Source organism: Pinus tabuliformis, chromosome Q (genome assembly GCF_031772625.1).
Source record: "Pinus tabuliformis cultivar Carrire ecotype Pingquan chromosome Q, CPIR1, whole genome shotgun sequence".
NCBI classification, from domain to species: domain Eukaryota; kingdom Viridiplantae; phylum Streptophyta; class Pinopsida; order Pinales; family Pinaceae; genus Pinus; species Pinus tabuliformis.
The window spans coordinates 197636722-197708810 of record NC_142296.1 but is presented as its reverse complement, the minus strand read 5'-3'; positions in this window follow the sequence as shown (position 1 = coordinate 197708810).

Below are 72089 nucleotides of genomic sequence, written 5' to 3'. Positions count from 1 at the left end.
CTTCTCAGAAGGTGACTTGGTCTTGCTTTATGACCAAGAATCCGATAAATTGGGAGCAGGTAAATTTAATTCTTTATGGATGGGCCCCTATATTGTTAAACGAGTGTTAGCAAAAGGAGCCTACGAGTTAACGGATTATGACGGAATTCCACTGGCGCAACCCCGTAATGGGTTGTACCTCAAGCGTTACTATGCTTAAATAGTAACCTGTATGCTTTTGTTGTATTTTGTTTTCGCTAAAGTGTTTGTTTTGGTCAAGTAATCCACCTTTTTACATTTATTGCAGATGTCAAACCTTCTAGAGACATGTGTTGGATATGCCGAAGGAGCGAGTCGTAGTTCGCGGAACCTGTCCTCCGCAACCTGGGCCATTTTTGATCCAAGCGGCGAGTTAGTAAGTTTCAGAGGTGTACGTATTGGGCAATCAATGAATAACATCGCTGAGTATAGCGCGTTGATAGAGCTACTCTCTGATGCCATCACCCATGGTATACGCTGACTAACCGTCAGGCTAGACTCACAACTCGTAATACTACAACTCAATGGTATATATTCTGTCCGCAACCCAGCTATTTATCGCATGTTCCTAAGGGTTAAGATTTTGGAAAGACAGTTTGATTTAATTCAATACCAGCATATTTCCAGAAACTTAAACACATTAACCGACTCATTAGCAAACTATGTGTTAGATAGACATTTGCGACATTTATAAAAAAGAGACACATCATCAATGTTGTACATATGGATCATATAACTCAACCAGAATAAACCCCGAAAATCAAAACATATATATAAGCTGTTTATCGTTCATACATAATGTTCTGTAACCAAGACAAAAATCAGTCGCATGACCCAAAAACTCAAAAATGCTAGGGGGCACCCTAGCCTAGTGATGCTCATGATAGCACGTCACGGCCTGTGCAATCATGCGCAAGAGACGAGTCCATTGTCTAGGCACACCAGTAGTATGCCGCTGCAACTGTAAAGGTAACTCATCAATCCTCACATCGGGAATGCCGAGAGTAAGGCTCTCAACCTGCTCCTGCACAGCTGTAAGGGTCTCGGTCACGTCAAGATCGCGAAGAATAACCCTCCCAGCAGTCTCCCCTGCTGGGGTAGCGACTGGCGCTCTCGGGCGAATTGCTGGACGAACAGGACCAACATCTGCATGCACACATGAGTTTGATTAAAGTCTTGATAGAATAAAGCACCAGGACATTATAAATAAGAACAGTAAACAGTAATATGGTCGAATATTTTACCAATAGCACCCCACTGTTCAACATCCGGCAGTACCAAGTCCGGATCACCTCGAAAATCCATACCAACGTATGGATACTCGGAATAGACCATCTCCTGACGCTCGAACCACCTGAAGAAGGTATCAGTGAAAGAAATCTGAGATTGACCAGCATGCCTAGACATGTGATCAACCCATCTCTGCATGCGTGGCTCGGTAGGAGAAGGCAAGTCGAGTGCGATATACTGAGGTTGCATCAGTGGTATTTTCTCCAAGGCAAAGGCAGTCAGAATAGAACCAAATCCAAAGTTCTTCAGCTTCCCGTCCTTTACCTTGTTCAACTGACTTTTCATCTGAAGAAGTACTGCATCACACCAGTTGAATATTTTCGGTTGGAGACACTCCAAGGCGTGCTGTACATAAGATCTGTTGGCAACATGAAGAGATGCACTACTAGCCATCCTACCAATAGTATACAGAATGGACCTGAGAGAGCTGTCAGTAATCTCACGGAAAACAACCTTACCGTCTCTACTCGGCTGGGATCCCTCCCTGCAATACTGGCGGACATAATCTCTCACGGAGTCATTCCCTCGGGCCGAACCTGACAAAGAAATGGGGGCACCCCGCCTCGACAAACCAGTCAAGAAGTAAATGTCTACCACGGTCAAAGGGATGGATTTGCTCCTGATCTGAAATACTTGGTTGATAGGATCCCAAGCATCAAGCATATACTGTAGTAAGGAGATCTGTGCTCTCATACTAGAGATACGGAAGAACTTCAGCAGGCCACAGTTCCGCAGAGCGTTCACCGTGACAGGGTCATGGAGGGCAATCATGTCCTCTTCTTCATGTTCTCGTTCTCGCCATGTGAGGGTCATTTTGCTCAAAAGTCCCTGCAAAACAAACAAAGAAAGAGTAAGATCCTGGATTTGATGAGAAACTTGCAAAATTTTCATCAAAAACTGTGCAACAGAACTGTTTTTCTATGCTCAACGCAACTGGCTAGTGTCCCACCTGTGTTGAAGGTCAAACTGCCTTCATGCAGCTTGACATTCAACGCAGGTTTCGAATGGACTGCCTGCGTTGATGGTAGAGCGCCCTAACAAAACCCCAGGGGCTCAGGAGAATAGGAAAACAAGCACAGAATGGAAAAAGGAAACCATGAAAAGAAAGAGCTAGGGTTTAGCTCCTACCTGGTCCAGACGGCGCCGAAAATTGTCCGCAGAATCTCCCGGAATCAGCTGATGAAAATCAAGGGGGAAGAGGCACCTCCAAAGCTCCAACAAACCAAGTTCAAATGAAATGGTAAAATGAGAGGTAAAAAACACCTTTTAATGGCTTTTTACGTAGTTCAAAGCAAAATAGTAGGGTTCTAATCTCATTTTCAAGCAAATGTTATTCATTTCTAACTAGTTTGATGTAGCAATTGAGGGTACAGTACTATCTTTGAAAAGGGCAAAGCTAGTCATGGTAAAAATCACAAATTTGACCATATAATATCGAGCAGTTTTAGCACACAGTTCATGCTCATTAAAAAATAAACGCAAGATCCGAGCAGTTTTAGCACATAGTTCATGCTCGTTAAAAAAAAAACATAAGACCGAGCAAATGTTTCCACCCGCGTTTAAGCTAGTTAAAAAATGAACTACCCGATAAATAACCACAGTGAATGTAATATCATCAGCCATCAAAGCCTTGGTCGTGTTTGCACCGTCACCTCCACTTTTCATTTGGCCGATCGTTCACCTCCATATGATTGTTTACCCATTTTGAGGAACAGCTGCGAAGAGTGATTTCACCTAGCCATCCTTGTGACCCTGCCGTGATTGGAAAATTCCAACCTGTACCTGGAATCAGCTGCTAACCCTGTTTATCACTCGTTCCTCAAAAGACGAGTCTTCTTTAAGCTCTTTTCAACTGACTCGTAAAATATGAAAATATTGTCGAGTCCTTGGCCTTCCAGCTCATTAAAGGGACAGGAAGTGCTATCCCTCCTCTAGATTTTAATCTTTTTGGACCTGAGGGATTATTGCACAAAAAGATCGAGCGCTTGTTTTATTCGGCTCGTTAAAACTATCGAAAACTCATCCCTTTTGTATTGTTTTATACTTTTTCGGACTTAAGGGATTAGATGACGAAAAAGGACTTTTTGGAGTTAACTTTATGTACCTTTTCAGACACTCTAAAAATGAAAAGGACCGAGATATCTTTGTCGTTAGACTCGTTAAAATCATTAAATAGCGACAAACTTGTCTTTAGACGAGAACGAGTTTCACTATCGCTAGGCTCATTAAAATATAGCGATGGGCTTGCCTGAAGGGCAGGTTATAGAACAAGCATATGTTATCCTCCTCAAGCTTGACAAAAATAAAGAGGTACTGGTCAGCAATGACCGGGGAAAAATTGGGAGAAACTAAAGAAAACTTTGATGGTAGCAAGTCGCTCTTGAACATGACACTTTTCCTCCGTACCACAATCGGGTTGGGTTGTTTTCATTCACCGGTCACATCCATGGTCTCGCCATACCATCCATATTTGGGGTAATGCTACCGATCCATCGCATCAGTGTCGCCACATGTTCAAGAGAAGTCGTTCAGAAAAGTCAACCGTGTCCCATCCACTGCCATACATTATCCTTCATCCTTTCATGACCGCCACCCTGAATCATATGTCACAGATCGTTTTCACCTCCATTAAAATCATTAGCTCTGTTCCGTGTCACTGATGTGGGATTCATTAAGGCCCTCCTTTGACAGATCGCTTCTTGTCGACATCAGCTCATTATCCAAGAAGTTGATCTAGGAACAACCCCTTCAGTACTTTGAAGCTTGCATGCCTCAATGGCAAGTTTCTCACTTCCGGCGACAGGTATACATCAATGACCTTCGACCGAAAGATTTTGCGTGGTGTTCGATGCCAAGTCCTTTATTCACACCACGTGAATTGTACTGCAGTACCTTGAGGGTCATTATCATTATCGGTGATTCCTCTCGCGCTTGTTAACGGTTTACCTCATTGACTGGTAATCAAGCGATGTCTTTCCATGTTCGACTTCAGAACAATTCTCACATGGGTCGACTTGTACTTAGAGTGAAGATCGAATGAGTTTGAAGACCCCGGATCTAGTTTCATCCATCCGGGCTGCGATATATATTCAAGAAAGATAAAGACATTGACATGTACATCATTGCAGCAGATAATCATCCTACTCAAAGGATGATAATTTCATCAAAATTATCAGTCTATAGGAGAAACCAAGATAGCTTTATTGATGAATAATAAGGTTCAGGAAGAGATACAACCCAGAGGGCTCCAATCCAGCATCTCCTTCCCAGCAAATGGAATTCCTATCTTCACCCCTTCAAAGCATTATGCACCCAATGATCCCAATCTCAAACCAACAACAATTCTTTGCAATAACAAAATTCCAGCCTCTAGATCTCATGGAGGAGAGATCCATATATAGATGTTTGGAGAGAGGATGAGTCAGCTTGAGATCTGACTAGTGTCCTCTCCCTCTGTCAGTTCTTGATTCCACTTGGAGGTTCTTGCTTCCACTTGGAGATTTGGAACCTCTTACTCATCACCAGTCGAATTCCCTGAGGCAAGTGTCATTTTGGAAGCTTCCTAGGCTTTGACACCTTGAGGAATGAACTTGCCACATGTCCAATCTCGCTCAGTGCAGGTAGCCAGTGTTGGCTTTGACATTCAATGCATGTAGCCAGTGGAGCCATTGACATTCACCGCAGACAGCCAGTGGAGCCATTGACATGATCCTGAATTGACTTGTTTTTGAGCAGTTTCAGGTGGAGAACTTCTGTGAATTGCTGTGGTTTGTTAGCCTTGTTCCTCTAGGGGTAGGAACAACATGTTTAGGGACTTTGGATCCCTTAGATTATGGACATTTCATGCTCAATGCTGTAAGGCACAAAAATGTCTATAATAGTTGCCCCCTAAAGTATGAGGCTGTTTGTCAGGTGAAATGCTTTATCAGGGGGATCTGAAGTTCATCCAATGCTGGGAGGAGACCTATAATACAATACAATACAATACATTATTTTTCATACTGCTTTCATGATCTAGCTGAGGCGGGCATTCCCATGCTCAGCTTTATAAATTCATTTTTCTGTACATAGAACAGACAATCGTCTGATGGTAGACTGATAATTTTGATGAAATTATCATCCTTTGAGTAGGATGATTATCTGCTGCAATGATGTACATGTCAATGTCTTTATCTTTCCTGAATATATATCGTAGCCCGGATGGATGAAACTAGATCCGGGTTCTTCAAACTCGTTCGATCTTCACTCTAAGTACAAGTCGATCCATGTGAGAATTGTTCTGAAGTCGAACATGGAAAGACATCGCTTGATTACTGGTCAATGAGGTAAACCGTTAACAAGCGCGAGAGGAATCACCGATAATGATAATGACCCTCAAGGTACTGCAGTACAATTCACGTGGTGTGAATAAAGGACTTGGCGTCGAACACCACGCAAAATCTTTCGGTCGAAGGTCATCGATGTATACCTGTCGTTGGAAGTGAGAAACTTGCCATTGAGGCATGCAAGCTTCAAAGTACTGAAGGGGTTGTTCCTAGATCAACTTCTTGGATAATGAGCTGATGTCGACAAGAAGCGATCTGTCAAAGGAGGGCCTTAATGAATCCCACATTAGTGACACGAAACGGAGCTAATGATTTTAATGGAGGTGAAAATGATCTGTGACATATGATTCAGGGTGGTGGTCATGAAAGGATGAAGGATAATATATGGCAGTGGATGGGACACGGTTGACTTTTCTGAACGACTTCTCTTGAACATGTGGCGACACTGATGCGATGGATCGGTAGCATTACCCCAAATATGGATGGTATGGCGAGACCATGGATGTGACCGGTGAATGAAACAACCCAACTCGATTGTGGTACGGAGGAAAAGTGTCATGTTCAAGAGCGACTTGCTACCATCAAAGTTTTCTTTAGTTTCTCCCAATTTTTCCCCAGTCATTGCTAACCAGTACCTCTTTATTTTTGTCAAGCTTGAGGAGGATAACATATGCTTGTTCTATAACCTGCCCTTCGGGCAAGCCCATCGCTATATTTTAACGAGCCTAGCGATAGTGAAACTCGTTCTCGTCTAAAGACAAGTTTGTCGCTATTTAATGATTTTAACGAGTCTAACGACAAAGATAACTCGGTCCTTTTCATTTTTAGAGAGTCTGAAAAGGTACATAAAGTTAACTCCAAAAAGTCCTTTTTCGTCATCTAATCCCTTAAGTCCGAAAAAGTATAAAACAATACAAAAGGGATGAGTTTTCGATATTTTTAACGAGCCGAATAAAACAAGCGCTCGATCTTTTTGTGCAATAATCCCTCAGGTCCAAAAAGATTAAAATCTAGAGGAGGGATAGCACTTCCTGTCCCTTTAACGAGCTGGAAGGCCAAGGACTCGGCAATCTTTTCATATTTTACGAGTCAGATGAAAAGAGCTTAAAGAAGACTCATCTTTTGAGGAACGAGTGATAAACAGGGTTAGCAGTTGATTCCAGGTACAGGTTGGAATTTTCCAATCACGGCAGTGTCACAAGGATGGCTAGTGAAATCACTCTTCGCAGCTGTTCCTCAAAATGGGTAAACAAACATATGGAGGTGAATGATCGGCCAATGAAAAGTGGAGGTGATGGTGCAAACACGACCAAGGCTTTGATGGCTGATGATATTACATTCACTGTGGTTATTTACCGGGTAGTTCATTTTTTAACGAGCTTAAACGCGGGTGGAAACATTTGCTCGGTCTTATGTTTATTTTTTAACGAGCATGAACTATGTGCTAAAACTGCTCGGATCTTGCGTTTATTTTTTAACGAGCATGAACTGTGTGCTAAAACTGCTCGATTAACCCAGTCATATGATAAGAGTGTCTCATCAAGATTCTATTTTTTATGGAGCTTCATCTTACTAAGCTTTGCTCCGCATCCTTTCTTTATGCAAGTTAGGAAATGGCTAACCCAAAAAACAGATAAATAACCACTCTTTTCTTGCACTCCAAAAGGTTTGCATGCCCCCAGGTATAAAGTACGGTTTCAAGGTTACCTCTACTTCTTTTCCGTCAAAACATTTGTTTTAACGAGAGAGGCTTACCTCTTTCAGGTTACCCAAAGATTGTCTCGTTAATCTTTCAAACAAAACACTTCCTCGGCAATGTCTACCGAAATAGGCAAAGGTGAGCGACGTAGCCCGTCAACTCACATAACTTTGACAAAAGAATCTTATTCTAGAACAACCCTCTTCCTAGACGGACGGGGTACGGACTAGTCATATTCTCCCGTGGAAACCTACTATATACCCAAAGTTTTCTCTGCCGAAGCAGACCAGGACGCATGCCCCCTGGGTTCCAGTCATATCCTCCCGGATTACTCGCGCTCATCAGGAGGACGGATCGTGGGTTGAGACACTTCTTGCGTGAATAGTCCATTTAGGGATGGTATATGACTATTTGCGATGTGTGATCCGGGGAATGAAAGTTGGTCCACGAGCTTGACCATTCTTCCTTCATGCGGAAAACACATTACTCTAAAGAGTGATGAGACGATGGCTCCCATGCAATATATATAGTCTCGTCCAAGGAGTAGGTTATAATCCAAGGGTCCTTGAACGACCATCACGTTCATTTGAACGGTCTTCCCTTTCAATGTTATGGGCACATTGGGGAGGATCCCTAAAGGTCGACTGGTTCCTTTATCGAAGCCTGATAGATTTCTCATTTCAGGCAAAAGCACTGGCGAACCAAGCGCTTTCCAAGCAATAGAGGAAAGGATACTCACAGATGCCCCCTCATCAATAACTGTGCCAGCCATTACCATTCTGTATATTTGAACGATAATTCTGAATGGTATGCTAGCTGGCAAGCGGGGTCTGCCTAGTTGGTTCCAGTCGAACGAGACAACTAGGTTGCTTGGTGGTGGGACCGAATAGACGGCCGGGTATGACCCTGACGAAGTTCCTTCCTGCGATAAAGGAATGGGAAAATTGCCCCCTTGTTCGTCAGAGTCTGTGTTGATGAAGAGAACTTGGACGGTGTCGTCTTTATTCTCCTCTGTGATGGTATCATTCGAAGATAGAGCCTCTGAAGGCAAAACTGGGTCAACTGCCGCCTCAACCTTTAGACTTTCGTTAGGTATGGATTCAGACGGTTCATCCTCAATGACAGGTTCTTCGGCTGACCACCTGAGCGGGCCAGCCGGGTTCTCAACTAGCGAAGGACTTGGCAGGAGTCTTTGATATCCAGGAGGAAGTTGCGCTCGTAAAATCGAGCGATCTTCCTGAACTCTTTTAGCCTCGTCTAAGAAGGGACAACGGTGGATGGCATGGTCGCCTTCACACAGTTTGCAGGGAAATCTGGCTTTCCCTCTCTGTCCTGTGGCTTCACTTTCACTAGTTGACGGTGTGCTGTCAACATGGCTATCAGAGGTTGACGCCACCGAATTGTGCAAATGGGGAGACCAGTCCCTTAGTATCCGAGGGATGCAGGGACAATCTCTGTGGAAGTGGTCTCCCTTGCATATGACGCATGGCGATTTAGGCCTTGCTAGTGCTGTGTGTGGATTTTTGTCAGACGACACTTGTTTGCCCCCAGTCGTTTTTGGCTCCTTCTTCTTCTTCTCTTTCTTCTTCTTCTCCTTCTTCTCCTTAGGAACTCGGTTTTTTGTTTTACCAGTTCCGTCAAGCGAAGAGGAAGGAGGAGAGGAAGATGAAGTAGAAGGCTGGTGGGAAACTCTGGTCTGGTCTAACTGTTGACTTGACTGTTCAGGAATAGTGGTGTTCTGAACGACATTGGTTGAAAAGAGCCAGACAGGCAGGCCAATCGTCAGTCCTGGAAGCGACAATGTGGCCATGTGGGGCGCACCAACATCTCCCCAAGAGGAGAAGGGACTAGGATTTCCACCAAGGGGAATTCCTTGGTTGGTGGGCTCCATCTTTTCAACCTAAAGATCAACGCGGGAATAAAGGGTGATTGTTCCGTTTAAAATAAATTGTTAACGACGCTTAGACACAACTTGCTTTTTCAGTTTTAAAGAGTCGAGAAAAAGCTAAAGATGACTCTAGTCTCCTTCGATGTTTTAACGAGCCCGAAGTGACAAATGCTCGGATGGACTTTTTCCGTTATAGAGTTTGAAAAAGGCCAAAAGGAACTGCTCTGGAGTTCTAGGCAGAGGGTGTGCCAAACTTTTCGCAAAACCGCAGAATACGTTTTAGGGTACGGGCGGTCAATCTTCCTGAATGCTGTGTTCAGTGCATTGCGATCAGTAGGGCGGCCGACACGGCTTCCTAAGGATAAAGGTTTTATGCCTATAGGGGTCTCCCAATATATACGTGATGGTACGTGGGAGCACAATCCGTACTGGCACTATCGTGCCTCAGGAGGAATCACCCACCATCCACGAGATCGACAGTCACCAGGCTTAACGACGCCGGAACACGTCTCTAGCCTAGACCTCTATGTTGTGCATTATGTTGCAAAGCGTTGTTAAGTTTATTCAATTTATTTTAGGTTGATCTTTTTAGAAGTTTGCCTTTCAAGGTTCACCACGAGATGTATGATACAATTTCCTAAATGTAGTCTAAAGATGATAAGCAAGCTTTATATCTTTTCAACTTTGAAAATCCTAGCTACTAAGGGAAAAGAAAGACACCATCTTTTCTCAAAGAGCAATCAGCACACTCTAATGCACTTTTCCTAAATCAGACATGCAAACTATCAAGATGCAAATGCACAATGCAGGTGTTTGTTTTCCGCTTTCTTAGTATTGATGCCTACAAAGAAAGCTTTTTGTACAACTTTGAATTTGCTTTTAAATGACCAATACAAACAAGTTTACTTTTTCGAAATCAGAGAGGGTAGAAGAGATTACAACACTTAACGATTTTCGAAATGAATACTTGTTTCGACACTTAAAAGAGAAAAACTCAAACCAAATGCAAAAGTAAATGTATAATCAACTGCAAACAGCCAATGAACTCTCTCCTAAGATCACAATCAACAGATCTGAATCAAGGGCTACAGGATGATTATTTCACTCATGCAAAGGAAAACTGCAAATGACGCCACAAACACATAAAAACACTCACAGTATTTTTGTACAAAAGGAGGCGGAATCTAAGCAGAGAAAAGGAGTTATCAGACTGGTACCTATGCTGGTTACAGGCTGCAAAAATCAGAGATCAAAACAAGGCAAAACAGGGCAGAGAACCCCAGCTGCACAAGGCCAAATTGGTTCAGCGCAACCTCAACACAGGGGTTTTGACATTCAACGTAGGTAGCCTTCACGGGAACTGCGTTGAAATGCAGAATCCCTTCACTGGGTCTGCGCTGAAGGAGAAACTCTCGTTTCCCACAGGTTCTGGGTCACAGATTGCTATTTAATTCACTGTTTCAGGCCAAATAAAAGCAACAAGCAAGGTACAATCAAAGGGATGCTTTGAGGGGGTACTAAGATCTATCACAAAGGATCATCAAATCATTTGTGAGTCCATTGTTCAGATCATAGACAAATCCAGTGATTGGATCGAGGCATCAACTGTCTACTTTGCATCTGAGAGTAGCAGAAGCAGTTCGATTGTTGCTGTTGAGTCTATGAAGCAAACAATGATAGAAACGCAAATAAAATGACTAAACAGATCACCCCAGCGGAGTTGCCAATTTTTTGTGGGGAAAAATGCCTATGCAGGACGATCCTATCCACCTAAGGTGTGACAGTGCCTTAGCAACAAACAGAGACAACTATTCTAGTTTTCTTCCTTTATGAAATGTGAAAGAAGAGAGATCAATAGACTTACCGGTGTCTTCCGTTTGTCCCTCGATCCGGTCTCTCTTCTCTTTGGGAGTTCACAGCTACTTGCTTTCTCACTCGCCCAGCTTCAACAGGTTCATGCAAGATCACAAGAGAACAGCTACTTGCCTTCTTGCTTGTCCAGCTTCAACGGGTTCTTGCAAGATCACAAGAGAACAACTACTTGCGACAAGAGAAGAACTCTACACAAAGACAGATATTCACATTCATAACTAGTTTAGGATTAGAAATAAACCAAATACACTAATGCAATCATACATCAAAGAGACATCAGTATATAGGAGAAACCAAGATAGCTTTATTGATGAATAACAAGGTTCAGGAAGAGATACAACCCAGAGGGCTCCAATCCAGCATCTCCTTCCCAGCAAATGGAATTCCTATCTTCACCCCCTTCAAAACATTAAGCACCCAATGATTCCAATCTCAAACCAACAGCAATTCTTTGCAATAACAAAATTCCAGCCTCTAGATCTCATGGAGGAGAGATCCATATATAGATGTTTGGAGAGAGGATGAGTCAGCTTGAGATCTGACTAGTGTCCTCTCCCTCTGTCAGTTCTTGATTCCACTTGGAGGTTCTTGCTTCCACTTGGAGATTTGGAACCTCTTACTCATCACCAGTCGAATTCCCTGAGGCAAGTGTCATTTTGGAAGCTTCCTGGGTTTTGACACCTTGAGGAATGAACTTGCCACATGTCCAATCTCGCTCAGCGCAGGTAGCCAGTGTTGTCTTTGACATTCAGCGCAGGTAGCCAGTGGAGCCATTGACATTCAGGGCAGACAGCCAGTGGAGCCATTGACATGATCCTGAATTGACTTGTTTTTGAGCAGTTTCAGGTGGAGAACTTCTGTGAATTGCTGTAGTTTGTTAGCCTTGTTCCTCTAGGGGTAGGAACAACATGTTTAGGAACTTTGGATCCCTTAGATTATGGACATTTCATGCTCAATGCTGTAAGGCACAAAAATGTCTATAACAGTTGCCCCCTAAAGTATGAGGCTGTTTATCGGGTGAAATGCTTTATCAGGGGGATCCGAAGTTCATCCAATGCTGGGAGGAGACCTGTAATACAATACAATACAATACATTATTTTTCATACTGCTTTCATGATCTAGCTGAGGCGGGCATTCCCATGCTCAGCTTTATAAATTCATTTTTCTGTACATAGAACAGACAATCGTCTGATGGTAGACTGATAATTTTGATGAAATTATCATCCTTTGAGTAGGATGATTATCTGCTGCAATGATGTACATGTCAATTTCTTTATCTTTCCTGAATATATATCGCAGCCCGGATGGATGAAACTAGATCCGGGGTCTTCAAACTCGTTCGATCTTCACTCTAAGTACAAGTCGATCCATGTGAGAATTGTTCTGAAGTCGAACATGGAAAGACATCGCTTGATTACCGGTCAATGAGGTAAACCGTTAACAAGCGCGAGAGGAATCACCGATAATGATAATGACCCTCAAGGTACTGTAGTACAATTCACGTGGTGTGAATAAAGGACTTGGCGTCGAACACCACGCAAAATCTTTCGGTCGAAGGTCATTGATGTATACCTGTCGCCGGAAGTGAGAAACTTGCCATTGAGGCATGCAAGCTTCAAAGTACTGAAGGGGTTGTTCCTAGATCAACTTCTTGGATAATGAGCTGATGTCGACAAGAAGCGATCTGTCAAAGGAGGGCCTTAATGAATCCCACATCAGTGACACGAAACGGAGCTAATGATTTTAATGGAGGTGAAAACGATCTGTGACATATGATTCAGGGTGGCGGTCATGAAAGGATGAAGGATAATGTATGGCAGTGGATGGGACACGGTTGACTTTTCTGAACGACTTCTCTTGAACATGTGGCGACACTGATGCGATGGATCGGTAGCATTACCCCAAATATGGATGGTATGGCGAGACCATGGATGTGACCGGTGAATGAAACAACCCAACCCGATTGTGGTACGGAGGAAAAGTGTCATGTTCAAGAGCGACTTGCTACCATCAAAGTTTTCTTTAGTTTCTCCCAATTTTTTCCCGGTCATTGCTGACCAGTACCTCTTTATTTTTGTCAAGCTTGAGGAGGATAACATATGCTTGTTCTATAACCTGCCCTTCGGGCAAGCCCATCGCTATATTTTAACGAGCCTAGCGATAGTGAAACTCGTTCTCGTCTAAAGACAAGTTTGTCACTATTTAATGATTTTAACGAGTCTAACGACAAAGATAACTCGGTCCTTTTCATTTTTAGAGAGTATGAAAAGGTACATAAAGTTAACTCCAAAAAGTCCTTTTTCGTCATCTAATCCCTTAAGTCCGAAAAAGTATAAAACAATACAAAAGGGATGAATTTTCGATAGTTTTAATGAGCCGAATAAAACAAGCGCTCGATATTTTTGTGTAATAATCCCTCAGGTCCAAAAAGATTAAAATCTAGAGGAGGGATAACACTTCCTGTCCCTTTAACGAGCTGGAAGGCCAAGGACTCGACAATCTTTTCATATTTTACGAGTCAGATGAAAAAAGCTTAAAGAAGACTCATCTTTTTAGGAACGAGTGATAAACAGGGTTAGCAGTTGATTCCAGGTACAGGTTGGAATTTTCCAATCACGGCAGTGTCACAAGGATGGTTAGTGAAATCACTCTTCGCAGCTGTTCCTCAAAATGGGTAAACAAACATATGGAGGTGAATGATCGGCCAATGAAAAGTGGAGGTGATGGTGCAAACACGACCAAGGCTTTGATGGCTGATGATATTACATTCACTGTGGTTATTTACCGGGTAGTTCATTTTTTAACGAGCTTAAACGCGGGTGGAAACATTTGCTCGGTCTTATGTTTATTTTTTAACGAGCATGAACTATGTGCTAAAACTGATCAAATCTTGCGTTTATTTTTTAACGAGCATGAACTGTGTGCTAAAACTGCTCGATATTATATGGTCAAATTTGTGATTTTTACCATGACTAGCTTTGCCCTTTTCAAAGATAGTACTGTATCCTCAATTGCTGCATCAAACTAGTTAGAAATGAATAACATTTGCTTGAAAATGAGATTAGAACCCTACTATTTTGCTTTGAACTACGTAAAAAGCCATTAAAAGGTGTTTTTTACCTCTCATTTTACCATTTCATTTGAACTTGGTTTGTTGGAGCTTTGGAGGTGCCTCTTCCCCCTTGATTTTCATCAGCTGATTCCGGGAGATTCTGCGGACAATTTTCGGCGCCGTCTGGACCAGGTAGGAGCTAAACCCTAGCTCTTTCTTTTCATGGTTTCCTTTTTCCATTCTGTGCTTGTTTTCCTATTCTCCTGAGCCCCTGGGGTTTTGTTAGGGCGCTCTACCATCAACGCAGGCAGTCCATTCGAAACCTGCGTTGAATGTCAAGCTGCATGAAGGCAGTTTGACCTTCAACACAGGTGGGACACTAGCCAGTTGCGTTGAGCATAGAAAAACAGTTATGTTGCACAGTTTTTGATGAAAATTTTGCAAGTTTCTCATCAAATCTAGGATCTTACTCTTTCTTTGTTTGTTTTGCAGGGACTTTTGAGCAAAATGACCCTCACATGGCGAGAACGAGAACATGAAGAAGAGGACATGATTGCCCTCCATGACCCTGTCACGGTGAACGCTCTGCGGAACTGTGGCCTGCTGAAGTTCTTCCGTATCTCTAGTATGAGAGAACAGATCTCCTTACTGCAGTATATGCTTGATGCTTGGGATCCTATTAACCAAGTATTTCAGATCAGGAGCAAATCCATCCCTTTGACCATGGTAGACATTTACTTCTTGACTGGTTTGTCGAGGCGGGGTGCCCCCATTTCTTTGTCAGGTTCGGCCCGAGGGAATGACTCCGTGAGAGATTATGTCCGCCAGTATTGCAGGGAGGGATCCCAGCCGAGTAGAGACGGCAAGGTTGTTATCCGTGAGATTACTGACAGGTCTCTTAGGTCCATTCTGTATACTATTGGTAGGATGGCTGGTAGCGCATCTCTTCATGTTGCCAACAGATCTTATGTACAGCACGCCTTGGAGTGTCTCCAACCGAAAATATTCAACTGGTGTGATGCAGTACTTCTTCAGATGAAAATTCAGTTGAACAAGGTAAAGGACGGGAAGCTGAAGAACTTTGGATTTGTTTCTATTCTGACTGCCTTTGCCTTGGAGAAAATACCACTGATGCAACCTCAGTATATCGCACTTGACTTGCCTTCTCCTACCAAGCCACGCATGCAGAGATGGGTTGATCACATGTCTAGGCATGCTGGTCAATCTTAGATTTCTTTCACTGATACCTTCTTCAGGTGGTTCGAGCGTCAGGAGATGGTCTATTCCGAGTATCCATATGTTGGTATGGATTTCCGAGGTGATCCGGACTTGGTACTGCTGGATGGCGAACAGTGGGGCGCTATTGGTAAAATCTTCGACCATATTACTATTTACTATTCTTATTTATAATGTCCTTGTGCTTTATTCTATCAAGACTTTAATCAAACTCATGCGTGCATGCAGATGTTGGTCCTGTTCGTCCAGCAATTCGCCCGAGAGCGCCAGTCGCTGCCCCAGCAGGGGAGACTGCTGGGAGGGTTATTCTCTGCGATCTTGATGTGACCGAGACCCTTACAGCTGTGCAGGAGTAGGTTGAGAGCCTTACTCTCGGCATTCCCGATGTGAGGATTGATGAGTTACCTTTACAGTTGTAGCGGCATACTACTGGTGTGCCTAGACGATGGACTCGTCTCTTGCGCATGATTGCACAGGCCGTGACGTGCTATCATGAGCATCACTAGGCTAGGGTGCCCCCTAGCATTTTTGAGTTTTTGGGTCATGCGACCGATTTTTGTCTTGGTTACAGAACATTATGTATGAACGATAAACAGCTTATATATATATTTTGATTTTCGGGGTTTATTCTGGTTGAGTTATATGATCCATATGTACAACATTGATGATGTGTCTCTTTTTTATAAATGTCGCAAATGTCTATCTAACACATAGTTTGCTAATGAGTTGGTTAATGTGTTTAAGTTTCTGGAAATATGCTGGTATTGAATTAAATCAAACTGTCTTTCCAAAATCTTAACCCTTAGGAACATGCGATAAATAGCTGGGTTGCGGACGGAATATATACCATTGAGTTGTAGTATTACGAGTTGTGAGTCTAGCCTGACGATTAGTCGGTGTATACCATGGGTGATGGCATTAGAGAGTAGCTCTATCAACGCGCTATACTCAGCGATGTTATTCGTTGATTGCCCAATACATACACCTCTGAAACTTACTAACTCGCCGCTTGGATCAAAAATGGCCTAGGCTGCGGAGGACAGGTTCCGCGAACTACGACTCGCTTTGTCGGCATATCCAACGCATGTCTCTAGAAGGTTTGACATCTGCAATAAATGTAAAAAGGTGGATTACTTGACCAAAACAAACACTTTAGCGAAAACAAAATACAACAAAAGCATACAGGTTACTATTTAAGCATAGTAACGCTTGAGGTACAACCCATTACGGGGTTGCGCCAGTGGAATTCCATCATAATCCATTAACTCGTAGGCTCCTTTTGCTAACACTCGTTTAACAATATAGGGGCCCATCCATAAAGAATTAAATTTACCTGCTCCCAATTTATCGGATTCTTGGTCATAAAGCAAGACCAAGTCACCTTCTGAGAAGACACGGGGTTTGACATTTTTGACGAACTACGCCTTGACTCATTTCTTATGGGCTTCGTTAGCCAAAGCGGCGTCACAACGGGTTTCATCCAATTGGATTAATTCCAAGAAACGGGCCTCTTCTTCCGAAGTTCCGGGGAGGAGATCAATTGCGAGTTTAAGCGACGAAATTTCACACTGGATTGGCAAGACTGCTTCTAGGCCATACACCAGTTGGAAAGGTGTGAACCCGGTCGCATTCCTTACCGATGTCTGATAAGCCCACAAGGTTGAGTACAGGATTAGGTGCCACCTTCTTTTGTGAACCCCGATCATCCTTTGCAACATACGCTTCAGGACCTTGTTGATTGCTTCAACTCGTCCGTTGGCTTGCGGATAATACGGGGTAGAGCTGTCGTGAGATAGCCCTAGCTTGGCAGCTAATTCAACCATCATGTGATTTCAAAAATGCGACCCATGATCTGTAACTATAGCCTGTGGTACGCCGAACCTGGCGACTACATGATTGAAAAAGAAAAGGGCAGCTGTTTCACCAGTGTTATCTAATGTAGGCATCGCCTCGGCCCATTTGGTAAAATAGTCAACGGCGACTATAATATACCCATGCCCCCCGGTCGAGGTGGGGTTACATGTCATGAAATCGATGCCCCATTTGGTGAAAGGCCCAACAACAACTATTGGCTGTAAAGGTGCGGGTGGTCTTCTGGTTTTGCTATCAAAAATTTGACAAGCATGGCAACTTCTGACTACGGTTATGCAATCTTTGAACATGGTTGGCCAGAAGTATCCTGCTCGTAAGATTTTCTGTGTTGTAGAATATCCAGATTGATGCCCCCCACATGCGCCTGAATGACACTCATTCAGGGCTTTTTCGGCCTCTTCATGGGTGAGGCACCTCCTCAGAACTGTATCGATACCACGACGGTAAAGCGTATCACCGATGATCATGTAGTCTTTCGCTTGGTATCGTATACGTAGTGAGAGGTGTCAGGCCTGAATTTTTGGGTTTGGAGATAAACTATTATATCTCCATACCATTCATTGCTTGCAGATATCAGAAACAAACTTTCGTCCACGATTGATTCTTGAGATGTTTCATCGTTGGATGATGATGGGAGATCGCACAATAATTCTGTGAAAACTAAAGCTTTCTTTGATTTGGATTTTACAAATTCTAGATCAAACTCTTGAAGGATCGCTATCCATTTTGAATACTTGCCCCCCAGCAACTGTCGCGACAATATATAAGTCATGGGGTTGCAATCTGATAGAATGGTAGTTTTCCGAAAGAGGACATAATGTCGAAATCTTTGTATCGCTTGAACAACAGCGAGTGCTAGCTTTTCAACATAAGAATATTTGCTTTCTGTATCATTCAAGTTTTTACTTAAATAATATATAGGATGTTCAATTCCATCAACTTCTTGAACTAAAACCATCGCAATGGTCGTATCTGCTGCAGCCAGATACAGGTTAAAATCTCTTTGATAGTCCGGGGCATACATTAATGATGCTTTTAATAGAGAATCTTTCAGAGCATCAAAGGAATCTTGCGCCACCTGATCCCAGACAAAAGGTACATCCTTTTTCAAAAGACGAGTATAACCTTTAGCAAGTTCTGCGTAATTTGGAATGAACCTCCTCAGAAAGTTTGCTTTCCCTTGGAGTTTCTGAATCTGAAGCAAATTTGAAGGTGGAGGCAAATTAATGATTGCCTGAACCTTGTAAGGGTCGAGACGAATCCCATCCTTAGAGACTACAAAGCCAAGTAAACAACCAGAAACGACGCAAAATACACATTTGTGCGGATTGAGTCTTATCTTGTAGTGTCGGCAACGTAGAAATATCGCTCTTAAATGCTGCGGATGATCAGTCCGCTTTCGCGAATGAGCTGGAAGGTCGTCGAGATATGGTTGAACGATGTTCTTGATGTCATGGAAGGCATAATTCATTGCCCTCTGAAACGTCGCCCCTGCGTTCTTTAAACCAAAGGGTAATTTTCGATAAGCGAATGTGCCCCACGGACAGATGAATGCAGTCTTTGACTGGTCCTGTGGGCGGATATTTATTTGATTATACCCGGAAAATCCATCCATGAATGAAAAGATTTCACATCCGGCGCATTCATCAATTATTTGGTCGATGAAGGGTGTAGGGTAGTTGTCCTTCGGACAAGCTTGGTTTACATCCCTATAATCGACACATACTCTAATTTTCCCTTGTTTCTTCATAACAAGGACAATATTCGATACCCAATCGGTTAGAGGAACCGGGTAGATGAAACCAGCGTGGAGGAGCTTTTCAACTTCTGCTTTAATGGCAGCGGCTTTCTTGGGGTGCACCTGCCGAAGTCGTTGTCTTACTGGTTTGACATCAAGATACATTTTAATTTCATGTTCAACGATACCCGAGTCAATGCCTAGCATTTCATCATATGAGCAAGCAAAGACATCTCTGAATTCACGAAAAAGAGCATTATATATTTCCAGTTCTGAAGGAGAACATCCTTTGCCGACATAAATATTGTCTACAACATTTGTCTTAGTCGAGATATTTATGGCTATAGTCTCTTCAATATTGGATAAGTTTCACTTGGAATCCACCATATTTACAGTATTTGATAGGAATTCAAAAACTGAAGGGTGATAAAGGTCATGCTGAGTATCTTCTTCATATTCTGGAAGAAGGGAACGATGGTGGCAATCATTCCATGGTGCCCCCTCAATCAACATTGATTGTAGAATTCCTTCGTCAGTCCCATGCACTCTCGACCAAGGGTCTAACGGGGTACCATATTCTCTAGACCTATCTACCCAAACGCTTGATGAGCGTTGATTTGGGTTCGCCTCCCATGCCCGAAACATTGATTGCTACAATATTTCTATAGGGCTTGGGGGCAAAACCATTTCATGATCCATGTTGATATTGTCTTCTGAGATCTTCGTGGAAGATATCATATTGCAGGCTCTTACCAGTGCTACTTCTCCTATATAAATCGGAGGTGGAAGTGTGAAAGTTCCCATTAATGTGGGGTCTTTCAGTAGGCCTACTCCAATATCTTGAAGCGAATGGTTGCTCCCATGGATCATGGGAATGCTTCCTGTAACTTGTGAACCATTAGGGAGGAAGTTTTGTTGGTCGACGATCGTAATCCCTCCTTGGAAAGGGAATGCGATCTTTCTAAAATAAGTCAACACAACAGCTGCCATGGCATATATCCACGGTCTTCCCAGTAGGATGTTGTAGTCAAGGTTCCCATCGATGACTTCAACATCTATTTCTACGGTTTTTCCCTCTAGTTCAACCTTCAAGTTATTTAGGATACCGTATGGGGTATATGTCCTTCCGTCGAATGCTTTTAATGTCGTCGAAGATCGCGACAAGGTTGGAGATCCTAAAGTTTTCCAGCAACTCATCGAAATAATACATGTAGATGCCCCCTCATCAATAATTGTTCGGTGAACAGTTTTGTTGAGGGCTTTCACTTGAATAAGGAAAGCTAGTTGAGCTGGTAACTGAGGATCGTATCCTTTGTGGTCGAAGGATACAAGATTGGAATCCTTGGGATCAACCCCACCAATAGCCGATAACAAAGCCTGCCTTTGGGATGGACAATTTTGTAGTACTTCAAGAGTCGACATAGCGGATGGCGATTGGGCCAAATCTTCCACTATGTTATAATGCTGCGCCGCTCTAGCGCGAGGATTAAATGTCAACTTGTGTACTACTCCCTTTGGCGGTTTTATTGTTAATTCAGGAATGATGGGTGGTACAACTTCTGTCGAAGTTGTTGTCGAACTACTCGGTTGATCTTTACCTTTGTCGTTCGACAGCTGCGGATTCCCGTAATCTTTGTTCCTTGTCGAAATCAAAGCATCATTTTGTTGCTTGGAGATTGACAACATTAGCACTTGCGACGGGGAAGCATTTCCACTATCAACCAGATTTTGACCTGGATTGGGAAACGGATCAGTTAACACAGCTGAGGTTTGTGAACTTTTGAAGAACCTTTTAAGCTCAGCTTTGTATGGACATTCGTTTGTCCAATGACGCTCGTCACATATCTGACACCCTGTGGTAGGGGGTTTCCTATTTCCAGGAGGGTTTGAAGAAGTTTTTCCGGGAGATGACTCACCCTGTTTCTTCTTCTTCCCTTTGTTTTGCTTCTTCTTGCTTCCTGGTTGATTGGTTTCTTTGCCTTTATCTGCTGATACGGCATTTACTTCCGAAGCAAGAAATTCTTGGGTTCCTGCAAGATCACAAGAGAACAGCTACTTGTGACAAGAGAAGAACTCTACACAAAGACAGATATTCACATTCATAACTAGTTTAGGATTAGAAATAAACCAAATACACTAATGCAATCATACATCAAAGACACATCAGTATATAGGAGAAACCAAGATAGCTTTATTGATGAATAACAAGGTTCAGGAAGAGATACAACCCAGAGGGCTCCAATCCAGCATCTCCTTCCCAGCAAATGGAATTCCTATCTTCACCCCCTTCAAAGCATTAAGCACCCAATGATCCCAATCTCAAACCAACAGCAATTCTTTGCAATAACAAAATTCCAGCCCCCAGATCTCATGGAGGAGAGATCCATATATAGATGTTTGGAGAGAGGATGAGTCATCTTGAGATCTGACTAGTGTCCTCTCCCTCTGTCAGTTCTTGGTTCCACTTGGAGGTTCTTGCTTCCACTTGGAGATTTGGAACCTCTTACTCATCACCAGTCGAATTCCCTGAGGCAAGTGTCATTTTGGAAGCTTCCTGGGTTTTGACACCTTGAGGAATGAACTTGCCACATGTCCAATCTCGCTCAGCGCAGGTAGCCAGTGTTGGCTTTGACATTCAGCGCAGGTAGCCAGTGGAGCCATTGACATTCAGTGCAGACAGCCAGTGGAGCCATTGACATGATCCTGAATTGACTTGTTTTTGAGCAGTTTCAGGTGGAGAACTTCTGTGAATTGTTGTGGTTTGTTAGCCTTGTTCCTCTAGGGGTAGGAACAACATGTTTAGGGACTTTGGATCCCTTAGATTATGGACATTTCATGCTCAATGCTGTAAGGCACAAAAATGTCTATAACAGTTGCCCCCTAAAGTATGAGGCTGTTTATCGGGTGAAATGCTTTATCAGGGGGATCCGAAGTTCATCCAATGCTAGGAGGAGACCTGTAATACAATACAATACAATACATTATTTTTCATACTGCTTTCATGATCTAGCTGAGGCGGGCATACCCATGCTCAACTTTATAAATTCATTTTTCTGTACATAGAACAGACAATCGTCTGATGGTAGACTGATAATTTTGATGAAATTATCATCCTTTGAGTAGGATGATTATCTGCTGCAATGATGTACATGTCAATGTCTTTATCTTTCCTGAATATATATCGCAGCCCGAATGGATGAAACTAGATCCGGGGTCTTCAAACTCGTTCGATCTTCACTCTAAGTACAAGTCGATCCATGTGAGAATTGTTCTGAAGTCGAACATGGAAAGACATCGCTTGATTACCGGTCAATGAGGTAAACCGTTAACAAGCACGAGAGGAATCACCGATAATGATAATGACCCTCAAAGTATTGCAGTACAATTCACGTGGTGTGAATAAAGGACTTGGCGTTGAAAACCACGCAAAATCTTTCGGTCGAAGGTCATTGATGTATACCTGTCGCCGGAAGTGAGAAACTTGCCATTGAGGCATGCAAGCTTCAAAGTACTGAAGGGGTTGTTCCTAGATCAACTTCTTGGATAATGAGCTAATGTCGACAAGAAGCGATCTGTCAAAGGAGGGCCTTAATGAATCCCACATCAGTGACACGGAACGGAGCTAATGATTTTAATGGAGGTGAAAACGATCTGTGACATATGATTTAGGGTGGCGGTCATGAAAGGATGAAGGATAATGTATGGCAGTGGATGGGACACGGTTGACTTTTCTGAACGACTTCTCTTGAACATGTGGCGACACTGATGTGATGGATCGGTAGGAGAAGGCAAGTCGAGTGCGATATACTGAGGTTGCATCAGTGGTATTTTCTCCAAGGCAAAGGCAGTCAAAATAGAACCAAATCCAAAGTTCTTCAGCTTCCCGTCCTTTACCTTGTTCAACTGACTTTTCATCTGAAGAAGTACTGCATCACACCAGTTGAATATTTTCGGTTGGAGACACTCCAAGGCGTGCTGTACATAAGATCTGTTGGCAACATGAAGAGATGCACTACCAGCCATCCTACGAATAGTATACAGAATGGACCTGAGAGACCTGTCAGTAATCTCACGGATAACAACCTTGCCGTCTCTACTCGGCTGGGATCCCTCCCTGCAATACTGGCGGACATAATCTCTCACAGAGTCATTCCCTTGGGCTGAACCTGACAAAGAAATGGGGGCACCCCGCCTCGACAAACCAGTCAAGAAGTAAATGTCTACCACGGTCAAAGGGATGGATTTGCTCCTGATCTGAAATACTTGGTTGATAGGATCCCAAGCATCAAGCATATACTGTAGTAAGGAGATCTGTGCTCTCATACTAGAGATACGGAAGAACTTCAGCAGGCCACAGTTCCACAGCGCGTTCACCGTGACAGGGTCATGGAGGGCAATCATGTCCTCTTCTTCATGTTCTCGTTCTCGCCATGTGAGGGTCATTTTGCTCAAAAGTCCCTGCAAAACAAACAAGAGAAAGAGTAAGATCCTGGATTTGATGAGAAACTGGAAAAATTTTCATCAAAAACTGTGCAACAGAGCTGTTTTTCTATGCTCAAAAACAAGTCAATTCAGGATCATGTCAATGGCTCCACTGGCTGTCTACGCTAAATGTCAATGGCTCCACTGGCTACCTGTGCTGAATGTCAAAGCCAACACTGGCTACCTGCGCTGAGCGAGATTGGACATGTGGCAAGTTCATTCCTCAAGGTGTCAAAACCCAGGAAGCTTCCAAAATGACACTTGCCTCAGGGAATTCGACTGGTGATGAGTAAGAGGTTCCAAATCTCCAAGTGGAAGCAAGAACCTCCAAGTGGAATCAAGAACTGATAGAGGGAGAGGACACTAGTCAGATCTCAAGCTGACTCATCCTCTCTCCAAACATCTATATATGGATCTCTCCTCCATGAGATCTAGGGGCTGGAATTTTGTTATTGCAAAGAATTGCTATTGGTTTGAGATTGGGATCATTGAGTGCTTAATGCTTTGAAGGGGGTGAAGATAGGAGTTCCATTTGCTGGGAAGGAGATGCTGGATTGGAGCCCTCTGGGTTGTATCTCTTCCTGAACCTTGTTATTCATCAATAAAGCTATCTTGGTTTCTCCTATATACTGATGTGTCTTTGATGTATGATTGCATTAGTGTATTTGGTTTATTTCTAATCCTAAACTAGTTATGAATGTGAATATCTGTCTTTGTGTAGAGTTCTTCTCTTGTCGCAAGTAGCTGTTCTCTTGTGATCTTGCAGGAACCCGTTGAAGCTGGACAAGCAAGAAGGCAAGTAGCTGTTCTCTTGTGATCTTGCATGAACCTGTTGAAGCTGGGCGAGTGAGAAGGCAAGCAGCTGTGAACTCCCAAAGAGAAGAGAGACCGGATCGAGGGACAAACGGAAGACACCGGTAAGTCTATTGATCTCTCTTCTTTCACATTTCATAAAGGAAGAAAACTAGAATAGCTGTCTCTGTTTGTTGCTAAGGCACTGTCACACCTTAGGTGGATAGGATCGTCCTGCATAGGCATTTTTCCCCACAACAACTACCATAATCTTGCGATCGCGTTGCAACCATAACATGAGACATCATCATTATGGGTTCTTCTGAGGCATTTGAGGAAGAACCAATCATCTTACTATATTGACTAGGTGTTGTAGGGAAAAGTATCCGATTCGGATGACCCTATCCCACTCTAAGGGTGATAGTACCTCAGCAACAACTGTAAACAAAACTACTTAAGGTTTACTTCTTTATGAAAGCAAGAGAGAATGAATAAATGCACTAACCGTTGCCTTGCGCTTAATATTTGCTCCAATCTCTTCTCTTTGCTGCTTGCTCCTAGCTATTTGCTCTTTTGCTGGCCCAGCTACAATGAGATCCTGCAAAATAACAAAGAAGGAAACTACAAGAAGCATGCATTCATAACTGATTCAAGGATTAGCATAAATCAAATATACAATCATCACAATACATCATTGAAACAAATGCATATAGAAGAACCTCAATAGCTTTCATTAATGGAAGAAGTAAAGTTCTGAGAAGGTTACAACCATTGAAGGCCCCAATCCAGCAACACCTCCCAGCAGAAAGAATTTCTCCTCTTCACCTCCTTCAAGCAATCACCCAATAGTTCTATAGTGAAACCAACAGCATATCATTAGTTTGCACAAAATTCCAGCCTCCTGAGCTCATAGGAGAGAGCTCAATATATAGATGAATTGAGAAAGGATGAGTCAGCTTGCAACTGATGTGTAGCTGCCCTGTGTCCTCTCTCTCTTCAGTTGATCTTCAGTTCTTGAGTCCACTTGGAGAACTTTGCTTCCACTTGGAGAAACAGAGCCTCTGACTCATCACAAGGCGAAATCCCTTATCCAAGTGTCATTTTTGGAAGATTCCAGAGCAATGACTCAATGTGCCACTTGTCCCATCTCGCTCAGCGCAGGTGGCCTTTGTTCTACCTGCTTTGCAACGCAGGTACACCATGGAGGAGTTGAGTTTCAGCGCAGAAGCCTAGTGGAGCACCTGCTTTGATTTCAGGATTGCTTGTTTTTGAGTGTTTTCAGGTGGAGAACTGATCTGAGAGCTGTTGGTTTGCTGACCTTGTTCCTCTAGGGGTAGGAACATCATGTTTAGGGACTTTGGATCCCTTGGATTATTGACAATTCATGCCTGATGCTGCAAGGCACAAAATTGTCTATAACACTAGGAAAAGGATCCTTCAAGACAACATGCGTTTGAGAACCTTTGACGATTTTCGCAACCTCAGCACGATGAGCGCAGTGTCTTGTAAAATGCTCTTTGTCACAAATGAGACAAGGATAGTGAGGTTTACGTTCCTCGTCAGTAGATTCAGTTTTATCTGATTTCTCTTTCGATTTTTTTTTTATTTTTCTTCTTCCCCTTCTTTTTACCGCCGGATTTTGATTTGGCCGTAGATGATCCTACGACATGAATATTGGCAGGAATTTCAGCAGAAGAGTCTCCTGTCAGGGAATCTGGTAAAGCTATAATAGGAGAAGAATTCTTTGAGGATTTCTTCTTACTTTTGGTATTAAGTGAACCAATCATTCCATCAGCGGCATGAGACCCTGAAGGAGCTGCAGTTATTTGATTTTGCTTCGGAAGGTCGGGGATTTTTTCGTGTAAAGTACCTGACTGCGTATAAACGTGGTCAAGGTACTAAGCTTGAGCAATTACTTGATATTCAGTAACAACTCTTGCCTTAGCTACATCCTCAGTGATTTTAGGTAATAATTATTTAACAAACCATTCTGCTAAAATTTGATCCAGAATGAAAACTTTCACTAAATGTCGTTTACGTCACCATTCATGAATATGATCTGAAATATATGTGGACGTTGATTGTTTTAATGAAGTTAATAATTCCGTGCCATTGTCATATCTGACAGGCAACTGAAAATGAGTTAAGAACAAAGTGGCTAACTGACTAGAATTATAAAAAGAGGCTCGCGATAACTCAATGTACCACTTGGCTGCAAGACCAATCAGAGTGCGTTGAAAAATACGTAAGCGAATTGAATCATCTATAATGGAGTTAGATGCACACTAGAGGTGATAAGTAATCACATGGTTTGACGGATCCTCTCCTGATTTACCTTCGAACTTTGGGATATCACTGGGCAATGTATTCAGCATTGGTGGCCAAAATGGAAGATAATTAATTGGATCATTTGTAAGGTGCGACAAATCAGGCAAGTCCAAAGTTTCAATAAAAGGTAACTAACGGTTAGGGTCACGAAAACTCTGGGTCATAAGACCAGCCCCATGAGGAGGATATCTAGGATAACTTGGAATTGGAATTTCATTTGGAATATTGTATTCTCCCAGAAAACCAGGATTAACCAGACCAAACTGGGGTTGTTGAGGTTGTTGATAAGTATATCTAGGGTACGGTTGATACTGGTAAACTGGGCTTTGCAGAGCAGGGCCAAATTGGTATTGTCCCTTGTACAGTTGATAAGTGAATTGTGGTTGACTTGTGACAACTGTACTTGGACCAGGTTGTCCTACAGGCATCTGAACCGAAGTCTGAATTGTGGGTCCCGACTGAGGTAAAGATGTTTGAGGAGTTGATGCAGGAACAGTAGAAACCGGAGCTGCCGATACTCCAGAAGTAGGTGGGGTAGATTGAATAGAAGTTGTAGTAGTTGCAGCAGTCGTTTGAGGCGGAGTTCGAGGTGAACTAGGCCTAGACTGATGAGCTACACAAGGTGTAGAAGTTTGAATAGTAGGCTGGACAGGTTACTAGGTTTAACGAGAAACCAAAGGTTGTCTAGATTGAGATGACAGCTGCACAGTAGGTTGCAAAATATGTTGTGATTGAGATAGATCCCACACCATGTTCATTCCAGGGTATGGACCCATAGAAGGTTGAGAATATTGAGGACAATAACCGGGTTGAGGGTAGGTGTTGTTGGGAAAAGTATCCATTCGGAACGCCCCTATCCCACTCTAAGGTGTGATAGTGCCTTAGCAACAAACAAGGAAAACTATTTTTGTATTCTTCTTTATGAAATGTAAACGAAGAGGAAGGATGTAACTAACCTGTGTCTTTCGCTAGTTTGTTGATCCAATCGCTCTCCTCTTTGTTTGCTTCCCACTGCCTGCTTCCTCACTGGTCCAGCTTCACCAAGTTCCTGCGAGATCACAGAAAAGGGAAACTACACAAAAGACATAGATTTACATTCATAAAAATCTTAGGATCAGATTCAGCTAAACATGCAAATATAACAAAACATCATTGATATACAAGCATATAGGAGAAACTCAAATAGTTTTATTGATATGATAAGAAAGTCCAAGAGGAGATACAACCAAGTGAGTCCCGATCCAGCATCTACCTCCCAGCAAAGGAATCCCTTCCTCTCCTCCAACAAAGCATAAATCACCCAATGCACTAATCTCAATCTCAAACCAACAGCAATTCTCTGCAAAGTACAAAATTCCAGCCTCTGGATCTCTGGGATGAGGGATCCATATATAGATGTAAGCAGAGAGGATGAGTCAGCTTATGTTTTGACTTGTGGCTTCTCTCTGTCAGTCCTTGCTTCCACTTGGAGGCTGAGAGCCTCTTACTCATCATTAGTCGAATTCAGTGAGGCAAGTGTCATTGGAGAAGACTCTGGAAGATTCCATTGTCTTTCCACCTCGTTGAATGAGCTTGCCATTTGTCATTTCCCGCTCAACGCACCCTGGTAGTGCATTCACCTACGTTGCAACGCACCTAGCCAGTGTATTTGGGTGCTTTGCAACGCAGACAGCTAGTGGAGCCTCTGAATTGATCCTGATTTGACTAGTTTTGAGCAGTTTTTGGTGGAGAACTTCTGGGAGAAGCTGTCATTGGTTGACCTTGTTCCTTTAGGGGCAGGAACAACACTTTTAGGGACTTTGGATCCCTTGGATTATGGACATTTCATGCTCAATGCTGTAAGGCACAAAAATGTCTATAACAGTTGCCCCCTAAAGTATGAGGCCGTTTATCGGGTGAAATGCTTTATTAGGAGGATCTGAAGTTCTTTCAATGCTGGGGGGAGACCTGTAATAAGATACAATACAATACATTATCTTCATACTGTTTTCATGATCTAGTTGAGGCGGGCATTCCCATGCTCAACTTTATAAATTCATTTTTATGTACATAGGACAGACAATCGTCTGATGGTGGACTGATGATTCGGATGAAATCATCATCCTTTTGGTAGGATGATTATCTGTGCTTCAATGCCGTACATGTCAATGTCTTTATTTTTCCTGAATACATATCGCAGCCCGAATGGATGAAACTAGATCCGGGGTCTTCAATCTCATCCGATCTTCACTCTAAGTACAAGTCGATCCATGTGAGAAATGTTCTGAAGTCGAACATGGAAAGACATCGCTTGATTACCAGTCAATGATGTAAACTATTAACAAGCGCGAGAGGAATCACCGATAATGATAATGACCCTCAGGGTACTGCAGTACAATTCATGTGGTGTGAATAAAGGACTTGGTGTCGAACACCACACAAAATCTTTCGGTCGAAGGTAATTGATGTATACCTGTCGCGGGAAGTGAGAAACTTGCCATTGAGGCATGCACGCTTCAAAGTACTGAAGGGGTGTTCCTAGATCAACTTCTTGGATAATGAGTTGATGCCGACAAGAAGCGATCCGTCAAAGGAGGGCCTTGATGTATCCCACATCAATGACACGGAACGGAGCAAATGATTTTGGTGGAGGTGAAAACGATCTGATGATATATGGTTCAGGGTGGCGGTCATGAAAGAATGAAGTATAATGTATGGTAGTGGATGGGACACGGTTGACTTCTCTGGATGACTTCTCTTGAACATATCGGCGACACTTGTATGATGGATTGGTAGCATTTACCCCAAAGGTGGATGGTATGGCGAGACCATGGTAATGTGACCGGTGAATGAAACAACCCAACCCGACTCAAGCACGGAGCGGAAGTGTCATGTTCAAGAGCGACTTGCTACCAATAAAGGTTCTTTGAGTTTCTTCCCAATTTTTCCCCAGTCATTGCTGACCAGTACCTCTTTATTTTTGTCAAGCTTGAGGAGGATAACATATGCTTGTTCTATAATTTTCCCTTCGGGCAAACCCATCGCTATGTTTTAACGAGCCTAGCGATAGTGAAACTCGTTCTCGTCTAAAGACAAGTTTGTCGCTATTAATGTTTTTAACGAGTTTAACGACAAAGATAACTCGGTCCTTTTCATTTTTAGAGAGTCTAAAAAGGAACGTAAAGGTAACTCCGGAAGTCCTCTTTCGTCAACTAATCCCTTAAGTCCGGAAAAGTATAAAACAATACAGAAGGGATGAATTTTCGATAGTTTTAACGAGCCGAACAAAACAAGCGCTCGATCTTTTTGTGCAATAATCCCTTAGGTCCAAAAAGATTAAAATATAGAGGAGGGATAGCACTTCCGGTCACTTTAACGAGCTGGAAGGCAAAAACTCGGCAATCTTTTCATATTTTACGAGTCAGATTAAAAGAGCTTAAAGAAGACTCGTCTTTTGAGGAACGAGTGATAAGACGGGTAGCAGCTGATTCCAGGTAAGGGTTGGAATTTTCCAATCACGGCAGTGTCACAAGGATGGCTAGTGAAATCACTCTTCGCAGCTGTTCCTCAAAATGGGTAAACAATCAAATGGAGGTGAATGATCGGCCAATGGAAAAGTGGAGGTGACGGTGCAAACACGACCAAGGCTTTAATGGCTGATATTATTACATTCACAGTGGTTATTTACCAGAGGATAGTTCATTTTTTAACGAGCTTAAACGCGGGTTGAAACACTTGCTCGATCTTATGTTTATTTTTTAACGAGCATGAGCTATGTGCTAAAACTGCTCGATTATCCAGTCGTATGATAAGAATGTCTCATTTAAGATTCCATTTTTTATGGATCTTGCGCCTTACAAAGCTTTGCTCCGGAATCCTTTCTTTATGCAAGTTCGGAAACGACTAATCCTACGAGTTTAAAGGGTTAGACCTACAGGTTTAAAGGGAGGACCTAAAAATTTAAAAAATAAATAGCCGCCCCTTGCTTGCACTCCAAAAGGTTTGCATGTCCCCAGGTATAAAGTACGATTTCAAGGTTACCCCTACTTCATTTCCGCCAAAACATTTGTTTTACCGAGAGAGGCCTACCTCTTTCAGGTTACCAAAGATTGTCTTATTTGCGCAACAAACAAAACATTTCCTCGGCAATGTCTACCGAGATAGACAAAGGTGAATGACGACGCCCGCCCTTTCACATAACTTTGACAAAAGAATCTTATTCTAGAATAACCCCTATCTCAATCACGGATGGGGTACAGACTAGTCATATTCTCCCGCAAAAACCTACCCTATACCCAAAGTTTTCCTGCCGAAGCAGACCAGGACGCATGCCCCCTGGGTTCCAGTCACATCCCTCCGAATTACTCGTGCTCATCGGGAGGACGGACCGTGGGTTGAGACATTTCTTGCATGAAGAGACCATTTAGGGATGGTATATGACTATTTGTGATGCGTGATCCGGGAAATGAAAGTTGGTCCACGAGCTTGACCACTCTTCCTTCATGCAGAAAACACATTACTCTAAAGAGTGAGGAGACGATGGCTCCCATGCAATAAATATAGTCTCGTCCAAGGAGTAGGTTATAATCCAAGGGTCCTTGAACGACCATCACGTTCATTTGAACGATCTTCCCTTTCAATGTTATGGGTACATTGGGGAGGATCCCTAAAGGTCGACTGGTTCCTTTATCAAAGCCTGTCAGATTTCTCATTTCAGGCAAAAGCGATGGCGAACCAAGCGCTTTCCAAGCAATAGAGGAAAGAATACTCACAGATGCCCCCTCGTCAATGATGGTGCTAGCCATGACCATTCTGTATATTTGGACGATAATTCTGAATGGTATGCTTGCTGGCAAACGGGGTCTGCCTAGTTGGTTCCAGTCAAAGGATACAACTAGGTTGCTTGGAGGTGGGACCGAGTAGACGGCCGGGTATCGCTCTGACGAACTTCATTCCTGCGATAAAGGAATAGGTGGATTGCCCCCGTGTTCGTCGGAGTCTGTGTTGATGAAGAGAATTTGGATGGTGTCATCCTTATCCTCTTCAGTGACTGTATCATTCAAAGATAAAACCTCTGAAGGCAAGACCAGGTCAACTGCCGCCTCGACCTTTTGACTTTCGTCTGGTATGGATTCAGTTGGTTTATCCTCAATGATAGATGCTTCAGTTGACCACTTGAGTGGGCCAGCTGGATTCTCAACTAATGAAGGACTCGACAAGAGTTTTTTATATCCAGGAGGAAGTCGTAACGGTGAAACCGGACGATCTTCCAAGACTCTTTTAGCCTCGTCTAAGAAGGGACAACGGTGGAGGGCATGGTCGCCTTCGCACAATCTACAAGGAGGTCTAGCTCTCCCCTTTTTTCCTGGAACTTCACTTTCGCTAGTTGACGGTGTACTTTCAACATGGCCATCAGAGGTTGACGACACCGGATTGTGCAAACGGGGAGACTAGTCCCTTAGTGTCCGAGGGATGCAAGGAAAATTTCTGTGAAAGTGGTCTCCCTTGCAGATGACACATGGCAATTTAGGCCTGGTCAGTGCTGTGTGTGGATTTTCATTAGACGACACTTGTTTTCCCTTATTTGCCTTTGGCTCCTTCTTCTTTTTCTCTTTCCTCTTCTTTTCTTTCTTCTCCTTAGGAACTTGGTTTTTAGTTTTACCAGTCCCGTCAGACGAAGAGGAAGGAAGAGAGGAAGAATTAGATGAAGTAGAAGGTGGGTGGGAAACTCTGGATTCGTCTAATTGCTGATTCGACTGTTCAGGAATAGTGGTGTTCTGAACGACATTGGTTGAGAAGAGCCAGACCGGCAAGCCAATTGTCAGTCCTGGAAGCGACAATGTGGCCATATGGGGCGCACCAACATCTCCCCAAGAGGAGAAGGGACTAGGATTTCCACCAAGGGGAATTCCTTGGTTGGTAGGCTCCATTTTCTCAACCTAAAGATCAACGTAGGAAAAAGGGGTGATTATTCCGTTTAAAATAAATTTTAACGACGCTTGGACACAACTTGTTTTTTCAATTTTAAAGAGTCGAGAAAAAACAAAAGATGACTCTAGTCTCCTTCAATTTTTAATGAGCCTGAAGTGACAAGTGCTCAGATGGACCTTTTCCGTTAAGGAGTCTGAAAAGGAACGAAAGGGACTGCTCTGGAGTTCTAGGTAGAGGGTGTGCCAAACCAATCACAAAACCGCAGAATACTTTTTAGGGTACGGGCGGTCAATCTTCCCGAATGCTGTGTTCAGTGCATTGCAATCAGTAGGGCGACTGACACGGTTTCCTATGGATAAAGGTTTTATGCCTATAGGGGTCTCCCAATATATACTCGACGGTACATGGCAGCACAATCCGTACTGGCACTTATTGTCTCTCAGGAGGAATCACCCAACCATCAGTGAGGCAATAGTTACCAGGTTTTACGACGCCAGAACACGTCTCTAGCCTAGACCTCTATGTTGTGCGTTAAGTTACAAAGCGTTGTTAAGTTCATTCAATTTATTTTATGTTGATCTTTCTTAGAAGTTTGCCTTTTTGGATCACCACGAGATGTAGATACAATTCCTAATTGCAGTCTAAAGATGATAAGCAAGCTTTTATCTCTTTTCAACAATGAAAATCCTAGCTACAAGGGGAAAAGAAAGACACAATCTTTTCTCAGAGAGCATAGAGCACACTGTAAATGCACTTTTCCTAAATCAATCCATACAAACTGTCAAGATGCAAATGCACATATGCATGTATTTGTTTTCACTTTCTTAATATTGATGCCTAAAAAGAAAGTTGTTGTACAAATTTGAATTCGATTTCAAATGAAAAACACAAACAAGCTTCTTTTTCGAAATCAACAAAGACGATTACGACACTTTATGATTTTGAAGTAAACACTTGTTTCGACACTAGAAATTCACAAATTCAAACCAAAAGACAAAAGTGAAAGCGTAATCAACTGTCTACAGCAAACAAACTCACTCCTAAGATCAGAACGACACTTACGACAGGTCTAGATCTAAGGGCGACAGTATGACTAGTTTACTTTTGTAATGGGAAACTGCAAATGATGTAACAAATACACAAAAACAAATACAGTTTCTTTTGTACAACTGAGGCGGAATTAAGGCAAAGAAAAGGGGTTTTTAGATAGGTACACACACTGATAACAGGCTGCAAAAATCAGAGATAAAACTGAGCAAAATGAAGCAGAGAACCACAGCTGCACAGGGCAAAGGCTGATCAACGCACCTGTTGCACAGAGAAACTGAATTGCAGTGTAGGTATCCCTCTCGGGACCTGCGTTGAAATGCAGAACCTCTTCACAGAGTCTGCGCTGAAGCAGAAACGAGAATTGTCTCTAGGTTCTGGGTCACGGTTTGCAGTTTAATCTACGGTTTTTGGCTGGATAAAAGCTATCAATAAGGTACAATTAGAGGGATGATTTAAAGGAGGACTAAGAGCTATCACAAAGGGCCGTCAGATCATTTTTGAGTCAAGTGTTCATATCATAAACAGGCCCAGTAAATGGACTAGAGTAGCAGATCTCTACTTTGCATTTGTAAATGGCAAATGTAGTTCGATTCTCCACTCCTAAGTTTATGAGAAGAACAACAATAGAAACACAAATAAACTAACTAGATACGATCCCTAGCGGAGTCGCCAATTTGTTGTTGGGAAAAGTATCCATTCGGAACACCCCTATCCCACTCTAAGGTGTGATAGTGCCTTAGCAACAAACAAGGAAAACTATTTTCGTATTCTTCTTTATGAAATGTAAACGAAGAGGAAGGATGTAACTAACCTGTGTCTTTCGCTAGTTTGTTGATCCAATCGCTCTCCTCTTTGTTCGCTTCCTGCTGCCTGCTTCCTCACTGGTCCAGCTTCACCAAGTTCCTGCGAGATCACATAAAAGGGAAACTACACAAAAGACAAAGATTTACATTCATAAAAAGCTTAGGATCAGATTAAGCTAAACATGCAAATATAACAAAACATCATTGATATACAAGCATATAGGAGAAACTCAAATAGTTTTATTGATATGATAAGAAAGTCCAAGAGGAGATACAACCAAGTGAGTCCCGATCCAGCATCTACCTCCCAGCAAAGGAATCCCTTCCTCTCCTCCAACAAAGCATAAATCACCCAATGCACTAATCTCAATCTCAAACCAACAGCAATTCTCTGCAAAGTACAAAATTCCAACCTCTGGATCTCTAGGATGAGGGATCCATATATAGATGTAAGCAGAGAGGATGAGTCAGCTTATGTTTTGACTTGTGGCTTCTCTCTGTCAGTCCTTGCTTCCACTTGGAGGCTGAGAGCCTCTTACTCATCATTAGTCGAATTCAGTGAGGCAAGTGTCATTGGAGAAGACTCTGGAAGCTTCCATTGTCTTTCCACCTCATTGAATGAGCTTTCCATTTGTCATTTCCCGCTCAACGCACCCTGGTAGTGCATTCACCTGCGTTGCAACACACCTAGCCAGTGTATTTGGGTGCTTTGCAATGCAGGCAGCTAGTGGAGCCTCTGAATTGATCCTAATTTGACTAGTTTTGAGCAGTTTTTGGTGGAGAACTTCTGGGAGAAGCTGTCATTGGTTGACCTTGTTCCTTTAGGGGCAGGAAAAACACTTTTAGGGACTTTGGATCCCTTGGATTATGGACATTTCATGCTCAATGATGTAAGGCACAAAAATGTCTATAACAGTAGGGCTGATAATTCAAAGGTACATTTCTAGCTCCTTGAACAAATGATTGACCAGAAGGTGGTTGGAAACCTTGGGTTGGGTACTGACCTTGAGGCACGTACTAAAATTGGGGTTGACCTTGAGGTATATATTGATACTGGGGTTGACCTTGAGGTATGTACTGAGTCTGGGGTTGACCTTGAGGTATGTACTATCCCGAAGGTATGTATTGTCCTTCAGGTTGCCCCCTAGGCGGTAACTGACTACCTTGAGGTTGCGGATTTGGAATAGTACCAGTCATCATAAGAATTTCTTCTACGCTCAATGGTTGAGTTCCGTTATTAGCAGTTGATATCCCATGTTCAATGGGTTGAGGAGATGCTCCTGAAAAAATACCAGTGAGTGACTGATACCCAGAAGGAACAGAAGGACCGCCATATAAAAATGTTTCCAGTGATTGGGAAAACATGGATGACTGTCTCGACATATTCAAAGGAGGATAATAACCTCTAGGTGTTGGATGAAAAGGAATTTGAGGTGGTGAAAAATTAAGACCCGCATTTTCTAAAAAGTTTGTCAATGAGATGTACCAAGCGTCCCTCCCAGGTGGACCGTAGAAAATTGATTCACGCTACCTGAGCTCTAAAGTTGGTTGATTTTTAGGGATAGATATACCTTCTTCCAGACTAACAAGTTCTTCAATAGAAATGAGTCCCGAAGGAAGATTTTTGGTAATGATCCTTCCTACCCTGGGAGAACCAGGACCACTAGATGTTGGAGAAGCAAATCCTGAGGATGGAGTAGCAGCAGGTTCAGTTTCAGGCTCAGAAATTTCAGGTTCTTTAGGTAATTCTCTAGTAGAAGGAAAACTACCAGTAACTTCGGAAAATGAAATTGGTTCAGAAATATACTCTGTTGCTTGAACTTGATAATCAAGATGAACAATTAAAGGAGATTCTCTATCTTCTTGTGACCCAACTCTACTATCACTAGGAGTTACAAGAGCTCGTAGCCCTTCAAGCTAGCTTGGTGAATACTTGGGAGGTTGCCCCCGAAGTCTACGCGATTGTCTCGGTAATTCAGCCACGATTAAATATTTTAATTACTTCACACGTAAACAAAGAAAATCTCAATAAAACCACCTAAAGTTTCTAAAGAAACAAACAATTGAATTACACACCTAAAAAATCTAAGAGTTCAAAGCACACACAAACAGTAACTTTCCGTACCAAAAACACTAGTTGGTGATGAAATCCAACGTCACAGAATTCAATACAGAAAGGGCGGTTGGAACAGTTACCCCGACAACCTACTTAATGAAACAGACTGGCACAAGTTTCTTCACAAAATTGTCTCAAGTGAAGAGAACCCCCTAGAGGGTCCAAGTGAGTCTAGTCGACGTCTGCTCTAGGTACAGTGGGATCTTCCCTCCACCGTCACCTTAGGAAAGAATCCTATAGATTATAGCCACTAAGGTTACCAAAAGAAACAAATATACCTGGGGGAACAGTCTACGATCCGATACACACACAGGGGCAGAGTAACAAAGCTCAATCCCCTTGAAGGCTCCTTGACATAATCCAAGGTTTACCAACAAGTGACCCCAGGCTCCTCGACAATGGTCAATCTGAGGTTTACAGTTTTTAATACGTGTATATCTGCTATCATTCCCAATGAGGAAGGATTGATTACCTCACTAGTTCAAATATGATCTCGTGCTTGACTCCTTTGAGAGGAGCTTCCCAGAGCATACATGTAACAATTTGAATTTATTTCCTACTGCAAGATATAGCTACTTGTTTATTTTAACTATCTTGGAGAGTTAATTACTCCCTACTCCAATATACTAGCCTAAGCTATGTTGGTGATAAGAGCCCTAGAAATAAAAAGATTGCTAGATCAATTTTACTTTAAGCGTTATTTTTATAGGTTGTTTCTTAAGTCAATAGGAATGGAGATGAAAATTTATGGTGTGAAGACTCGACTCCAAAACACTAAAAATGCACCTAAGATGATAAACAATTCTTTTTCTTCAATGAATTTCTAGCTAAAGAAAGAGTTGAGAATGCAATTCTTTGAAAAACAAAACTTTCTTTCAACATATAAATGAAAAGAAAATATTTTTTGTCTTTTTCAATAAACTCAAAACGAGACTACTAATTATGCTCACGAAAAATCCCTTTTCTTTTTCAACACTCAAAAACTACAGAAAACAATTTCTTTCAAAAGAGATTCTAAAATTTCTAGAAAACACTCAAAACTATAAAAAACTATGCTTAAGACCTAAAAATTTCTAAAAACCTAATTGAAGTAAAAGCTTTAAAAAAACTTATTTTTGAGGACGTTTTACTTAGTTATTCAGCAAACTAAGGACTAATTCGTTCAGAATAACAAATTAATCAAAAAACACCCAGCTATGTTTTCTTTTAAAAAAATGAAATTCAAAACTTTCAAGCAAGTTCTTTCAAAGCTTTGCAAAGAGAAAACAAGATCTATTTCTAACCAAGGGAAGATTTCACAAATCAGTTAGACTCATCAAGAAGACCAAAATACCAGGGTAATCTGAGGTTTCTTAGGCTTCTAATCTTTGAGTTACCACAAAGACAAGCGAAAATCAAACCAGGCACGCAAAACTTCTAGAAAATCACCTAAAACCAAAATGCCAATGGAACTCACTTACAAGAAATTTTTGACAGGACATATGCAGATCTGGGCAGAGGCTAAAAAGCATAAATAAATCCTAACTTAACTGGGTGAAAAAAAATTTGGTTTTTTGAAAATTTTCACAGGGTCCGCAGACTTCTGGTATAACCAGATGCGGTACCGCTCTGTGTAGTAAAGTAACAGTGCGGGGATGTCCGCACTGTGTTACAAATAGAACATGCAGTCCTCTTCAAAATTTTGGAAAAAACAAAATATACTCCAGATCCTAAACACTACCCAATCCCACTCACATCAAGCAAAAACCAGAAACAAAGAAAACGTTTCTCAAGTCAAAGAAAAAGGAAAGGAAAAAAACCAAATTCAAGTTCCCCAGTATAGTCGCCAATTTGTCGGCTGGATAAATCGTTCTTGTGGAAAAGACTGATATCCCTAGTATCAACAGATATCTAGCGACAAGTAGAACAAGAAAATCTACCTTTCTCTAAATATTGTGATTTATAAATAAAAACCAAGAGGTGTTTTAGACCCTACCTTAAGTCCAACGGTAGTTTGTGGCAGCCACGCTTTGACTGTCTGAATGAGTTTCCTTTTAAGAACGTGCAAACACAAACAAGCACATATCAAATAACACCTACATAGCTAATATAATAAATCATATTCATCATGGTGATCAAGGAATCCATGAAATAAACCATAAAAGACAACTTATTGAGAAAAATAAACTTGATTGTATTAACTTTGAAAATAGAAGAACTTTACAACCTTTGGTGCCTTGATGTTATACAAGCTCCTCCCAGGGTTTGAAACAGGAATCTCCTCTACTTTGACAAGCCTCACACTCTTCCAAATGAGATCAACAAGGTATGTAATCTTTCCTCACAAAATCTCAATTAGGAAGACTAAGTTCCAGTAGCATTTCACCTCAAAAATATTCAGCTTTCAACCTCCTTAGTAACCAGCCCAATGCCTCATTTTATAGTGCAGAGGAAGGAAGTTACAGGTCCACCTATGAAGGGATTGATTCCTCGTTCAAAGGGATAAGCTCCTCACATCAAGGGGTTAGCTCCTTAAGGTATGGGATGCATGAACCTTAAAGGAGCGAACTTGCCACCTCAAGATTCCCTCTAGAAGCTTCCAGAAGTAACCCAAAGTGAGTTTTTAAGAATTCACTTGCACCTTTTTGACTTTTACAGAGGTCCGCACCCATTACACAGAGACAGAGCAGTCAGGTACGCAGGGGACATGACCAATAGGTGTGGGACTGCAGGTAATGTTAAGAGAAAGTGCAGAACCAAAGTTTTAGAGATTTTCAAGAGCTTTCTCTTATTTTTCAAGGCTTGACATGAAGAACTGAGGTTTAAGACTTGCAAAGGAGGAAAGTATGAGTGGTGATAGACTCACACTGATTGCAGAATGTCATGGTGAAAATATTTTGTGAAACTATCTGAGATGGATTCAGATAATAACTCAATCACTGCACTATACTCTGCAATGTCGTTCATTGTTTGACCGAGGCTTACCCCATGCATAGATACCAACTCATCAAAGGGTGAATAGATAATCCAAGCTGCGGAAGAAATGTTCCGTGTATTACGACCAGCGCCATTATCGAAACCATTGTATGTTTGAAGAGACGTTGACATCTGCAATGTCAAGAGTAAAATCAAGATAAGTAGGGATAATGATAAAAACACTCTCTAAACTAAGCACACATTTCTAATCTAAAACACACCGGCTAGAAAGAAAACTAATCGAACTAAAATCTCCACACCTAGATTTAAGCATAATATCTCTTTAGATAAAGACCATTTCGGGGTTTACTCAAAGAGACACCGTCAAAATCTACCAATTCATAGGCCCCTTTTGCCAGCTTTCGCTTGACAACATAAGGACCATGCCACATAGGTACAAATTTTCCAGCCCCTAGCTTATCGTTTGCTTGATTTTATAGTAAGACTAGGTCTCCTTCCAAAAAATTACGAGGTGTAACATTTCGATCATACTGAGCTTTAATTTGTTTGGCATGAGTTTCAAGTGCTAATGCAGCATCACGTCGATTCTCATCTAGCTGAGCTAAGTACAACAAACGTTTCTCCTCTTCGGAAGTGGCTAGGAGGAATTCTATGGCTATTTGCAATGACGAAATTTTGCATTCAATGGGTAACACAGCGTCCAAACTGTAAACCAGTTGAAAAGGAGTGAAATCAGTTGATGTTTTTACTGAGGTTCGATATGCTCAAAGCGATGAAAGTAACATGTTATGCCAATTCGACCTATGAATACCAATGATTCATCGGATCATAATGACTAGAAATTTGTTGATAGCTTCAACCAGACCATTAGCTTGTGGGTAATATGGAGTAGAACTATCGTGACGCAGGCCAAGCTGATCTATTAGTTCAGTCATCATAATGTTTCGAAAATGACTCCCATGATCGGTAATAATCACTTGAGGAACACCGAATCTAGTAATTATATGATTGAAAACGAAAATTGCAACAATTTTGCCGTCTGCCGAAAATGTAGGCATCACCTCAGCCCACTTAGTAAAATAATCTACCGCAAGGATGATATATGCATGCCCCCCGACCGAGTGAGGGTTACATGTAATAAAGTTGATACCCCACTTTGAAAAAGGGCCGACGGCAATTATAGGGTGGAGAGGAGCAGGTGGAGCATGCATCTTTCGATCAAAAATTTGATAATTGTGGCATTTTCAGACCGCATAGATACAATCTTTAAATAAAGACGGCCAGAAATAACCAGCGCACAATATCTTTTGGGCTGTGGCATACCCAGACATATGACCGCCACATGCTCCATAGTGACAGTCATTTAGAACCTTTTCAGCTTCTTCATGAGTTAAACAACGTCAGAAAATAGAATCTACCCCATGACGATAGAGTGTATCTCCAATGATTTTGTATTTCTGGGATTGGAAACGTATTTTCCGTCGCCGAGATCGTGAAATTTCAGGCTGAAAAGATTGGGTTTGGAGATAAACAATGATATCTCCATACCATGGATCAAGAGTACTGATAAGAAACAAGGATTCATCCGCAATGGGCTCTTCCGCCACAGTTTCAGTATCAGCACACAGGAAATCACACATCAGTTCTGCAAATACCAAAGATTTCTTTGCCTTGGAATTTTCAAATTCCAAGTCAAATTCTTGCAGGATAACAATCCATTTGGATTACTTTCCACCTAGCAATTGTTTGGTCAAAATATAGATCATAGGGTTACAGTCAGAAATTACTGTAGTTTTGCGTAATAAGATGTAATGACGAAATCTTTGGACAACTTGAACAGCTGCCAAGGCCAATTTCTCCACATGCGAATATTTAAGGTCAGTTGGATTCAAAGTTCGACTCAGATAGTAAATCACATGTTCACTATTGAATTCATCTTCCTGAACTAAAACCATCCCAATGGTGGAATGAGAAGCGGTGAGGTACAAGAAGTAATCCTGGTTGTAGTTGGGAGGATGCAATAACGGTGCATGGGTCAATGCGTGTTGAAGTGCATCAAAAGATTTGTCAGCTATCTCATCCCAAAAGAATGGAGTATTCTGTTTCAACAACCTGGTAAAATCCTTTGTTATCTCAGCGTAGTTAGGAATGAAATGACGTAAAAATTTTTCTTTCCCTTGCAAACTTTGGAGTTGGCGAAGAGTCGAAGGAGGAGGAAATTTGACAATAGCTTCAACCTTCGAGGGATCGACACGAATTCTGACTTTTAAAACAACGAATCCCAGTAAATGACCCGTTTCTATACAGAAAACACATTTGTGTGGATTCAGCCTAATTTGATAATGCCTACATCTCATAAATATTGCTCGTAAATGAGTGAGATGATCGGCTCTACGTAATGAATGGGCAGGTAAATCATCGAGATAAGGCTGCACAATGTGCTTGATGTTGTGAAACGCGTACGACATAGCTCTTTGAAAAGTTGCTCTGGCATTCTTTAATCCAAAAGGTAATTTGCAATAAGCAAATGTCCCCCATGGACAAATGAAAGCCATTTTTGGTTGATCAGCAGGGAGTATGTTAATTTGATTGTAACCGGAAAAACCATCCATAAAGGAGAAAATTTCACTGCCGGCACAATCATCAATGATTTGATCGATATAGGGAGTTGGGTAATTGTCTTTGGGACAAGCTCGATTAATATCCCTATAATCGATACATATTCTTATCGTTCCTTGCTTTTTGTTAACAGGAACAATATTCGATACCCAATCCGTTAAGGGAATTGGATAAATGAAACTTGCTCGAAGTAATTTCTCAACTTCATCTTTAATAGCAGCAGCTTTTCGCAGATGTATCTGACGCAAACGTTGTTGCACAAGTTTAGCATCTGGGTAAGTTTTAATTTCATGAACAACAATTGCTGGATCGATTCCTAGCATTTCTTCATATGACCAGTCAAACACATCACGAAATTCTTGAAATAGGGCTTTATAAGTTTGGAGTTCATTGTCCGTACAGGAAGCACCTATATGAATGTTTTCAACAATTCTTGGTTTAACTGAAATGTCAAAAGGAACCGTTCGAGAAATATTTCCCAAATTTAACTCAGAATCAGGATGTTGCAATGGATTCTATGGTTCTTTGACATAATTAGTAGTAAAAATAGATGAAAAATCATTTTCAAAATGATCAAGTTAAGGTAAGAATGAAGATCGATGATGAAGATCTTCCCATGGTAAATCATCAGCAGACAAAATTTCACGAATTTTCTCATCCGTATGAACAGACTCAGAAAATGTTGTTGAATCTGAGGTTGATATTGAAAGTGATTCTCCACGGACCACATTCATTAGATCGATTTCAGTTGAACAAGGGTCAGAAAATGACTGTACAACCTGATATGCAATTTCATAGGGACTTAACGGCATCGCATCACCAAATGAATCCACCTCAGATTCGGAAGGTACGATCCAAGGATCATCCAAAACAATAGTGTTTGATGAAATCATATGAATGGTTACAGTAGAAGGCGATACGTTAGGAGGAGGAAAGGAGAAAGTTCCTAGTAAACCAGAATCTTTAATCAATCCTACCCCAACATCCTTATAAGGGATAGTTGTTTTACCGACATGTTGGATACTTTCAGAAGAGGCTGGGTCGGATGAAAAATAAGTCAGCTGGTCTATGGTTACGATCTTTCCATTATGAGGAAACTTTATAAGTCAAAGAACCAATGAAACAATAGCAGTCATAGCGTAAGACCAGCTGCGACCCAAAAGAAGGTTGTAATCTAGAGGGGCATCAACCACTTCCACATCTAGATTAACATTTTTGCCTTCAACCCCTATAGGTAAATCCTGTAGAATGCCAAAAGGATGGAACCCACGGCCATCAAAAGCCTTTAGAATCATCGGGGATTGATTGAGTGTAGGAGAACCAAGTGACCTCCAACACTGGATCAACATAATGCATGTAGAAGCTCCCTCATCAATTACAGTCCTAAAGCAAGGTCTGTTTTTGACTAAAACTAGAATCTGGAAAGCCATTTGATGAGGTAGGTGAGGTGTACTATTTTCGAAATCGAAGATTATAAGGTTCGAGTCCTGAATATCAACAGCTCCTATAGTCGACTACAGCAATTTACGCTGTGCTGGACATGATTGCAGCACGTACAAAGCCGACATTGCTGAAGGGGAGATAGCTAAATCTTCAACAATGTTATAATTCTTAGCAGCTCTCGCATGCGGATTGAAAGCTGACTTCTGAAGTATACCTTTAGCAGGCAGTTTGATTACTAAGTCTGCGTTAGGTTTCTCAATCTGTAGCAGATCAGAACTGGAAGGAGTTGAAGTTGATGGGTTTGAATTAGAAGATTCTGCTTCCTTACCACCAACAAGACTTTTACTACCATAATCTTGTGATCGTGTCGCAATCCTAACATGAGACATCATCATTATGGGTTCTTCTGAGGCATTTGAGGAAGAACCAATCATCTTACTATCTTGACTAGGAAAAGGATCCTTCAAGACAATAGGCATTTGAGAACCTTTGACGATTTTCGCAACCTCAATGCAATGAGGGCAGTCTCTTGTAAAATGCTCTTCGTCACAAATGAGACAAGGATAGCGAGGTTTACGTTTCTCTTCGGTAGATTCAGTTTTATCTAATTTCTTTTTTGAGTTTTGTTTATTTTTCTTCTTCCCTTTCTTTTTACCGTCGGATTTTGATTTAGCCGTAGATGATTCTACGACATGAATATCAGCAGGAATTTCAGCGGAAGAGTCTCCTGTCGGGGAATCTGGTAAAGTTATGATAGGAGAAGAATTCTTTGAAGATTTCTTCTTACTTTTGGTATTAACTGAACCAATCATACCATCAGTGACATGAGACCCTGAAGGAGCTACAGTTATTTGATTTTGTTTCGGAAGGTCGGGGATTTTTTCGTGTAAAGTACCCGACTGCGTATAAACGAGGTCAAGGTACTGAGCTTGAGCAATTACTTGCTCTTCAGTAACAACTCCTGCCTTAGCTACATCCTCAGTGATTTTAGGTAATAATGATTTAACAAACCATTCTGCTAAAATTTGATCCAGAATAAAAACTTTCACTAAACGTCGTCGACGTCGCCATTCATGAATATGATCTGAAATATATGTGGACGTTGACTGTTTTAATGAAGTTAATAATTCCGTGCCATTGTCATATCTAACAGGCAACTAAAAATGAGTTAAGAATGAAGTGGCTAACTGGCTAAAATTATAAAAATAGGCTCGCAGTAACTCAATGTACCACTTGGCCGCAAGACCAATCAGAGTTCATTGAAAAAGATGTAAGCGAATTGAATCATCTATAATGGAGTTAGATGCACACCAGAGGTGATAAGTCATCACATGGTTTGACGGATCCTCCCTTGATTTACCTTCAAACTTTGATATCTCACTGGGCAACTTATTCGGCATTGGCGGCCAAAACGGAAGATAATTAATTGGATCATTCGTAAGGCATGACAAATTAGGCAAGTCTAAAGTTGCAATAAACGGTAACTGACAATTAGGGTCACGAAAACCCTGGGTCATAAGACCAGCCCCAGCAGGAGGATATCCAGGATAACTTGGAATTGGAATTGTATTTGGAATATTATATCCTCCCAGAAAACTAGGATTAACCAGACCAAACTGGGGTTGTTGAGGTTGCTGATAAGTATATCTAGGGTACGCTTGATACTGGTAAACTGGGCTTTGAACAGCAGGACCGAATTGGTATTGTCCCTGGTACGTTTGATAAGTGAACTGTGGTTGACATATGACAATTGTACCTTGACCACGTTGTCCTACAGGAATTTGAACCGAAGTCTGAATTGTGGGTCCGGACTGAGGGAAGGAGGCTTGAGGAGTTGATGCAGAAACAGTAGAAACCAGAGTTGTCGATACTCCAGAAGTAGGTGGGGTAGATTGAACAGAAGCTGCAGTAGGTGCAGCAGTCGTTTGAGGTGGAGTTCGAGGCGAACTAGGCCCAGACTGATGAGCTACACCAGGTGTAGAAGTTTGAATAGTAGGCTAGACAGGCTTCTGGGTTGAACCAGAAACCAAAGGTTGTCCAGATTTAGATGACAACTGCACATTAGGTTGCAAAATCTGTTGAGATTGAGATGGATCCCACACCATGTTCATTCTGGGGTATGGACCCATAGAAGGTTGAGCATAGGGCTGATAATTCAAAGTACATTTCTAGCTCCTTGAACAAATGATTGACCAGAAGGTGGTTGGAAACCTTGGGTTGGGTACTTACCTTAAGGTTGATAACCTTGAGGCATGTACTAAAACTGGGGTTGACCTTGAGGTATATATTGATACTGGGGTTGACATTGAGGTATGTACTGAGTCTGGGGTTGACCTTGAAGTATGTACTGTCCCGAAGGTATGTACTGTCCTTAAGGTTTCCCCCCAGGCGGTAACTGACTACCTTGAGGTTTCCCCCACCTTGTAATTGAGTACCTTGAGGTTGCCCCCCAGGCGGTAACTGACTACCTTGAGGTTGCGGATTTGGAATAGTACCAGACATCATAAGAATTTCTTCTATGCTCAATGGTTGAGTTCCATTATTACTAGTTGATATCCCATGTTCAATGGGTTGAGGAGATGCTCCTGAAAAAGTACCAGTGAGTGACTGATACCCAGAAGGAACAGAAGGACCGCCATATAAAAATGTTTCCAGTGATTGGGAAAACATGGATGACTGTCTCGACATATTCAAAGGAGGATAATAACCTCTAGGTGTTGGATGAAAAGGAATTTGAGGTGGTGAAAAACTAAGACCCAGATTTTCTAAAAAGTTGGTCAATGAGACGTACCAAGCGTCCCTCCTAGGTGGACTGTAGAAAATTGATTCACGCTCCCTAAGCTCTAAAGTTGGTTGATTTTCAGGGATAGATATACCTTCTTCCGGACTAACAAGTTCTTTAATATAAATGAGTCCCGAAGGAAGATTTTGGGTAATGATACTTCCTACCCTGGGTGAACCAAGACCACTAGAAGTTGGAGAATCAAATGCTGAGGATGGAGTGGTAGCAGGTTCAGTTTTAGGCTCAGAAATTTCAGGTTCTTCAACTATTTCACTAGTAGAAGAAAAACTACCAGTAACTTTGGAAAATGAAATTGGTTCAGAAATATACTCTATTGCTTGAACTTGATAATCAGGATGAACAATTAAAGGAGATTCTCTATCTTCCAGTGACCCAACTCTACTGTCACTAGGAGTTACAAGAGCTCGTAGCCCTTCAAGCGGGCTTGGTGAATACTCAGGAGGTTTCCCCCAAAGTCTACGGGATTGTCTCGGTAATTCAGCCAGGATTAAATATTTTAATTACTTCACACGTAAACAAAGAAAATATCAATAAAACCACCTAAAGTTTCTAAAGAAACAAATAATTGAATCACACGCCTAAAAAATCTAAGAGTTCAAACCACACATAAACAGTAACTTTCCGTACCAAAAACACTAGTTGGTGATGAAATCCAACGTCGCAGAATTCGATACAGAAAGGGCGGTTGGAACAGTTACCCCGACAACCTGCTTAATGAAATAGACTGGCACAAGTTTCTTCACAAAACCGTCTCGAGTGAAGAGAACCCCCCAGAGAGTCCAAGTGAATCTAGTCGACATCTACTCCAGGTACAGTTGAATCTTCCCTCCACCGTCACCTTAGGAAAGAATCCTATAGATTATGGTCACTATGGTTACCGACATAAACAAATATACCTGGGGGACAGTCTACAATCCGATACACACACAAGGGCAGAGTAACAAAGCTCAATCCCCTTGAAGTCTCCTTGACATAATCCAAGTTTTACCAACAAGTGACCCCAGGCTCCTCGAGAATGGTCAATCCGAGGTTTACCATTTTTAATACGTGTATAACTGCTATCATTCCCAACGAGGAAGGATTGATTACCTCACTGGTTCAGATATGATCTCGTGCTTGACTCTAAAAGGAGCTTCCCAGAGCATACATGTAACAATTGGAATTTATTTCCTACCGCAAGATATAGCTACTTGTTTGTTTTAACTATCTTGGAGAGTTAATTACTCCCTACTCCAAGATACTAGCCTAAGCTATGTTGGTGATAAGAGCCCTAGAAATAAAAAGATTGCTAGATCAATTTTACTTTAAGCGTTATTTTTATAGGTTGTTTCTTAAGTAAATAGGAATGGAGGTGAAACTTTATGGTGTGAAGACTCGACTCCAAAACACTAAAAATGCACCTAAAATGATAAACAATTCTTTTTCTTCAATGAATTTCTAGCTAAAGAAAGAGTTGAGAATGCAAGTCTTTGAAAAACAAATCTTTCTTTCAACATATAAATGAAAAGAAAATCTTTTTATCTTTTTCAATAAACTAAAAAATGAGACTACTAATTATGCTCACAAAAAATCTCTTTCTTTTCAACACTAAAAAACTACAGAAAACAATTTCTTTCAAAAGAGATTATAAAATTTCTAAAAAAACACTCAAAACTATAAAAACTATGCCCTAGATCTAAAAATTTCTAAAGATCTAATTGAAGTAAAAGCTTAAATAATTTCTTTTTGAGGATATTTTACTTAGTTATTCAGCAAACTAAGGACTAATTTGTTCAGAATAACAAATTAATCCAAAAACACCCAGCTATGTTTTCTTTTTAAAAAATGAAATTCAAAACTTTCAAGCAAGTTCTTTCAAAGCTTTGCAAAGAGAAAACAAGATCTATTTCTCACGAAGGGTAGATTTCACAAATTAGTCAGACTCATCAAGAAGACCAAAAAGACCAGGGTAATATGAGGTTTCTTAGGCTTCTAATCTTTGAGTTACTACAAAGACCAAGCGAAAATCAAACCAGGGATGCAAAACTTCTAGAAAATCACGTAAAACCAAAATGCCAATGGAACTTACTTACAAGAAATATTTGACAGGACACATGCAGATTTGGGCAGAGGCTAAAAAGCGTAAATAAATCCTATACTTAACTGGACGAAAACAATTTATGTTTTTCAAAAATTTTAACAGGGTCCGCAGGCTTTCGGTATAACCAGATGCGGTACCGCTCTGTGTAGTAAAGTAATAGTGCGGGGATGTCCGCACTGTGTTACAAATAGAACATGCGGTCCTCTTCAAAATTTCGGAGAAAACAAAATATACTCCAGATCCTAAAAACTACCCAATCCCACACACATCAAGAAAAAACCAGAAATAAGAAAAAGTTTCTCAAGTCAAAGTAAAAGGAAAGGCAAAAAACCAAATTCAAGTCCCCAATATGGTCACCAATTTGTTGGCCGGATAAATTGTTCTTGCGGACAAGACTGATTTCCCTAGTATCAACAGATATCTAGTGACAAGCAGAACAAGCAAATATACCTTTCTCTAAATATTGTGTTTTATAAATAAAAACCAAGAGGTGTTTTAGACCCTACCTTAAGTCCAACGCTAGTTTGTGGCAGCCACGCTTCGAACGTCCAAATGAGTTTCCTTTTAAGAACCTACAAAAACAAACAAGCACACATCAAATAACACCTGCATAGCTAATATAATAAATCATATTCATCATGGTGATCAAGTAATCCATGAAATAAATCATAAAAGAAAACTTATTGAGAAAAATGAACTTGATTGTATTAACTTTGAACAAAGAAGAACTTTACAACCTTTGGTGCCTTGATGTTGTACAAGCTCCTCCCAGGGTCCAAGCAGGAATCTCCTCTACTTTGACAAGCCTCACGCTCTTCCCAATAAGATCAAAAAGGTATGTAATCTCTCCTCTCAAGCTCAATTAGGAAGACTAAATTCCAGCAGCATTTCCCCTAAAAAATAATCAGCTTTCCACCTCTCTAGTAACCAGCCCAATGCCTCATTTTATAGTGTAGAGGAAGGAAGTTACAGGTCCACCTATGAAGGGATAGAGTCCTCCTTCAAAGGGATAAGCTCCTCACATCAAGGGGTTAGCTCCTTAAGGTATGAGATGCATGAACCTTAAAGGAGCGAACTTGCCACCTCAAGATTCTCTCTAGAAGCTTCCAGAAATAACTCAAAGTGAGTTTTTAAGAATGTACTTGTGCCTTTTTGACTTTTACAGGGGTCCACACCCATTACATAGAAACAGAGTGGTCAGGTATGTAGGGGACATGACCAGTGGGTGCGGGACCGCAGGCAATGCTAAGAGAAAGTGCGGAACCAGAGTTTTAGAGATTTTTAAGGGCTTTCTCTTATTTTTCAAGGCTTGACATGAAGAACTGAGGTTTAAGACTTGCAAAGGAGGAAAGTATGAGTGGTGATAGACTCACACTGATTGCAGAATGTCATGGTGACAATATTTTGTGCAACACCCCGATACAATATCCTAACCTGGGAGTCCAACAGATCCACATGTAGTTGAAAAACTTGTGCCTTGAAATGTAGATTTTGAAACAAGGCAAGACAGCTCACCCAGAAGTGTGCAAGGAGGTATGGTGCATAAAGTGTAAGGGCTAGGGACATGACAATGACCATTGTCCAGTATTCGCGAACTTCCTGGCGGGAGGAGGACCATTGCCATTGAGACTAGAGGCATAAGCAAGTCTGAGTGTGGCGCTTGCCTTATGGTGCGCGATTTGTCAGATAGGAGGAAAGCGTGCTACAGATAACTGCCATCTACTACAAAAGTATATGTATACTTTCCAACAGTTGTTCTATAATTTCTGCAGGTCAGTAGGCCATGATGAGCATACCTGTAGAAGTTATGAACTAATGATGGATCAGACTCCTACCTACAGAGTTCAGACTGAAACATGAGCCCTTGATCAAAATGCAGGGATGGCGCGCACTGGATTTCAGGGGCGCGGACGAGGTCGAGGTGGAATGGGGCCAGGAAGGGGTCACAGACAACTGATTTGTTACAATTGTGGAGGGCCAGGGCATTATGCCCGTGATTGTACAAATCCGACGAGAACATCATGTTTATATTGTACCCAGTTTGATCGTGAGACGGAGGACTGCCCCACGCTGATAGCGAGGTTGCGCGATAAAGCAACACTCCAACCTTCCATGACTCAGAACCTGCAAATGATGAGGTCTGAGCTCCGTGAGGAAGACCCGAATGTAAATATCGTACTTCAAAGCGGCATTACGACGGGGAATGACAAGGGCAAGTAGCCCAAAGAGAGTGCCTGGGTTCGCAAGGCTCCAACAAAGGAACTAGAATTTGATTTGGATCGCGATAAGGAGACATTAATGGAAGCTAAGAAGAGCTTCATGGAGGCCTCCACTTCACGTAGTAAAGAAAAACGGGAACCAGAAATGGACCCATTAATGCTCACTACCTTTTTGGAGACATGCATGAAGTTGCTGCGCGACAACAAAGCGGTGAAGGGGATGCAAGAACTCATCAATAAATGTGCTGGACCGGGAGAACCACGTGTAGTCCGAAAGCTCATGAAGCACACAACACCAACAGGAAGAGAGATGAGATTAACTACGCAGATTGGGGAATATGAAATGGACCAAGTGATTTTGGATCTAGGATCGGACGCGAACATCCTGCCAAAGTAGACATGGGAATGCATGGGCAAGCCCGCGTTGCAATGATCTCCTATTCAATTGCGAATGGTGAATCAGTAAAATATCCTACCTATGGGGAGATTGTAAGGAATAACGAAAGATATCGAAGGTGCGAGCGTGCTTGCAGATTTCAAAGTGATAAAGATTGTTGATGACAACAATCCCTATTTCGCACTACTGGGAATATATTTTGCCACTGACATGAATGGAGTGATAAATCTAAATAAGCGTATGATGATTTTTGAGAAAACGCCACTGGGCATAGTGGTACCTGTAGACCCTGTGGAAGGATCACACTACACAGAGCCAGTGTGCGATTGTGAGAGTGATGACGATCTAGACTGTATCTACAAGATAACCACGCGGGAGCAGGATTGGGTGAATCCAACAACGGATGGCAGGATTTCGTGGGAGCGTGAAAGCTCCTGCACCTGAAATTCGGACGAGGAGATCGAACAATGGCAGAACTGGTTACACAAGGTAACCATGCTCAACTGCAACATGTTGATAAAGTCACTGGGCTGCATAGAAATGGAAACAAGAGATTTTCTTATGTATGATGGGTTGAGTGAAGTGAATGATTTCCTGAACAAATTTGAAAGAGAGGTGTCGGAACAGCAATGTTTGATGATCTCAAATGGGTATTGGGTGCTACACACCAATAGAATTTTGAGGGCTGGCGCGAACACAAAAGGATGATGCTCATGCGTTTGGGAAGCCTTAGATGTGAATGAAACCTGAGTATGATGGAAGAAACAACCTGCGCATTGACCTTTCCAGATGGGTACAGACGTATGGTGCACAACTTGCACGAGTGCACACCATCCTCGTGATAGGAAACATAACCGACAAGAAGGAACGGGCAGAACGATGGCACAAACGATGACCAAGAAGTATGATAAGACCACGTGCGTCGAAGATTCTCTATGTGGAAGCCTTTAACAAAGTATGCAAAGTACTGAACGCAGTCCACAGTGTGAAACGCACTAACTAGGACCTGTGCGTACCAATGGTTCTATGGGCTTATAGGACCATGTGCAAAACCCTGACCGCGTGGGCACTTCCGAAGCTAAAGTATGAAGAAGATGCTGTAATTCCTATGGAGCATGCAAAGCCTAGTCCATGCATAGCAGCACGCGTAGATACGATGGTTTGTGAAGCCTAGAAACAAGGGATCGCACAGCTGCAAGAAACAAAATGCATGGGACTTGAGGAAGAAATCCAATAGGGAAACCTTAGACTCCAAGAACTTGAAGAAGATAGGACACAGTGACGAAAGAAAAGCACACTGGTGGACGCGGAGGTCAAGAAGCTAGAGGATGATATAAAGGAAGGGTTTCTTGCCAAAAAAACTATGCTGGTAAGGTAAGGTGCATACGATCATACTGACAAGTTTGAGAACTATCACCATGAATTGATTAGTCTGATGCCTTGGCTTAGACTGCATATTGCTAAGCATAGTGATCAGGGTAGAGTGTTGCAAATGATGAAGCGCGTGATGCCGACCATAACAGTAAAAGGTGGGGATTATCCAGGAACCATGACGGAGAACACGATGGAACTCCACACGGGTGGTGTGGCCACTGGACTAGCCAGGGGAAGGATAGTCTTAGCGCTCTAGGCAGTTGGAAGGGAGAGGGGGACTATAAACTATCCTGCTCGGGAGCTGCGTGAGGGGGGAGATGCGCATAGAAGAAAAGAGTCACAAGGTCCGCGACCATGCATGGGGGCTGCGCTGCCATGGAGGTTAGCCAGAAATTGACCATTGAAGTCACTATTCATGATGGGATGCTCGACTTGAGGCCAAATGGAGCCGGTGACAGGGATTTAAGACACGATTTATGGGCAAGATTTGGGAGAATTTGCTGCCAAGAAAGCATTAAGGAACCAGAATTGGGGGGAATGGTTGAATTCAAATTCAAAAAGCGTTATAAAATACAAAGGGCTACCCAGAAAACAACACTTGGTCATTTGTGAATTGAGCGAGTGAGAAGAGCCTTGAGTATTGTGAGACGAGCGTTGATTAAGCCTCTAAATTCACGAGTGACAGATTGTAGCATAGATACAATGACAACAACTAAGGATGGTCTGGGGATAGAAGAGGTGACCGCCGGCGAAGCCGCGCAGGCCCTAATTGTGGAGGATGTTCCAGAAGGTGTTGGGATTGTGGTGGAGATCTCAAAATCACCACATATGCTAGGACCCAAGAAGGATAAAGAAGCAATGGCTCCCGTACGCGTGTCCCCACGGAACCTGCTACGCAGCAAACTGTCGATGGAGGAGAAAGGGAAAGCTGTCACTATAGAAATAGACAAAGAAGAGGAAGATCTGTAGGCCCTTATTATTGCAGAGGAAGATGATGAAGGCATGGAGATGGATACTCAACCTACACACTGTGTGACAAAACTGTCCGCCTATGTTCCCCTGTGGAAAGGGAAGGCCAAAGTACCCAAGGACCTAGACGAGACCAAGAGTTTTCTCCAGACCCCACTCCTCCTAGATGGCATTACGTTTGAAGGAACGCACCTAGGCCACGTGCTGACTATGAAATTTGAAGATTGGGACCTCGCTGACCACGAGAAGTTCCCTCACTGGAAACCTCATGAAGTAGCACACCGTGGGGGTGGTAACAATATTAGAGCTACGGAAGTAGTTGCGTGGTGTGGAAAAGGCCGGGATGTTGAGCCTACTTTGGGTGCCACATTTCCACCGTCCCCTAATAACCATTTTTGTCATCAGTTAGATGCTCTGCCTGGTCCATGATGGGTATTTATGGCTGGAGGAGCCCATCCCCACCACGGTAGACATCGAAGGCAAGCTCGCGAACATATAGGGGATGCACACATTTATGTAGAGAAGCACCACAGAAATATAGGTCTCGGAACAATGTATGCAGTAGATCCAGCAAGCAGCAGCTCAGTCCATTGTTGACCTCCACACAGTTCGAGAACAGTTGGAGGGACTCTATGCAAAGATCACTGCACCGAAGAGTGACTTGAGGGCGTGTCACGATGTTTTTGTTGGGGGCCTGTTGGGCATGGAATCCCCCCAAGGCATGTTTTGGGGCTCAAAGCCCAAGTTTTGACCAATTTTTTTTGTAAAGCTTCGCGAATTGCAGGCGCGGGGCACGGAAGTATGTTAGAGTCATAGGGTTGTCCGCCCTAGTTTTGTAATGTAATGTTAGCCTACCCATGGTCTGCGGACCATGGGATTGTATAAATAGAGTAAGGCTCTAAGTGTAAGACAAGAAGAATAAGAGAATAATAACAAGTCTAAGTGATTGAGTCACAAGTGAAAAGTGTGTCTTTGGGTCATAGGGTAGGAGAAGGCTCTGCAGCTGAGTGCGCAGAGGCTTAGTAGTCCGCAACTGAGTGCACAGGGTGGAGTCGAGTCTGTAATTGAGGAAGAAATTAATAAAGAGAAGTTTTATCATAATTTTGTGCATCTATTCTTGGGTTAATACATGTTTGATATAATTTACGAATATACTATTTATTTACTGCGCGCACCTGTATGAATGGTTTATATTGTTAAGTATAACTTAAAGCATGCAAGTAGGCTAAGATAATCAACTAACATTGGAATATCAGTAAAGTCTTGGGTAATAACACAAAAGCACAACGTTCAACCCTTGAGTAGGGCTGCACGAAGGTAGTATCTCAGGCTGCGAGGGACAGGAAAGTGCGTGAAGAGACCTGTGTGCAAGGTTGAACCGCGGACCACTTGAACTCATCAAACATCTCCACGGTGCGAAAACCTGGTTCTAGCACCCTCCCATACTACTTCAGGTGAGACCTCAATCTGCACTCTGCAGAATGTCGTGGAAAGGGTCAGTAGTACCAGGATTTGTTTGGCTAAATCAACTCTGAACCTGGGTGAGGCCCTAACAAGCCAACACACTTATAATGCTTATATGATGCGCAAATGTATGTAAATGTGTTGGTTAAGTGAACACAAGTAAGAACATATGTTTACGCGAAGCTAACTAAGATCAGTTAATAAGATAAGTAAGACACTTAGCTTAGTTTGGGAGATATCGCAGTTCGCTGACCTGACAGCGCGAAAGTCCCTGAGCTGCAGGTTAGGGATGCCTGAAAGACAATTATACCCTTTCGCGAAGGAACTGAAGGGTGGAATAGAGGGCAAAGAAACTTGCGTGAAGGCAGGTATAGCCAGAATAAACTAACATCACAACCATCTCTGGGTGCATAAATTTGGTTCCATCATCCCCCCCATACTGCTTCAGGTGAGATTTCAGTCCGCACTCCGCGGGTTGATGCTGAAAGGGCCAGTAGTGTATGGATTTTTTTGGCTAATTAACGCTGAATATGGGTCAGTCCCCCTCAAGCCAACACATACCGAAGCATAGGAAAAGTAGAAAAAGGATAAGCAACCAGAAAAGGTATTGGACCTGGAGGAGGAATAATTCTAGGGAATGGAAGATATTGATGCCGAAGGAGTGGAGCCTATGACGAGGCTACCTGAGTATATCCCTCCATGCAAGGGAAAATCTAAGGTCATGAAGGACCCTCATATGGTGAAATTTACAGTGTCAACACCTTTGTTTCCTGAGCAAGTGGTGTTCGAGGGTCTTAGGATGGCACACATTCCATTGCTCACAATGGACGATTGGGACCTCACAGACCACACAAAGTTTCCGCACTTGGTGACTGACAAGTACATGTAGAAAATATACTTTGAAGACATGGGCATTACAATGTTGGAGCCCATGAAGTGGGTGTGCGGTGTTGAGCAGTCAGCCTTGCTCAACCTGCTGTTGGTGCCACATTATCACTACACCCCCATTAATACGGTATGTGTGCGCCAGCTCCTTGCACTGGTGCATGATGGTTTCCTATGGCTAGGAGAGCCTATCCCTATCATAGACATGTTGATCCATAGGATCACTAAGTTACCTTACAAAGGCATGAACCCTACAAAAGAATTTGGAGGAAAAACGGGAGAGAAAGAATTGGCCGATAAAATGAAGGAGTTTGGTCTGATTAAAAAGTTGTGAGGATATTCTATCACATCCATATCAAACCTCACAGTCTAGTTGGCTACCCAGATTATAGTAGGAAAAGTCATGAGAAAATGTCGCGTGGATGAAGTTCCGGCACCAATATTATCACTCGCATCTTAGTGCGCAAAAGGGGTTCAGTACAACTGGGCCAAGTATCTATGTCAAGAGTTCCTTGTGAAATTCCGCGAGGCCCAAGAGGAGATCAGGGAATTTGATTATTCCTGGTTGCTATTATCAATTATGTTGGCTGCTTGGAGGTTGACAGAGGATGGCCAGTTTCCTCCGCACAAAGAGGAATTGTCTGAGGCTACGCGGTTTGCCTCATTATGGGCCTCAAAATATCTAGAGCGGGTTAAGGAGACAAAGATATTTTGGGTGTTGGTGTAGATGGACATGCAAATGGAAATTAGCTAGTGGCCAAGGTTGTCCTCCACTTTGTACATGCAGCTCTCGGCTTATGCAAAATTTAAAGCTAATTTTCACAGGGTCTCAATCAAAGCACATAAAGACCTTGAGCAGAAATGGCATGCATTGCCTTATATGGTGACAGACACTGATATTTAGGAAGTTGTGGGACTTTGGCTGTGGGAATGGTGCACACCTACGGAGTTGGATGCAGGAATGAGCACATGCGCAAAAATCTCTGCTGCGCAGAAGTGGAAGGATGTCGCCAAGGAAGTTGCATGTACATTGGATGTGCAAAAGAAGGAGGCTGCTTCGATAGCTATAGAGAAGGCCCCCATGGAGAAGGAGCATGCTTCCAAGGCCCAGGCAGAGCGCGAGAAGAAGGATGTAGAGGAAAACAAACAGTTTGCTTCCCACCACACTGATGAGCAAGAATTGTCCGAGCATGAAGGAGGTGGTAGTGAAGAGCAAACAACTCCTTTCATCCTGAAGAAGCGCACGCAGGAGCAACAGAGTGGGTAGCGAAAGAAACAAAATTCTGACAAGAAGACGCATGTGGATCCCATGGTGCTAATAGAGGGCAATATTAATGAGATTAGTGAAAAAATTTGGGACACCACGACAAAAGTATTGCAGTAATTTGAGCAGCAATACATGCAGATGCTTGGGGGCATCCAGAATGATCTACATGAGCTACAAATCCAAGCAAACAGAATTTAGGCTGATGTCGGAAAGGTGAGAGATGGAATGGCTTTAGGACGTCAAAATCTTTCCTTTACCTGAAGGGTCATTCTGCGTGGAATCAGATTAGCATCATGCGATGCTTCACAAAGTGAAAGACATGGGACTAAACATTGTCACGCTACCACTGGATTTCCTTCATGCACTACATTAGGGGGTCAATGATGAGCTACAAAGCAGAGAAAAAAGCGCACTCACTATCGTCAGTGAGTTCAAAGCCAACAATCAACAATTGTTCGTTGAAAAGACTGAGGCCCTGAAGGAGCAAGAGGAGTTGTGCACACAACGTTAGAATCTGGTCACAGCCATTGAGCAGGCCTACAAATCTGTACCTGAGTTGGGTATACTTGATGATGCAGAGGCTTCTGCCAAGGTAAGAAAATTGGCTGATGCAGTGCGCGCTTCAAAGGAAAAGGTTGACAAGGTGACTTTCAACCTCAGGATGTTGATAGCTGAGTTGCAATTGAAGTTGTAGCCCTCCACACTGCTAGAGGTGTAGGAATAGAGGAATGCAGTGATTAAAGAATCCATGGCCCTGTTAGATGTCATTGTTCAAGGCTACAACAAGCTCTTCACTCAGGCATTGGGCCTATGGGATACATTGTAGGAGGATCCTACACTACAACAGTTAAGCACAGAGCTTAGGGAAGCACATCAATAGTATGATGAAATCAACACAACAACGCAGATGAGTCCAACATTTTGCGCGCTTACAGGAGGGTAAGGAAAAGTTGATGCACATTCAGAAATTGCAGAAGAAGAAATCTAGGCATGGAAAATTTTAAGGATGGAAATTTATCTTAAAGTTTAGAAACCTTGGCGAATCTCACTAGTCCATCATATGGAATCTATAAAATGTTTGGAGATATTTTTGTAAAAATATTAAAATTTATAATATATTTATATAGTCTATATATAATATTTTGGCTATTTTTAGGGTAAAATAATTTCACTCTATAAAATTTGGGAGAATCATTTTTACAAAAAATGGAAATTAGCGAATCGTTTTTTTTGGAAAAAGTATAGAAAATTAGCACATGGGCGAATATTAGCCCCTAAAATTTTCCCTAAGTCGAGGATAGAGGAATCCATCCAGTTCTCGCAGACAATTATGGAAAATGATGATGAAATTAGAGCAAAAAGCGTGGCAATAGCAAATAGTGTGGCAATGGCACATGACATCATGGATAGTAACAGTCTCTCCATCAAGCACAACAACACGCAGGTCAGCTCACTGAGTCACTCCAGAACGCAGTCAACACAGAATCTTCCACTTGATGTGTTAACAAATAGTCTTATAAAAAAATGCAACAATGGATGTTAAGGTAATTGAAATGTATAACACACTGGAGTTAAACAGCACTGAAGAAAACATTGCAGATTTGAACAAAAACTTGGATAAAACCAAGAGCTTGTCAACAAACAGCCCATCTACTAGCTTAAAAACTCAAACCACTCAGCACAATCCAAGCAGGACATCAGATAAAGCCCAGGTCATTAACTTATCAGACATCCACCTACTAAACCTCCTGCATCTAACATTTCCATAGAGGAAAAAGGAGCTTTAAACAACCTCAAAAAAAATAAAAACATAGTCACCCTAAAGGCTGATAAGGGCAACACAACTGTAATTATGAACATAATCGATTATGACAATAAAATGGAAGAACATCTAAATAACAGTGGATGTTATAAAATCATTAATAAAGATCCCAGTGAGAAAATCATGCGCGAAGTAATTAAGAAAATCAAAGAATCATCGCTTGATGATATCACAAAAAAGAAAATCATCCCTAATAGTTCCATTATTCCTAGAATTTATGGGGCTCCTAAAGTCCATAAACCTAACATACCTCTCAGACCTATAGTTAATACCATAGGTTCCCCTACTTACCTTCTGGCAAAACACCTGGCCAAAAAACTTAGACCTCTATCTGGTAATACCCCTTCTTATATTAAAGACTCCTGTTCTTTTGTTCGATGGATTAATAACATAGAAATGAAAGATGAAGATCTGATGGTCAGCTTTGATATTGTATCCCTTTATACCATGATTCCTATTGGTGAAGCTATTGAGATCATGAGAAACATCACTGATAAAGAAACTGTGGATCTTTTGGAGCTATGCTTAAGATCCTCTTACTTCAGTTTCAAAGGTAAAATTTATGAACAAACTCATGGTGTGGCTATGGGCTCTCCTCTATCCCCCATAGTTGCCAACATATTTATGGAGCACTTCGAATAAAAGGCTCTTAGGTCATTTCCATATGCCCTTGAAGAATGGAAAAGGTTTGTAGATGACATATTTTCCAAGTGGAGTCATGGGAAAGAAAAACTTGACTTATTCCTCAATCACTTAAATAGCCTCTCTGACCATATAAAATTCATTATTGAAATTGAAATTAACAACCAGCTTCCCTTTCTTGATATCCTTCTAACTAAAATAGATGGGTCTCTTGGTTTCCAAGCCCTACAAAAGGAAAACCCATACAGAACGATATCTACATGCAAATTCCCATCACCACCCTAAACAAAAGATCGGCATCATTAGGACCTTAACCACTAGGGTGGCCAGAATATCTGATCCTAACCATTTAAATAATGAACTCAACCATCTTCACAAAGTGTTTGAACTAAATGGCTATAATAGAAATACCATCAAGAAAGCCATGCACCTATCCCTAAACAAGAATAACAAAGATATTAAAGATCAAAATTTATCAGCTCCTAAGATCTCCCTTCCATACATAAAAGGCACCATGGATAAAATTACTAAAATTCTGAATAAACATAACATTAATGTAGCTTCACCACTGCTAACACCATCAGACAATTAATCAACTCAATCAAGGTTCCCATAAACCCTAACCTTCAAAAAGGTGTTTATGTGATTCCTTGCTCATGCGGTAAGGAATACATAGGTGAAACAGGTAGGTCTCTTAATATTAGAATTAAAGAACACACTGCTGACTTAAGAAGAGAAAGGACCTCAAAATCAGCCTTAGCTGAACATGTTCATTCATCCTCTCATTACATCTGCATGGAAGAAGTTAAACTGGTTAGAAGAGAAGACCACTATCTTAAAAGGAAAATCAAAGAAGCCATTGAAATAGAAAAAAGGAAGAACAACTTGAACCGGGACGATGGATTAAAACTAAGCAACACCTGGAAACCTTTAATTGAAATCTTAAAAAATCAATAATTAACTCATTATTGATTAATTAATTAATTAATTAATTTATAAATTAATTTAACATATACAATTATTTTTTCTGATTATTTAAAATATTTTTATTCTTTCCACCCCTTGGCTTATTTTAATATTTTTATAATATTAGTACCTTTTATAACTAACTACGATCTTAATTTTATATATATATATATATATATATATATATATATATATATATATATATATATATATATATATATATATATATATATATTTCTTAGGTTAATTTAACAATTAGATATTTAATTTAACTTAATATTATTTTCTCCTTCTATTATGTATTTATTAAATTCTACCTTTTAACCAACCTATTAAAATTACTTTATATCTATATCTATATATATATATATATATATATATATATATATATATATATATATATATATATATATATATATATATATATATATATAGATATATATATATATATATATGATGATGATGATGATGATGATGATTATGGTTAACGTCCGCTAAGACCAAACATTGGTCTATTGGACCTAAAGAAAGGTCTATATATACATATAATTTATACATTGGTCTATATATACATATAATTTATACATATATTAAAAGAAAGGTCACTTAATATAACTAACTTCCATTTAAATTATTTATTGAATAATACCTTTTTAACTAACTATTAACTTGAACACCAATTAATATTATTTTATATACTGATATATATATTTAAAGGCATGGTCACCTAATATAACTAACTTCCTTTTAATCTATAAATTTTTTTATGACCCTGGTCCAAAAGTCAAAATTAGCCATGGGTCAAGTTAGCCGTTGGAGGCTTTGCTCAAACTATTTAACATGCAAAGCTAGATCTGTTTCTTCAACTTGCCCTGACGATGAACCACACTGGTTGGTTCGAAACACGTCAACGAATGATATTTCATGTGATTTTCGCCAAAAAATCTCTCGTTAACTTGATATGGATCATAGAAGCCTCAATTCTATAATTTATAAATTTTTAACATTAATTAATTAATTAATTAATTAATTTATCAATTAACAATTAATTAATTAAATAAATAAATTAATCAAATAAAATAAAAAAAATTAAATCAATAGACATATTAATAAATAATAAACAATAAAATTAATTAGTTAATCTATTCTTTTAATCAATTAATCAAACAAATTAGTTAATTAATCAAACAAATTAATGAATCAATTAAACAAATTAATTAAAAAATTAAAAATTACATAAACTTAATAAACATAATAATTAAATCAATAAATAATACACTTAATTAATTAATTTATCCCTTTAACTTATTAATTAATTAATCAAATAAATAAATTAATAAATGAATAAACATTAATCAAATAAATTAATTAATTATTTAAACAAATTAAACAAATTATTTAAATAATTAATTTTGTATAAAATTAGTAAACCTAATAACTAATTCAATAAATAATAAAATTAATTTATCCCTTTAACCGATTAATAAACTAATTAATTAAACAAATTAATTAATTATTTAACAAATTAATAAATTAATTAAAAAATAATAATAATAATAATAAATATTTAAATAAATGAAAAACTAACAGGCCGACCAAATTTCATATAACTTTTCTTTAAAAACCTATATATATATATATATACCCTAAATAGAGCTCATGGATGAATCATTAATATCTGAGAATGTCTATTGATGCATCCCCTGATGATGGACTCACTTGGTAGTCCGAAATGTTGGATTCACAAAACTCTATAACAGGTCATTCCTCCTCTTCTAAAATTATGGAGAAGCTGAAGACTATGCAAAAGACACAGAGGACTACACAACTGGCAGTAGAGGGACCAACCATAGAGAAACTAGTCCAGGAGGTGCAACAAGCAGTGAAACAGAGTACAACGGAGCTACAAGCATTGGCCAAAGCATTCAACAAACTCCGCTAGAAAGTAGAACAACCAGCTGAGTGACTCGAGGGCGAGTCACGATCTTTGTGTTGGGGGCCTGTTGGGATGGGGTACCCTGGGGTAGAATGGAATTAATTAGTTCTTTTTTGTATATATTTTTTATAAGATGTAAAGTCTCAACTATTTGTGGAAGCAAAGCGCGTCGATGAATAAGAGTCAAAGGGGCTTAGCCCCTTGTTTTAAGTAAAGTTTTGAGTCGGTTTTGAGATTCACCCATGGTCCACGGACCATGTAATTATATGAAAAATTATATAAATAGTTGAGTCTTAGTGAAAGAAAGAGGAAAAACTAGATGGAAGTTAGATAGAGATTTGGGTTCATAGAAGAGTCTTGGGTAGAAGCTAAGGCAGGAAGACTCTGCTTCTTGCACTTAGGTAGAAAGAGGAAGGCTTCGTAGTTGAGTTCATTGAGGCCTTGGTACAATCCGCAGCTAAGTGCGCGGATGCTTGCAGCTGTGTGTGCAGGAAAGTTTGAGTCTGTAATCAGCGAATTGAAGATCAATAAAGACAGTTTTCCAAAGAATTCCCGAGCATTTATGTTTATCTCTATTAATGTTATATGTTGCTGATAAATGACATGTTTTATGAATTACTGATTAAATGTTATGTGAATATATTGAATTTATCTTAATAATATATGAAATGAATGCTTAGCCACTTCCGCGAAGATTCTAGTGATTTCTCTTATGTTTTCTAGCGAATTAAGTAGATTTGCATGAACTCCAAGTTAGGATTGCTTTCTGATGCACGTAAGTAGGTGAATCGAATGTTAAAGGTCTGCAAGGACTGATCCTGGGCCTTCACGAAGGTCTGAAGGTTGTTTTAACTGAGTCCAGTAACATGCCCTAGGATTTTATCGATCTGCCCGAAGGCAGATCCAAGGTGCTGGAAGACATAACACTAGTCTTTGGATGCAGAAAATTGCTTCTTTCATGCCCCCATACTGCTTCAGGTGAGACTGTAGCCTGCGCTACGCAGGTTATTGCCAAAAGGGCTAGTAGTGTAGGGTTTTGTTGGTTGGTGCAAGTAACTTTGAAACTAGGTCAGGACCCCCTAAGCCAACACATCACTATCCACGTTTGTAGGTAGAAGAAGAAGAGGTGGTAAGAAGAAATGGATGGAGATGATGACAATGAAGAAGATCATATTGGATTTCCCATTCAAGATACTGATATCAGTGTGCATATGAAGAACATCCCTCCATCTTTCCTTCCCAACTTCCATGGTATTAGGTCAAAGGATCCAGAGACCTTTCTCTTTGAATTGGAAATCCTTTGTAGATCTTATGGTTACTTACTAAACACTAAAAATTTGAGATTGTTTTCGGTAACATTGAAGGATAAATCTCTTAAATGTTTCATGAGTTTAAGGACTAATTCAATAAGGTCATGGAATGATATGAAAAATATATTTCTAGAAAAATATAAAGACCATGATCTTAAGGAATAAATCTTTAGAATGAATCAAAAGAAAATGAGAGCCTTGAGGATCTAATAGAGAGGTTCATGTACAATGTTAAGAGGGGAAAATTACATCATTTAGGATCTGACACACTAAAAACCCTCTTACTTAGAACAATTAGGGATGAGTGGATTGATCTCCTTGATCTCATGAGTAGAGGTGATGTATACCAATTATAATTTGAACAAATTTGTGAAACATGTAAAAACATATCAAGAGGAAGGGCAAGAGTAATTAAATCAACATCACGATTGGTAAGTCAAGCTAAACTTGGAATTTTGTTTGATGACTTTAAAACAGAAATTCTTAGAAATCTAAGCGAACAAGTAGAAATGTTAGGATGCAAGATGAGGAAAAAGAAGATTCTAATATTTTTGTTGTCCATGCAGAATCACATGTTATTATATATTTCCCAACATTACCAAGGTTGAAGGAAGTTTACCAACAAGACAATGGAGCAAGTCAATCACCAAAGAAGCTATGTTATGTAGCTCCAAGAGGACCATGTCAGCCTAGTCAACCTAGTATGATGCAAGAACCTAACTCAAAATTTCAAAGTTATGCACATCCATCTCAAAGTAATTGGAACACACCCTTTCCTTGGAAACCTTAGCCATCTCAACCCCACAAACAATCTTGGAAACAAGGTTGGCAAGGACCTTATAGGAGAAATCCACAATATCCTCAATATTTTCATCCATATCCTCCATACCCAACTCCATGCTATCCATACCATCCACCTCCACCACAAACAGAACCCCAACCACATCCATATCAAAGATCCACTCCACTCAACTACTTGTACCACCAATTCCAAACTCACACAAAGAAGTAGGTCAACCCACTTACAATTCTGATCAGGTACAACACTTCAAAGCATCTCCTCTTGATCTAAATGGTATTCATCCTAGATCAAGAAGAGTATTGCAGAAAAGAGATTCAAAGGAAAACAATAAGAAGAAGAAGATTCAAATGAGAAGACCAAATAATCACGGGTTGCACATAATGAAGAGAAGACATCAAAATCAGAGATTTAGAAAGTTCCCTCATGTTTACCATCAAATCCTCCATGTGTTCAAGAAAACAATCAACAAAAAGAGGAAGATTTAGATTTCATGGTGGAAAAGGACACATAAAGAGATCCAAATGTGCAAGTGGACTAGGGGCATCACAACTATATTGAAATATGGTTCCATAAAATCATAAAGTTGCAAAAACACACTCTTCTTCAACAATTCATGATCTCATCTCAATCAAAGGAGTTGATCTCTCATATTCAGGTACATATCAAAGCATATATTTAAAGCCTACACATTAGTTTATCTGTCATCTTGATGTGCACATGGATCCAGTGGAAGTATTTGTATACTTGAAAGAGATTTCGTTTTTTCAAGTAGAGTAAGATAGAAAAAGAAAAAAAGTGAAAAATAAGAGGAAAAAAATAAAATCTCAAGTGAAAACCTCCTTTGAGGCACACGAGGTTGGCTCATTGATTAAAAACTTCCATGAGGCGGTCAATAGGTTGGAAAAAAAGAGAAAATAAATAATATCCTAGGTGAAAACCTCTTCTGAGATGCCTAGGTAGACCTACTAGTTGAAAACCTCACTGAGGAAACAAGTAGGCCTAAAGAAAAAAAATTTAAAAAAGAGAAAAAAAAGGAAGAAAAGATGAAATAAAAAAAGTTTTGTTTTCTAGTTGTATATAAGTTCTTGCATGCAGGTACTCATCGACCTGCATAAGGAAAATAAATAGTTCAGTGCCACAAAAAGCAAAGAAGAAAGAAATGAGTAATGAGGCAAGCAAAATGTAAAAAACAATCAACCTTGGGCTTCTTATCTTTTGTGAAAACTGCTCAAGAAGGACCAAGGACATGTCAATCCATCACCCTCATCCATTTCCATGACATTTCCCATCATTCCCAAGACTTTCTCATGCATCTTCCTTGATGTCCTAAAATGCTACAGAAGGGCTTTGTTTTGCTATAGGAGGCCAAAATACACAGAGAAAAAAAATGTTATTGAAAATTGTGCATCCATTGGCCGCGCTGTTTCATGGGGAGATGCATATATATGATGGTAATATGCATAAGCAATTTGAGAAAATTACAGTGCACACTTTTCGAGAAATCAACCTCCATCACTTATATCCATTTTTATTTTTTCTTAAGATTCATGCATCCATTGGCAAAAATTGTTTATGGGGAGGTGCATAAGGATGATGGAAACATTATCAAAACATTTTAGGTCAATCTAGTCTACCATTTGAGAGATATAGATAAAACAATTCTACTATAGGAGGCTACCGTGAATTGCTACTGGAGGGACCAAAATTGCTAGAAGAGGTAGATCCAATTGGAGGAAAGGGTTAAAATGTCATGTCTTCTTTAGGGAAGGTTGAGAGAGGTCCCCCAACACCACTTTCATCACTTATCCACTCCATATAGCCAATATTCATCTTCAAATTCCACTTTGTCTTACATGAAAAAAATCAGAAAAGGCTTTGTCATCAATGTTTCCACCACCTACACCACCTACGTCACCTCTTGATGATTTTAAACTTGTCCTTATACCTCCTATGATTTTCCATAAATCCTACATGCAGTAATGAGTTCTCGAAGAGGAATTAAATGTCTGCTACAGGGAGAAGATTCCTCCTGTAGCAGCCTCTTCAATTACAACAGAACTCAACATCAATTTTTCCCACCCAGAGAGAAGAAGATCCAACCACCTTGAGCATCATGAATCCATTTCTGAAGTTGAGAAGGGACACACCCTCCTTAGGAAGTAGTCCATCCACTCCACTAACAGCATATTGGACATTGGGAAGAAACCTGCACACACAACAATTTTATCAGTCAAAGGATCATCGAGCTAAGAAGACCCGTGCATAAGAAAACAAAGGAAACCAACACCTTCAAGATCATCATATGATGAAGTCTAGCTCCAACATGCAAGCCTCTCCAACAACCATCAGGTAGGTATAAGTATGTAATATTCTTCACCTCTTCTCTTGAGTGTGTTATGGTTAGAAATTTATTGTCAATGCATAAGAGATGGGGTGTTTTAAGCTAATAATGCGTCAGTAGTCTCGACCACCATCAACAAGTTAAGTGCAGCTAACTCCCTCACTCATGCAACGTGGAAAAGACAAATTAAGAAGGGTGATAATTATGAGGAATGAGGACCATATCACCAAGCACACTGAGCCCACTATCACAAAAATAAATAAAATAACAAGGCTCAACTTAAGTTGTATTGATGCCCATTCCCACAATAGTTAGAGAACTCATTAAGGCATCAAAGGTTGAGGTAGATGCTACTAGGGGCCACCTAGGATACTATAAAAGTTATACAAACTTGATTTACAGGTGCTACAGGATCGGAAATGGCGTCTGAGGAGAAACAAGGCTACTATATGAGAGATAGACTGTGTGCTACAAGAGACAGAGTATGTGCTATAGGAGATAGTCTACCTACTATAAGATTGTCCCAAGAATTAAAGAGGGGCCTTGTCTTGAGAATTATTAGCCACAAATCCCTAGAATTTTGAAGGAGTCTGTAAGGAAGGGGGTTCACTTGCACAAGCCTTGATAACACATTCAACACCCTGTGTAATGAACAAATTTTGTTGGCATAAATAGATGACATTTTCTGGAATCACAAGGTAAAATCGTATTGGAACTTGAAGAGACAACTAGGGATGGTTCTGTAGAAGAATAAGAGGAAGAAGAGGGTGGAAGAGAGAGAAAAAGGAGGTTAAAAGAGAAAAAATTCCAAAGGAGAAATCAAAATAGGAGATAAAATGAGGAGAAAAATGGGAACAAGTAGCCTCCAAGATCATTGAAGAAACCTCTAGGCCTAAAAAAAAGGAGGTAGGAGCAACAAGCCAGTGTTTCAAAGGAAAACATTGAGAAAGAAGTGGCTACCACTCTAGCAGCTTTGAGCACACAAACCAAGCCTAAGGAAAGGAAGCCAAAGCAATTTCCTTTGTATTTCAAAAGAAGGAGGAGCACTAGACTCAAGCAAGGGAAGCCTCAATCTCCCTCAACAACCCCAATCACAATTGAGGAATCAATGAGTTATCAAAAGGAAGAATTAGAGGGAAATACAAAGTAGATTGAAGGAGTAACCTCCCAACAAGCTAAGGGGAATTAGCCCCAATTCTCATAGAGAACAATAGACACCTGGGCAACCAAGACTAACTAGCTACAAGATGATTCTACCCTACTACAGGAGAAAACAGAGCTGTTACAGGAGAAACAAAGTTGCTACAAGAAGGGAAAAATTTTCTACAAGAGAAGATAAAGTGCTATAGGAAAGTCCAGTGAGATGCAAGAGACCCTAATTTTGAGAAATTTCACCCTGAAAAAACGTCCAAAGGAAGGTTAAATACATATTTGTCCTTGCCATATGTGAAAACAAAGCGTGAAAATTTTTCATTTTTTGATTAATATAGCCTATGGGAAACTTGTTATAAAAGTTTATGAATAAAAGATGAAATGTGGATGTTTTCTTTGAATTGAGCCTCATAAGAAAAGGAATTGCAACTATTTCTAGAAATAGAGAATTGCCTTGCCCACAGCCAAGAAGAAGAAGCAGAAGAAGTTGGGGAAGAAGAGGAAGAGGATGGAGCAAGAGAATATGTGCCAAAATTCCTTTTGAGGTATCTTGAGATGTTAAGGAGGCCACCAGGGCCATGAATTAGGCATAATTAGGTCACTAAGTTGCTGAGAGGATGAGCAACACTTTCAGCAGGGGGTATGATGAGCCTCTAAATTAGACATAAATCAAGGCCCATATGACCATCCTTTAACAAATTAAACCTCTCCTTTTGCATTATATGACATATTTTATATTTTAACATGTTCATTAGGAAGGTTTAAAGAAAATTGCATATTTGTGCTTAATATTATTTATTTTTGTAGAATAATGTGAGAATATTGGGAAAATTATGAAGATTTTGAGGAGGAGATAATCTAGGAAATTTCTCCCTACTACAAGAGGATTAATATTGGATAATACATGAATAAAATATCATGAAATTATTAAAAAATTCTAGAGCTCCAGTGATTGATAAAATCTAGGAATGTGTTCCCTGTGATTTAATTCAAATTCCTAGTGTTGGGAACCAAATCCACTATTTGAGGGATTTTGGAAGGGAGAGCTTCCTCCTTTCAAGGAGAATTCTTCCTCATCATTTTTTATAAGTACCAATTCGAATTTTCCTCGAGAGGCAGGTATTTCTCAGTCTTATTGTGGAGGAAACTTATTTTTTTGTAGCTCCACTATCGTTTCTAGCAGGGATGTACTTGGACTAATTCAAATAATGAAGTTTGGTGCCATTTTTAACTTCTAAAGTTTGTTATCCTTCATAGGAATTGGAGTATCCTCGCATTTTTCCATCATAGGAGCCTCAAAGTCTTTTTAAAATTTTTCTTTCTTCTTTTCCCTTCTTATTCACATGCGTCTATTATTCTTGCTTTTCCTATTTCTCCATTTAGTATTGATGCCTCTTTCGTTGTAGGATTGGGTTAAATGATTGAAGTGAGAATTTTTGAAGCTTATTTATAGATTCAAAAGCATGATTCATCCTTGGAATATTTTTTAAAAGTCATATTCATCATTGAGCTACTTGGATTGGTTTACTAGTTCACAAATCTAGAATTTCTAGAAGTCCCTTGTAGCAAAAATAGTAATTTTTTGCTATTTTTTAGAACGTGTTAATGAGCTTCATTTGAGTTGATTCCATTTGTATTAGGTTATAAAAAATTCAAGTTAATAAAAGTATTTACCCCATTGCATTTTCACTTGATTAGGTTAGTAATTTGATAGGTTAACTAGCTCACTAGTTCTTGAATTTCCAATTTTTAGAGTAGTAATTTTTTGCTATTTTTTAGAACATGTTAACAGCGGCATTTTGGAGTGATTCCACTAGTAATGGAGTCCTAAGACATCATGATTAATAATAAAATTTTTCCCATCCAATTTTCATTTGATTTACTTGGTCATTCGGTGAATTATGTCCTCCTGTAGCAATTCTGTTTTGCATGTAGTAACCTCCTGTAGCATGTGTAAACTTGACCATATTTGCTCCAAAACCTTGGTTTTTGTCTCCTAGGCTTTAATCATTACACCTAGGCTCTAAATACATGATTGAAGAATAATAAACACCAATTATTACATGCCTTTTTACAAAGTAGATTAGGCCTATTTATTTGAATTCGTGCTCTTAGGATTTCAATTACAAATTGTTGTTCTTGCCTAAGATTAATTTTTTTCAAAGTACCATTTCAATTTCTACAATAAGTTTAGGCTTTGATTTCATGAAATTCACTCCATTACATTAGATCAATGAAATAAGGACACATTGTATGCTGCACATACATTTCTTACACCTCTTAAGTTTGTACGAACCTTGGGTTGATAATTTAAGTTGGTAGCCTTGGGAGTTGCAACATTCTTGTTGCAATATTGGGGCTCATCACTTGTGACCTCTCATCCAATACTCAAGCACCTTCCCACTATGCCCTGGGGGTGGTTCTTACCCCATAAGGGCTTCGTCTCTATTTAAGGTTTATGTGGCACATATATATGGAGGAGGGGCCGGGTGGTCAACCCTAAGGCCCGGTCACTTTTTTACCATACAACGAGACCCTCGGCACAAAGTTTGCGGGCTCAGGACCTTAGCACAACCCCTGGTCACAAATATTCGGATAAAACCATAGGAGGGAGTTGAGGATTATATTGCTGCTGGAGTGGGGGCTTGGGACAACCTTGGCCATGGTCATATGGAACATGCACAGGACCATGATGCAACCTTGGCCATGGTCGTATGGCACATGCTCGGTGGAGATAAGTTCTAGGATCTAGGCAAATGGTACCCATAGGACCCCAATGAAATATGAAAAAGGCGCTTAGGTAGAGAAGGTGGACTGTTGGCCCAACCCTTAGCCCCATCGGTGTAACATGACCAATGACCTTAAATTTTGGTGCCTAGGCCGGCGAGGGTGGGTGTTTAGCACCAGCCCTCGGGCTTATGGCACCCCATGTGGCCAGATTATTCCGCCTTACGAGTTATTGGATGAATTAATGATCCAACAAAATGCACCTTTAGTAGCAAAATTTATCGCCTCCATAGTGGAAAACAAGGTGAAATTGTAGCATTGTTAGACTATTTATCCATTTTGTAGGACGAATAACAAAGGAAGAGTAGACAGAGCTTGTTGAAGCCATAACTTTGTGAGTTTTTAGCCTTTTGGAGCTCAATAAGAGTATAAATAGGGGTTTTTGGATATTCTGGATCTAATGGTGACCTCTATTTGCTGATTGGAGGACATCTAAAAACACTTTTTGCATGTTCAAGTCCATGGGTGTATGGATTAATCAGTGTTTTAGAGAAGTTCTTGAAGTTGTTTAAGCATGGAGAAGGCCTTGTAGGAGTTTTATTACCTTCAAAAGTTTATTGCAACAACTGTGACTTGTAGGGTGTAGCTCATTTTATATTTTCTCACTATGACTTATTGAGGAAATATTTCTTTTTATACCTCATTGTGGAATTGAAGTTCTTGTATGCTCATGTTTGCTCATTTTTAGATGGAGTACTAGGTATTTGTAGGAGACACATTTTATTGTTGATGTTTTCATGACTGACTGTAGGTTGTCATGCTATTTATAGTGAGAGTTCTTTGCAAGAGAACATTTCTTCGAAGTGGAAACTAGCCACTTGTTTTATCAACAAACTTTATGTACTATTTTTTACTGAATATATGGAGCGATCTAGTTATGTTGGTAGGCTCGGAGATGTATCCCAGGAGGTGTGAACTCCGTTACCAAATTATTTGTTGTTACTCTTCATGAATGCTTGTATGAGTTAACCGATGAGATGTTGCTTGTGTTTTAAGTTTACATGAAAAACTAAATGATAGTCTTTGAAGAGACTTTTGAAAACTTGTTTTGTCATAAGACCCATTTTTCCTTGCAAAGCATCAAGAGAATGATCACTTTTTAGGAAGGAAAAGTTCTCCTCCAACTTTAGATCAAGTTGGTATCAGAGCAAGGTTTGACCAAGTTGCAAGAATGGGAAAGGATGGGCAAGAAGGGTTTCCAATATCTTGAGGAGAAGAATTTATCTCTTCGAATGGAGAACATTGAATTGAGAAGAATGCTTGAAATGTGCTTAAGGAACAAGTTGATGAAAGTTCTACTCCAGTGACAGCAAAGGAAATCTCCATAGTTAAGAGAATATGTCAGCATGGTTCAAATAGAGGTTATGGATCGTATGAGGAAAATGATGCATGTGCATTTTGTAAGCGTCTCATGGATTCTCAT